This window comes from Quercus suber, unplaced genomic scaffold (genome assembly GCF_002906115.3).
Source record: "Quercus suber isolate HL8 unplaced genomic scaffold, Cork oak 2.0 scaffold_266, whole genome shotgun sequence".
Lineage (NCBI taxonomy): Eukaryota > Viridiplantae > Streptophyta > Magnoliopsida > Fagales > Fagaceae > Quercus > Quercus suber.
Genome location: NW_027069722.1, coordinates 743495 through 815583, shown reverse-complemented (window position 1 = coordinate 815583; position 72089 = coordinate 743495). Strand labels below are relative to the sequence as shown.

General features: G+C 36.5%; 4 protein-coding genes and 1 non-coding gene across 5 annotated transcripts; 3 read left to right on the top strand and 2 right to left on the bottom strand.

The window, feature by feature from the left end:
• The first annotated feature begins 23191 nt into the window (after nt 1–23191).
• Nucleotides 23192–23899, top strand: LOC112031595 (uncharacterized mitochondrial protein AtMg01250-like). The gene is made up of 2 exons (XM_024064282.1): nt 23192–23456; nt 23556–23899. Exons 1-2 carry the CDS (start codon nt 23192–23194, stop codon nt 23897–23899), a joined length of 609 nt encoding a protein of 202 aa, XP_023920050.1.
• Nucleotides 23900–31136: 7237 nt separating this feature from the next.
• On the top strand, nt 31137–52019 carry LOC112024450 (uncharacterized). The gene is made up of 18 exons (XM_024057086.2): nt 31137–31321; nt 32076–32249; nt 32812–32993; nt 33459–33564; nt 33707–33783; nt 34489–34576; nt 35204–35393; nt 37085–37211; nt 41379–41459; nt 41567–41668; nt 41758–41853; nt 42072–42146; nt 42477–42596; nt 43404–43532; nt 49391–49468; nt 50275–50361; nt 51305–51391; nt 51511–52019. Exons 1-18 carry the CDS (start codon nt 31267–31269, stop codon nt 51559–51561), a joined length of 1905 nt encoding a protein of 634 aa, XP_023912854.2. The 5' UTR covers nt 31137–31266; the 3' UTR covers nt 51562–52019.
• A 1380-nt stretch (nt 52020–53399) lies between these two features.
• On the top strand, nt 53400–53471 carry TRNAT-UGU (transfer RNA threonine (anticodon UGU)). The gene has a single exon. It is a non-coding gene; the product is annotated as a tRNA-Thr (tRNA).
• A 778-nt stretch (nt 53472–54249) lies between these two features.
• On the bottom strand, nt 54250–61893 carry LOC112024449 (B3 domain-containing protein At3g19184). The gene is made up of 7 exons (XM_065781440.1): nt 61532–61893; nt 59475–59576; nt 58559–58590; nt 58295–58457; nt 56550–56756; nt 54720–54861; nt 54250–54578 (listed from the first exon to the last, which is right to left on the bottom strand). The coding sequence occupies exons 1-7, from the start codon at nt 61802–61804 to the stop codon at nt 54559–54561; spliced, it is 939 nt and encodes a 312-aa protein (XP_065637512.1). The 5' UTR covers nt 61805–61893; the 3' UTR covers nt 54250–54558.
• Nucleotides 61894–63040: 1147 nt separating this feature from the next.
• On the bottom strand, nt 63041–69547 carry LOC112024455 (B3 domain-containing protein Os01g0234100). Its single transcript, XM_024057091.2, has 7 exons — nt 69046–69547; nt 68874–68954; nt 65565–65590; nt 65306–65471; nt 65022–65228; nt 64290–64380; nt 63041–64168 (listed from the first exon to the last, which is right to left on the bottom strand). The coding sequence occupies exons 1-7, from the start codon at nt 69097–69099 to the stop codon at nt 63450–63452; spliced, it is 1344 nt and encodes a 447-aa protein (XP_023912859.2). The 5' UTR covers nt 69100–69547; the 3' UTR covers nt 63041–63449.
• Nucleotides 69548–72089: the final 2542 nt, after the last annotated feature.

Sequence of the window (72089 nt, the reverse complement as noted above, 5' to 3'; positions counted from 1 at the left end):
GTTCTTTGGGTCCAAAAATTTGGCCCGAAAGTACTGGGCCTAGTGTACTACGTCTTTGTGTTAGACCGCCAAGCTTGAGTTTCCCAGCACAAGAGCCTACTTACATTTCACGGCCCAAGAAAAGAAAGTAAGATTATTTTCCAGGACCAAAAACAAAAAAAAAATTTAATTGTTTTGGCCAAAGATTTGGAATTTCTTAAACAATGATTTTTTAAATTATCAAAAAAAAAAAAAAAAAATTCTAGACATAGTTGTATTGCAAGAATATCATACACGTAACAATTTTGTTTCTAACAACATTTCCTCTTGAAGCAATATTGGAAAATGTTTGAAAAGTATATGGAATATGAAACCATTTTTTTTTATCCCCTTTTCTTTTGAGATGGTTGGAAATACTGACACTCATATCCCCGGCTCCCCCAGGCAGTTAGGGGAGATACCAACTCGCTTAAATGGTGTGGTGGTTTTCTCTCCTAATTGAAAACAAATAAACTGAAAAGTCTTGTGAAATGCATCATGCAGATGAAAATAAAACAAGAATTGGTTGTGGAGAGCAATCAAACTATATAAGTAGGTGGCAAGAACAAAAAAAAAAGAGGTGAATATCAAGGTGCGGCACTAAGTCTTTAATAATTATTTTATTTAAGACTTGAACCAATTTCATGAATGCAAATTATCCTTCGCCATCATATTTTTTTTTATACACACACTCAAATACAACAATCTTTTTCTCTTTTGAGGAATTACAACTACAATATTACTATAACTTCTTCAACTAAAAAATATTTATGCCGAAACAAATAGAGTCTAGAATACAAATACTAATAGGTGGGTTATAATATACTTTAGAATTAGATGAACAGTAAGTTGTTTAGAACAAATTAATACGTGGTTACATTATGCTTCTTTATATCCGATATTTGGCATATAGAATTGTTCACATACAGTACAAGTATTTTGCCTTTCCTTAAAATATACTACATACAGGGAGAAGGGAGAATTAGTGGATAAGGGAGTGTGGCCCATAAGCCTTGTTGTTATTTTCAGTCCACCATCAGCGGAAAAAGTACACTTCTTAGAGTAAACCAGCTACCAAACCTTAATTGCTAACGTACATTTGGTCTACAGTCTATATCCTTATATGGTTATTCTAATTACTCTTAAAGTACTTATTAATAATTTATTTTAAAAAAATTTTGATATCAATTTTATGAGAAATAAAAAAATTGTCAAAATATTAATTATTTTTTTTTTTCATAAAATTTTTCTTTAATAAATTATTAATGAGTGTTCTAAGGACATCCGTTAACATTTCTCGACTCTTGACTCGAACACAAGCCGCAATCCTACATACCACAACTGGCTCAGTTTCAACGTGGCAATCCTTGATAGTTCCACGAAGTCTTTTTACGGCCTTCTAGAAAATTCATACCAAAAAAAAAATTTCATAAAATTTGGAGCCTCACGTTTCAGTTCCTTTTTCGTGTCTCTCACGTGGACTTCTCAGTATGAGCAAAAAGGATAGATGGCCCACCGTTTAACTTAAAAGATAATTTAATAATATAATTTTTCAAAAACTAAAATAAAATAGTATAATTTTCTCTACTTTTGTATAGGAATATATTTTATTTTATACAATCATTTTTCAAAAATACTCATATTAAATTATTTATTTTATATTACATTTTATTAAAATATTATTTATTTATCAATTTTTTTTACTCTCTCAAATCATCTTCCTCTTTTTAAGAAAATGAGTAAAGAATTATTAAAAATGGATTTACGTATAAATAGTAATAGTGTATATTTACACGGTTATTGTAATAACAAGAAGAAGACCTGTCCTTATTATTTATTTAGAAGCAAAATATGCAAAAACAGACTGCAAAAATAAAATTTACACGAAAAACTAGGTAAAAAGCACCTGTGATGACGTCATCAAGATGACGTTAGCTAGGGCTTATGTGGATATTGACGTGGTAGTGATGACGTCAACAGGTGACCCAACGATGCGTGGGGCACATGAGGCATGTGGTTTAATCTTCGTCGAAGCTTTGGATGGCGTGTGAGGATTCCGATAAGGCCGATTCTTTTCTGATAATGTAGATCGGAGAAGGACAATTTTGATGACGGTGGTAGTAAGATGATCGGAGCAATACTGAAGGCGCGTGAGACACGTGGTAAACCTTCCGAATCTTTGACTGGCACGTGGTAGCGCATGGAGGATCAGATGATGATGATTCCAGCAGCTTTGTGTAGATTGGTTGAAAATCTACACATTGATATGTCTTACGTCTTAATCGGAGGTCCGATGTGGAAGATCCGACGAAGGCAGTGATCTTGGTGGCGATGATCAAACTTCTGGCGGTGAAGATTCAACCTTGGGCACCTTTGACAGTGGTGGAGCAGTCAGGAGAGGGCACATAAAAGGTTTACTGGCTGAAGAATTCCAGACAGCGAAAAATACCAACAAAGACAAGACTGCAAGACACAAGAAATTTGAGCAACGACTTTGATACCATAGTAGAAATATTGAATAATTGTATTATATTTCTCACTGAAAGAATATACACGAGTGCCTTTATATAATAGGCATATGAGTGCAGTACAAGTAAGAATGTGTGCTATGCAAGTAATTTAGTTGGGCCTAAAGCCCACAACACTATACACATTAACAACTCGCATGCAATGAGATTTCATGGTGCGAGCTCAAACGAATTTTTGCCGGCTCGAGAGGTCAAACTTTCTGGGATTATGGTCTCGGATTAAGCTTTATATATGAGGAGGCTTCATGGCTCGCTAGAGGAGATTTTGTTGTTCACAGAGGCTTTGCAGTTCGCACTCGAAGTGGATTACTTTGTGTTTGAGCTTGCAGAGATTTCGTAAGGTTTTCACCATATACAGTGGGTCTTTATTAGGTTTTCAATTTGGGGGTAACATACCTCTCATCTTCCTCCTTCTCTAAAGGGGTTGTCTAAGACAATTTTATGAATTGGGTGAGAAGCTGGGCAGCAATGAGAAGAACTGTTTCACAAAAAAAGTCGGGTAGCAAATCGAAGGAATTAAAAAGGCTGAAACTATTTATTATTATTATTATTTTTTTTTTAAAGGGATGATATTGGTTATATAATATTTATAAATTATAATATTTATATTTATTTTTTTTAATATTGCTGACGTGGAAAATTATGGGAGCTTCAAAGACTTCGGTTTTATATATATATAGATGATAATGTAAATATAAACATTTATAGATTGAATGATGTGAGTAATTTTTGAATTTTGTTTTTTATGAAAGAGGTAATTTTTGAACTTAAATGTATAATTTTTTAACACTTTTTTTATTATACATGTACTGATATGAGTGTTATAATATAAGAAGCACAATGGTAGGTAGGGCTAGACCATGGCTAGTAATTGGTCATACTAAGAAGGCCAAGGGCCTATGTTTGAACTTGTTTCTCATATTGTCCAAAAATAGATGGCCCACCACTCCACTTAAAATAGACTCTCTTGTCCATGTTGTCTTTAGTCTTTGAATTTTTATTGTACTACACACAAATTCATAATTTTTATCAAAATTTTCTTATGCAGTAGACTATGATTAATTAATTGTCCGTCACTTTTATTACCAATTATTAAATGGACTTATCATTTTTTTTTTCATCACTCACAATAAGCTATGTAGGAGAATTATGGCAAAAAATGTTAATTTGTTTTTGGTACTAGAGTTTTTTTTTTAAGTCTATACCCACGAAAAGTTGGTTAATTGGCCATACTACCTAGTTATTTACAGTTGGACATGATGACTAGCTACTGGGGCTAAAGATTAGTTGGGTTAGATGGTAAGCCATGACAATCCTCATATCTTCAGCTTAATTGCCTCATATAGAAGACAGCTTTCATGAAGAAAATTTCATCCAAGAAACTTTATAGTAATTGTCAACCTTTTTCTTACTTAACACTTTATTAGCGTGCAAGTGACTAGTGACAGTGAGTTTGCTGATTTGGAACAAAAGAGATATGATCATCTAATTGCTAATAGGTTTGAAATATATTATGAGATGTGGTTCAAAGAGAAGGAGAATAAGAGATTAATTCCAATTACTAATGGTTTCAAATAAGGTTCACCATATATTTGAAAACAGTAGGCCAAAAGCAATAATTGAAGGTTGGTTGTTCCAAACAATCTAAACAAATTAAAACCATGCCAATGGGCTCTAGGCTAGTTTGCATCCGAATCTCTCTTTGTGATCTTGTATGGTGGGGCATTTCTACAAAAACTAAGACCATGGACCACAAAATAATCCACATGGGGCATATTCCCAATGTTCTTGTTGTGATACTTTGACTATTTACATTCATTTTTAGGAGAAAATAATGTTTTTCTTACTAGAATTTTTTTTTTTTTTGTTAGTCTATTCCCACGTAAAGTTGGTTAATTGGCCATGCTACCTAGTTATTTACAGTTGGACATTATGACTAGCTACTGGGGCCAAAGATTAGTTGGGTTGGATGGTAAAGCATGACAATCCTTATCTCTTCAGCTTAATTGCCACATATAGAAGACAGCTTTCATGAAGAAAATTTCATCCAAGAAACTTTATAGTAATTGTCAACCTTTTTCTTACTTACACTTTATTAGCGTGCAAGTGACTAGTGAGTTTGCTGATTTGGAACAAAAGAGATATGGTCATCTAATTGCTAATAGGCTTTATATATATTATGATATGTGGTTCAAAGAGGAGAATAAGAGATTAATTCCAATTACTAATGGTTTAAAATAAGGTTCACCATATATTTGAAAACAGTAGGCCAAAAGCAATAATTGAAGGTTGGTTGTTCCAAACAATCTAAACAAATTAAAACCATGCCAATGGCCTCTAGGCTAGTTTGCATCCGAATCTCTCTTTGTGATCTTGTATAGTGGGCATTTCTACAAAAACTAAGACCATGGACCACAAAATAATCCACATGGGGCATATTCCCAATGTTCTTGTTGCGATAGTTTGACTGTTTACATTCATTTTTAGGAGAAAATATATCATATCTGTATCGGTATATGTTTCTTCCCTTTTACATAGAGGTGGACCTCACATACTCTATGTGAGAGGGAAGATACATGCATTACATGAATGGTATACCTTCTCATTTTTTAGCTGTTTAAACTTCTTGAAATCATTATCACGGTTATTCTTTGTCAATATCATGTCTTTTCTTTCTTTGGTATAACGAGCTTGCTACCTACTACATCATTGACACTATATGCTAACACAAGCCATTAAATTTCTTTGATTTCTCACTAGAATATTTTAGTTGGTGTTATAGTATGCAGCTCATTTATTTATGTTGTGCTAATCCATTACCTTTTTTTTGTAGTTGTAGGTCACAATATTTTTGTTGGATAAGTTTTTCTTGGTCACAATTAGTTTGCTATCAACATTTTTCTTTAAAAATTACATTTACCCGAAGAGAATATTCTTGAATTATGCCTTCTAAACTACTCTATAAGTTGCTTTTGTAAATGCTTTTAAAGAAGTAGAGAGGTGGAATTGCACGTATTATTGTCAAAAGAGTCTCCAAACAGCCATTGCAGCTCATGACGATGTGGACAGTCAAAAATGATGGTGAAGTTTTCAATTATGCAACTAAAAAAATAGTCGGATAATTGTTGTCTTTCAATCCACTAATCGCCATTGACGAATATATCAAAGTTAAAATTTTCCGTTATGATTGGAGAGCATTCAAAATATTTCTTATTAACCACTAAATGGATATAGTTAAATGTTAATTAACCCCTATGTTTTATATTTCTAAATTTTGGTTTGTTTCAGTTTGATATCTGTCTCCTGACCCCAATATGAGATTATTTCTCTACTTTTTGAAGTTTTAAAACTAAAACTTAAATTTTAGGTTTGTAAAAATTAACAACCCATACTAATATTACTAATGATGATAGTAATAATTTCTAATGTATATTTTTCTTTCAAGCTTATAAATAAAGAGAAATATTAATCTAATATAATACAAGAGTATAATCTGATACAAAATTATTTTTGTTTCAGTAAATAAAACGAAATAATCAATGAAATGGAATTATAACTTTGAGATAAACTAATCTTTTACTAAGGTCATTCCTATGAATCGCATTTTTTTTTTTTTTTAATACTTTGGTTCTTAACTATTAGGTCTATGAAACAACAAACGGTTTATCATAATATTAGATACCTTCTCAAAAAAAAAAAAAAAAAAAAAAAAAATATATATATATATATATATTTTATACTTTGATTCTTAACTATTAGGTCTATGAAACAATAAACGGTTTATCATGATATTAGATGGTATAGGGGCCTTTTTTGCGTCGCGGGTTGGACTGAGCTGCCTCCTGCGGTGATGGGCCCGAGTATTCTGAGTAGGAGAGTTGAGACCGGCCCAACTGTAACTCACTTTGGGTCTTCTTGTGCACAAACTAGGCCTCGTCTGCCAGGAGCGTTCTTACGGCAGGCAGAACTGTTGCAAATGATTTACGGCAAGCAGATAAAACAATAGCAAAGGAACAAAAATACAGTGACCTTTTCTTAATGAAAAATAACCAAGTAATCTCTATTTTATATCAATCACAGTAATGGCAATGGCAGTTATAACAATAGCTTTACAAAAGAGATAGAGGATTAAGTGATGATATGAGTTAATCGAAAATAAATGTCAAATCAGGTTTGGGTCCGTGGGGGCAAAGACCAAGGAGGAAGAACGCCTCCTCTCAATGAAACTAATCTCTCAGGAAAAGATCCTGCCGTAGAGATTAATGACTTTGAGGGAACTTGACCTAAATGGTTGGTGCCCAAAGGATTCTCTTTTGTTTGCTTATCTCAAAGAGAGTAGGATTTCGAGGGGGAAAGAAGGAAATCGACTTACTGGTGCATGCCCATTGTCTTATCTCCCTCTGTTTTTTGTTTTCCTTCTTATCTTTTTTCTTTCCTTTGTTTTTCTTTTGTTTTCTCTTTCTTAGTGATACTTTGTTTTTCGATCCCCTCTATAGGGCACAGCAAGGGTCCTTTTATAGGGCCTGCCGCGACTGGATTTTACCACCTTACCCCTTAACTGCTTTTGTTTGGTTTAGGCGTACTTGCCGACCACCAAGGAGTTCGTCTGTGTACCACTTACCCTCATTAGATGAAGGCAGGTTTGTTTTATTTTGTTAGTGCGTCGTGGCATTCTTTCCTACCACGGTGTAAATGCTTTTCTCTCTCCTTTCCTCATGGCATGCACCTAACGGTCCCCCCTCAACTTTGTCTCTTTTGGATGGTTTGTCATCCCAACAGGACGTACCTCCTAAAAGGGATTGGGCAGGAGCCGCGGAATAGATCTTTTTCCCTCTCTCCACCACCAAACCACACCCCCCTTACCTCTTACCTCTGGCCCAAGGCCCTACCACGTCTCATATTGGCTGCGTATAGGCTGGTGGTGCCTGGGCTTTTTTGCGCGTGCTTTCCTGTCATGTATGTTTAAAATCTATCTGCTGCTCATGCGTTTGTCGCGATCTGGTGCTTTGTTTGCACCGTCTTCCACGTTTCTTTGTTCTTTTACATGGGTCGTTTCGTAATTTACTGTTCCTTTTAGGGGCTGGGCTTCATTTGATATTGGGTTTTACATTTCCCTTAGCCCATTTCTTGGTTGCTCTCACGTCCTACCATATTATTCTGTCAATCCTGCTGTAATGACTTGGTCTTGCTGGTCCTCTTTTAGACCTGCCATTTTACTCTCTTCCCTAAATGGTTTTGCATGACCATGGGCTTTCTTACTTAGGGGCTCCTGTGTCCCCTTGGGCATCCTCGGCCTATTTACTTGTTTTGGGCTTCCTCAGCCCATTTACTTGCTTTGGGCTTCCTCAGCCCTTTTCCTAACTTTGTGTTCCCATGGGCTTTTACTTATTTCATTGGGCTTTCCCGGCCCAATTACTTCATACTCATCCTTGGGGTTTGTGGGCCTGCCAACAATTCCCTACTCTCTTTGCATACATTACTTTGAGTCTGTCGCGGCTCATTCTTACTTTTTCACATCATACATTGCCTATGGGTTTGTTATTTTCTCTTTCCAGGCCTTTCGAGCCCACTTGCTTCCTCAAGGCCTATCTATTTATTTTATGGACCTGTGACCCATTATTCTTGCCACTTGGACTTAATGGTTTTATTCTATGCTTGCCACTCATATTTGCTGCCTGTATTGCTGGATTGTGTCTCCTTCCTTTTTTCTTTTTTCTTTTTTGTTTAACAAAAATGACCCTCAACATTTAACCCTTTGAACATATGGAGCATTTTTGCGGTTCATATGTGAATGAAAAAGACCATCTTGTCCTTTTCACTTTCTTTCTTTCTTTTCTTTCGCGGGCTTTTTAAAACTATGGACTTCTTTTCATATATATATTTCTTTTCCTGCTGTGAACAGTGGTAACTCTTCGAATTTTCCAAAATGGCAGTTGCTTTAAAACATAACCGCCGCCTCATTAATTTCATTCTTTTCTCGATGGCTAACCAGTTGCCTCTCTCAATGCCGGTATTAATAACCCAGGTATTTAAGAAGAGAGTCCCTTTCCAATCCAGACATAAACTCCTTCTCTTTCAAAATATCTTATCTATTTCCCTTCCTCCACTGTTTTCTTCTTTTCGAACACCCATCCCCAGTTTACTCCGATCAAGTTCTCTCGCTATGGCACCGATGAAAACTCAAGCCTCTTCCCGCCGTAAAGGGAAAGGTGTTGTTTTCGATCCTCCGGTCGGACAAGAAATGGAAGAAGAGGCCGTGCACTCCGATTCGAACCACTCTGATGAGGAAGAGGCACGATGTGACCCAAATAGAGAGTGCACCCTACTGATCGATCCATGGTATAGTATCAGTCCTTACTTCCCCAAGACTCCTGGTGATTATGTGTTGCTGCAGCCAGGCCACGTGTGGCTCGCTTTTTGCCGGTGAAACCTTGATTTTTCTTAGGCTCTGGTGTCTTCCTCCATCTCCGATCTGGTCATTCATCAAGGCGTCGCGCTTCCTATACCCATCCATTTCGAGTTTGGGTCAGGCACTGCCTCGGGTTGGAAAGAGTGGGTTGATAGCGAGTTATCTGACACAGGTTTCATGGGTTTAGTTCAGAGGGCCGGTGTTCTAAAGGCCGTCGTTCTATCTCGTACTCTTTCCAATTTCTGACACCACTACAACCTTCGTCATTTGGTTCGCCGGTGGTGTGCCACCACTCACACATTCCTCTTCTCTTCGGCGAACTCACCGTTACTCTTGAGGACGTGGCTAATCAATTGCTTTTGGTGATCCTTGGTGACATTGATCCTGCCACCATTGAGCTTTCTCCGAAAGAAGAAGCTATTGAAGTAGAGTTGAAGAAGAGGATGGCTGGAAATGCTAAGTTATCTTACTAGGTTAGTTCTTCTTCCAAATTTTCTGTTGTTGCCCGCCGTGCGGCTTTCATTACTTTTTGGCTTTGCAAGTTTGTCTTTGGGTCCCATCCCCATTATACCATAAAGCCTTTGTATTTTCGTTTGGCCATAAAAATATCTGCCGGAGTGAGTCTGCCGCTGGCGCCCATGTTCTTGGGGCATCTATATGTTCAACTGGATATCCTGCAAAGTGACGAGAGTCAGGCTAGCTCCTGCCATATAGTCACTTCCTCTGTACATAGTACCATCCTACAGTAGTTATTATTCGAGCGTTGTGCTCAATACTTGGCGAAGTGTAGGCCCGTCAGATTTGCTAAAGAGAAGTACCAATCCTGTCCGCAAGTAATTACTGACTTCTGTGGCAAATTCAAGTCTAATTTTCCTCTGGCTTTTCATTGGTTCAGTTTAAAGCCCATCGATCAGTCTGTCGTTGAGTCCTTTAATGAAGGTATTGGTTTTTCCTGGAGAGCTTATAGACATTTGAATTCTGGTTATACTTGCGTTGATTCTTTAATGGGTTCATTTGTTGACACTGTTGGTACTACCACCCCTTTAATTGATTTTGATAAGACTGGTATCACCTATCTGGCAGCCACCAATGCCGGATGGTTGCCCTATTTGTCAGATGAAGGTGTTAGGTTTGTCCATTATCCTGCCAACCGAGTAAGGAGACAATTTGGGGTGGATCAGGATATCCCTGATGACCTCTCGTTCCTCGCAGAGTCTTCTACTTCAGTAGACCTTTTCTGTGGCACACTGCTTTTGATTTTTGGAGATAGCGCTTCAATGCGGTTACGATTCCTGGTTCTCTGAGAGAAGGCCTTTGCACTCCTGCTATGCACGGCTATTGGCAGGCTGTAATGACTTCATTTCAGTAAGAGTTGGCTGGCAGTCACGGGTTCTCTCTCATACCTCCTGAGGGACTTAGCATGGTTGTCTCTCCTAATCCTTGGTTGCTCCTTCCTTCTAGATCTGTGTTGGCTTATGCCAGGAAACAGAGCCGGCCTGCTATCTTTGAATGGGAGGAGGAGAAGCAAAGATGGTATTGGCATACAGGTGATTACCCCTCAAGTTGGGAAAAGAATGTTAAAGTAGTAAACATTCCTACACCAGCCAAGAAAGTTCCTGCCAAACTTAAATCTGCCAGCAAGCCTAAGTCTGCCACTCCTCAGTCTCCCATAGGTGCTCCTCTTGCCAGCAGAACACGAGGCAGTAAGAGGAAGACAACTCCCCATCCTGCGCCTGCCGTTCAGCGAAGAGTACATCACTAAAAAAACTTTCTTTTCCTTGCTTTGTCTTTTAAGTACACATATATACTTCTTCTTCTTTTCGGCTTTTCCTGAATTTTGACATGCTTGCTGACTTCTTTCTTTGACTCTGTCTCTTATCCCCTTTTTCCTTTGCAGTCTAAGTACAAGGAGGATACATCAGCCGCCCGCCCCATTATGCTCGAGGAAATTGAATCGGGGATACATTTACTCTTTCTTTTCTTCTCTTCCCTTTTTTTTTATTTGCATGTGTCCAGTCTGCCATACGCTCTTGGTTATCTCATTCACCCAAAAGGTTATTTTTTTATTTTCATATCTTCTTCTTCTTCTTGTCTTCTAGGATGAGCTTGAGCCTCTTTCCATATATCGCCCCGCTGCCGAGGAACTTTCTGTTGGAAAAATCTGGTTTTGTATCTCATACAAAAACACATGCAGCGGAAGCAACAAAAACAAAACACGGATCTACTTCAATCATGAAAGATAAACATGTAACCATAAATTCTAGAATCAAAGAATAGAAAGCGTACCTTGATGCAGTGAATTTCAAAACCTTGACTTGAGAATACCTTTAATCTTCATCTCAATTCCACATAGTGCCCAAGATGTGTGGTCTCTCAATCAGTCCTTTTGTATATAGATTCTCAAAGAAAAATCCTTCTTCTTCTCCTTGTGGAGAAAAAACTGATTTCTTTTTCTTTTCATCTTACGTATGTTTTAACCATTCTCTTAATTTCTTTATTTAATAACACTTATTAAATAATGACTGATTATCTAATTGGGTTAGCCTTTTGGGCCTACCCAATTGGGCTTTAGTTTGTGACTTGAGATGGGACCAAAGGGACCAATAAGACACTAGCTCCAATGGGCCTTGGGCTTTTCCGTCAACTCTTGACAAGTCTAAAGTTACTATTAATTATATTCAATACCACTATAAGAATATAATTGCACTCTAGGCCTTATCTATAAATTATATCCCAAGACTTTATTATACATTCAACCCCTTCATTAAAATATTCGTAGTAATACAAAGTCATTAATATTGACTGTCACTTTGAAGATTACTACATCTTAATCCTTGAGTACCCGGTTTAATCCTTTATATTATTCATAATATATTTATGAAATCCAATTCCATAAATATATACTTTAGTAACTCTTTACTAAAGTGGTTGGACTCAACACTCTGAATAACCAAACTCATTAAACTTATCTCAAGGGAATATTTTATATTTCCGTTAAGAGATTATGAATTCCATCTTGAAAATATATGTTCCATCAACACTAAATGTGACTGCCCAACATACTGAGGTTTTGACCATAACTTATAGATCTCACTCTTGATATATCAAAGCAACCTACATCTCATGATCAGGTCCATTATTCTCTCATGATTTAGAGTTGATGTAAATAAAAGTCGTGAGATTTATTATTCAATTGACAGTCTTTAGGAGAATAATAAATCTCACAATGGTCCAGTTCAATATGTCTTAACTTTTAAAACATATTAACATACCAACTAGAAGTCTCCACTTCCATGATCAAGACAAATCATCTTAGTTGATATGTTATAGTCTTCGCAGATGAAATGCACAATTTCATCACCAACTACGAACTAAAATTCTGAATTTACAAAAAACTTGTGATTTATATCTTTCTGTGACTTTTCACATAGATCACATACTATGCATCTCATGGACTAAGATAATATCCTACTAGTTCATAAATAGTCTCATATAATTAAGCAACTTAATTATTCATGACATGCCAATAAATTGAATTTTAGGGCACAAACCCTAACACTTTCTGCCCCCATGGGTACCCCTATGGAGGGCTTTCGTGGTAGGGTTAAGTTTGCAAAACCTGCCCCTTCTGCAGCCACACATGGAGTTCTTGTTGAGGCAACTACCTCTCCCACTAGACTGGTACCTATAGATAAGGGTATTTATGTTGGGAAGGTTAGTAAGGTCTCCCCTAATCCTGCCGTGATACCCTCTGTTCAAAGGGGAGCCACCCCTCCTGCTGCTACTCAGATCAAGGCTACTCCTGTCACACCCCTCGTCATTTCCACTGGTGACCCCTTCGATGCTCTTTCTCAGGCTGTGAAGGATGGTTCTTCGCTGGTTGTTACTCCTTCCTCCATTCCTGTTTCTGCCACCCGTGGGCCTGATGCTGATTTGTCCTCAAAGGAGTCTAAGGAAATCCTTGAGGATCTTGAGGATGAGCCCGTCTTGGGGAGGAGGATTTCTGAATCTGAGGAAGAGGGGAGTGTTCCACCCGAGACAATGGGTATGTGCTTTCTTCCTTCCTTTCTCTTCTTTCTTTGTTAAGTTCACCCTTCTCCTCTTTTTTTTTTTTTTTTTGATTGCTGTAGATCGTCACCAACTGAGAAGCGCAGTCCTCAGGGATTCTGAAGCCAGAAAATCTATGTAAGGAGGTCCAGAGCCCTAGAAATCCACAAGTCCGAGATCATTGACTTCAGGTTGGTCAAAGTGAAAAAAGGTGCAGCCTCCTCGCAGGATCTGGAATGGTGGCGGAGCTACTGCCCACTTCAAATTGAGAAGGCACTGTAGGAGGTGGACTTGTCAAAAGGGCACAAGGTTTGAAATGAGAAACCTTGGTAAAAAAAAAAAAGAAGTGAAGGAAGAAGAAAATTTACCAGAGCCAGTGGTAATGGGGGCTGTGGGGAAGACAGAGGCAGGAACAGAGGCTGTAAATATGGCAGAAACTGGTATATAAGATGCAACAGGAATGGATACTGTGGGCGGGCAAGAGGAGTTGCGCAAACACCCCTACGTCTGTGCGATTCCTAACCCCTCAAAGGTCTCTGCAAATAGAAAGATAGACATGAAACAGAGAGATAAACATCAAATAAAAGGGAAAAGTGAATTTAGCNTCTCAATTGGTGACGATCTACAGCAACCGCGGGGACTTTATGCAGGGATTTCGACTCGGTCGCTCTGCTAGAGAGCATTTCTTGAGGATATTGGGGAGTGTGCTGAATGATATTGAGCACAATTTTGTTAACACTGTCTCCACTAAGAGATCTTGCAGTGGAGGGCTGCGGTGCAGGAGCTTGTTAGTATTGGTTTTGCCGTGGAGTTTATCTTGGATCACCTTCGAGAGATTGCCCGAGTCGTTTTCATGAAAAGAGCCTAGCCTACTGTTGATGCTATTGACTCACGCCTTGAGATTCTAAGGAAGGAAGTGGCAGACTTGGAGGGCCGTCGTGAGCACCTTCTTTCTAGCGTAGGCGGGTCTAGTTGTTTTGGAGATCAGCCACTCATTTCTGGACTTCATTGATGATGATGCAGTTTCTTCTTTGTTTTGTTGTTTCCTTCACCTTAATACTCTATTTAGTACATTATATTTCCTATAGTACTTATTTGGGCTAGTTTGCCATGGTTTGGGTTTATAACTTATGATGCTACACCTTGCTACTGTTTTTGCTTTTACTATGATATATGATGATAATACTTCGTGCTTTTCATTACATCCTCATGAAAGCAAGTTACAAAATTTTTTCTTATGACATAGTCACTTGAAAGATGAAAAAACAAAGTAAAAGGAAACATAAGAGCTTTTTCAACAAAACAAAAGAGAGGGATAATCATATGACTCTTCTTCTTAGGCGTAGTAGCGTTTCAACCATTTCCCATTGATAAGATCCATTAAGTCCTTGCCATCCATCTGAGTCAAATGGTAATACCCACTCAGATGTGCTTCTCTTATCACAAAAGGTCCTTCCTACTTTGGTGCAAACTTCGATGGTCCTGCCAAGCCTCTCCTAACATAATCTGCCACCTTTAGAACTAGTTGTCCTTCGCAAACACTCTCTCTTTAGTCATCCTGCTGTAGACCTCGATCATTTTTTGCCTGTTCTACGGCTGCGTTCTTGGGCTTTTTCTCTTCTTTCATCAAGTCCTACCAGGTCTTCGCACCTTTTTGCCGCAAAGACTTCTTCTTCATTCTCTTTTTCTTGCATCTGCATGACTTTCAGGGATGGGGTCATTTTCTTTGCTGGGCTCACCACCTCAGTTCCATAAACCAAGAAAAAATGTGAAAAACCTGTGGCTGACTTAGGTTAACTTCTATAAGCCCAAAGAGCGTTTGGCAGGTGCATTGCCTATCCTCCCGTATACTCTTGGCTTATTTTACTAATAATCTTTATGAGAGTCTTGTTTGTTGCTTCTGCTTGCCTATTTCCTTGAAGGTAATAAGGTGATGACCAGTGATGCTTGACTTGGTAGAATTTTAGCATTTTTCTCACATCACTGTTGACAAAAGGTGTGCCATTGTCACTGATAATCTTGTGGGGAACTCCAAACCTCACAATTATGTTTTCCTTGATAAAGTTTGTCACTGCTCCTCCTGTGGCTTTACGAAGTGGTACTGCCTCTGCCTACTTAGTAAAATATTCTGTAGCCACTAGTATCCATATGTATTCTTGCGATGGCGGATTCACCAGTCCAACCAAGTCAAGCCCCCAAGTGTGGAAAGGCCATGGTGTGACCATGCTATGCAAATTTTGCGGATGAGTGTGAATCAAATTGACTTGTACTTGGCAACTGTGACATATTTTCACAAATTTTGCCATATCCTTTTTCATGGTAGGCAAGTAGTAGCCCATCTGCAGAAGGCATCTGTAAAGCTTTTTTTTTCCCTGATGCTCCTCACACTCTCCTAAGTATGCTTCTTTTACCATTTCTCTCGCCTCTTCAGGGCCCAAACACCTCAAGGGGTCTCCATCATACCCTTTTTTGAAAAGAACCATATTATGCAAAAAATAACGCGTTGCTAACCTCTTGAGTTTATATTTTTCGCTGTACTTTTGTGGCAGGATGCCTTCTGTCAGGTACTGTATAAATGGACTTCTCTAGTCTTCGCTGATGAACACAGCGTAACTTTCCTCTCTATCTGTCGCAAGTTGACAGTTCCTACACTGGGTTTGGGCTTGGTCCGCATCTTTACCCATGATTGGCCAATAAAAGCCCGCCCTCTGAAGTCTGTGGTAAAAGTTGACCTCTCCGCAGGATCTGCAAGTCTTCTCATGTACTTCTTTCAACTTTCTCTAGACTTCCTTTTGCCCCATACATCTGGACAAGACTCCTCTTGGCATCCTGCGGTACAGTTCTCCCTTCACCAGGGCGTAGTCTTTGAGTATTTTTAGCTCCATGGCTTCTTCTTCTCCCGTCAAAGCTTCCTTTATGGGTATCCATCAATCCCTTTTGCATCGTTCCTCCTGGAACCTTTCTTTTAACGTCTCAATTATTGATTCCTCTTTCTTGCTAATCTCTACTTTGGTGGTTCCCCCTTCGAACACTATTTGCGAACCTAGTGCGACCAGCACGTCGGCTAACCGATTCTCATTCCTTGGGTTATGTTCTATTTCAAAAGTTAAAAACTTTTCTTCCATTTTCTGGGCCATTGCTTTGCACGAGGCTAGGCTGGGCTCTTTTAGGTAGAAACTCCCTTTGGTTTGGCAGACTATTAAATTTGAATCACCCAGTACCCTTAAATGCTTGATTCCCATTTTGAGAGTTGCAGCCAGCCCGGTTAGGTAGGCTTCATATTCTGCCGTGTTGTTTGAATAGGGGAATTCCAACTTGAATGATAGTGCTACTGCTTTATCTTTTTCATGGTACAAAACTACTCCAACTCCTCCAAACTAGGCAGTAGAAGACCCATCGAATTTTATTACCCATTGTTCTCTGAGTTCCTCCGCCATGGCTACTTCCCTCGAGACTTCGTCGTCTAGCGAAAATTCTTCCTCTCCTGGAAACTGTGCCAATAAGTTTGCTATAGCCTAACTTTTCACTACTCTAGGTGCCCCTATTCTCAAGTTATACTGTGACAATTGTAACAACCACTGAGATATCTTGCCAGAGAGGATTGGCTGCTATAGCAAAACTTTGATGGCATGGGACTTGGTCATCAGTCATACTTCGTAGGCCAAGAAATAATGGCGTAGTCTCTGTAAGGCATACACAATAGCCAAACATGCCATTTCCGCCCTTGGGTAACGAGTTTCTACATCTTTTAGGGCATAGCTGATGTAGTACACCGGTTGCTCGATGCTACATCCATCTTCTTGGGAGATTAATGCACTAATGGCATATGAATTGGTGGCCATGTAAAGTAGCAATGTTTTCTTGTGGATTGGGGCTTGTACTGTAGGGAGGTTCATCATGATCTGCTGTAGCCTCCTGAAGGCCGTCTGCTGCGCTTCTCCCCATTCAAAACTTTGCCATTTCTTAAGTAACTTGGTGAAAGCCGAAGTGATTGATGTCAACCCAGGGATGAATCTCCGGATATATGAGACTTTTCCTAAGAAGCTCTTTAGTTCCCTTACCATGGCTAGAGATCTCGTAGTTGTAATGGCCGTGGCTTTGGCTGGGTCTACATCTATTCCTCTGCTGTGAATCAGGAAACCTAAGAATTTCCTAGAGGATACTCCAAATGCGCACTTGAGAGGGTTCATTCTCAATTTAAAGACTTTGCATCTTTCGAACACCCTTTTTAACACATGGAAATGTTCTTTTTTCCTCTTTGACTTAACCACTATGTCGTCCACATAGTCTTCCAACTCTTGATGTATCATATTGTGAAATTTGATCGTCATTGCTCGTTGATAAGTTGCACCTGCATTTTTCAACCCGAAGGGCATTATAGTGTAGTAGAAATTTCTCATGGGTGTTCTGAAAGCAGTTTTCTCTACATCTTTTGGTGCCATTCTGATCTGATTGTACCCACTGAAACCATCCATGAATGAGAACATGTCACTTCCTGCCGTAGAATCTATCAACAAATCCATATTTGGCAATGGAAATTCGTCTTTTGGGCATGCTTTGTTGAGATCTCTGAAATCTACGCAACACCTTATCTAGCTATTCTTCTTCTTCACTAGTACTATGTTGGATAGCCAGCGAAAGTGTTGAATAGGCTTGATGAATCCTGCGGCTAGTAACTTCTGTACTTCTTTGACTATCTGCCCTTCTATTTCTGTGTGAAATATCCTGGCAGGCTGAGCCATTAACTTGGCCTACAGGTCCACATTTTACCTGTGTGCAACTAACTCAGGGTCTAGCCCTAGCATTTCACTGTAGTCCCATGCGAATACGTCTTTGAATTCTTTCAACAACTGTACCAGCTCTGTTTTTTCCTTTTCTGTCAAAACTTGCACTAATTGAGATGGGCCTCAGCCTTTGCGAAGCAGACCCCAGGTTAACTTCCTCCATTTCTTCTTCTGCCGTAACTTGTAACTCCTTTTCTGCCGTAACTCTTTCGCTTTCCTCGTTATCACTTTCTTCTTCTGAACTCTCTTAAACTTCGCAACACGTCAAACTATCATGCTGCCCTTCATGAGTGGGACCCGTTTGTGTTTCAATCGCAGGCCCCACGCGCCTTCATAATTTTTATACGATCCTGCCATCAGGTCCTCGGATCTTGACATATTGGGGTGTGTCATCAGATCCTGCAGTGGGCGCTTCTTTCCTCTTTCTCTTTCTTGCCAATAACTCCCTTAGATCGGGTTCTAGATCTTCCTGGACATCTTCCTACCTAGGCACGAAGGTACCTCGTGGCTTTGATACTGAACTTTCTCTAGATGAAGCCCATTGATCGTAGAACATAGTTTCTATTAAATGGGCTTTTACCTGCTCGAATGGTGAGGGGTTCGCGGCTATGCGTATCATCCTGCCATTCAATCTCCCTTTCACACATTTTTGATAAGTGGATGGGACCAGTCGGTGTTTGTGTAACCATGGCCTCTCCAAAAGCATGTGATAGGATACTTCTGTCTTCACCACATGATACCGAGCTAAAGAGGCTATGGGGCCTACTTTCAGCCACAACTAAATGTGGCCTGCTGTATACTCGTCCATTCCACCGAACCCTGTTACTTCCATTGGGCACCCCTGAATCTTTATTTCAGAAATTCCTGCTGCTTGCAGAGTGCTCAATGGAATGAGATTCACAGAAGCACCTGTATCTACCAAGGCTCTCTTTATGGAGATTTGATTTATAGACGCCGCCAAGTATAGGGGCCTTCTGTGATCTGGGTGTCCCACCTCCATATCTTCATCATTGAAAGTGATTTCAGTTGACTCATGTAAGAGAGCCCTATCATCTGGTATTTCTGCCAATAGACATTCTATTCCTGCACCGGAGGCAATGCTCACCAAAGCCTCCGTGGCTACCTTTCTTTCCTTTGCTGAGAGTCCCAGCTGGTCGAACAAATTTTTGAACTTAGAACTCTATTGTAAAGTGGTAATGGCCACTGCGGGTAAGGCCAAGTTTTCTTCTTCGTCTTTTCTTGGATTTGCGCAAATTACCACCGCTGCTACATCCTTCCTTTTATGGTTTGGGAGTGGATTTCTTTAGACTTCCTGCTGGGACAGTTCTAGAGTCCCTTCCTTTATCCTGCGATGTACTAGTCTGCGGAGTGCCCAACATTCTGCGGTAGAATGTTGGACATAATTGTGTAAACAACAAAAACGTGGGTCCCTCCATTCCTCCTCTGTGGGCTCCCTAGCAACCTGGTTAGGTTTGAAAATTCCATCTGCTATCCATTTATCTAGTAGTATGTTTAGCTCCTTTGAGGTGCATGGTATTGGCGGGGGAGTATCATACTTTCTCCTATCGGTTTTTCTTCTCCGCTCACTAGTAGACACTGCCATAGCTTACGGGGCACTCCTTTTGTCCGTGCTTGGCTTTACGGACTGGGCAGTTTTTCTCGCTTTTTGCAACAATTGTGTGAACTGGGAAATTTCTAAGTTCTCCAGGACTGCCCTGTACTCCCTGATCATATTTGTCATACACATCTCCACCAGTATTCTTTCTTCACAATGGTTATAGCAGTCAAGTGCTATGTCCCTGAATCTCTTGATGTACTCCATCAAGTCTTTTTCATTCCTTTGTTTGGTCGCTTGCAGGGTTGCAAGTATCACTATTTCTTCTTCATGAAAGTATTTGGTACAAAATACATCAACCATATCATCCCATGTTGGGATCGATCCCGGCTTTAAGCCAATGTACCAGGTATAAGCTCGGTCACACAGTGATTTAGAAAATTCTCAAAGACATAAGTCCTTGTCTGTGGCATAAGGGCCAAGCGTATCAATGAACTTGCTCACGTGCTCAACGACACTTCCCTTCCTGCCATTATATTGTGCCAAAACTCGCGGCTCATACCTCTTGGGGTATGGTTTACTAAGCACCCTTAGTGGGTATGAAGGCCTACGTGCGTAGAATCTCTCCTTTGGTCCCCTGGCTCTCTTCTGCTCCAGGAGAGCTGTTACCTCAGCCATAGTAATAAAACGTTGATCAGTGTTCTGTGGGACACCTCCTACTAGTGTCTCTTCTGCTGTATGTTCTGGATCATGCTGGCTTCCTTTTTCTTTCGTTTTGTCTGTCTTTAGTTGACGGATTTCTTCCATCATTTGTTGTTGCGAGTGTTGCAGAGCCTGTAACACCTCGACGAAGGTGTTGGCATTGTCTGCAGGGATTCTTGGAGGAGGTTGAGGTCCAGCCCCCATTCCATTGGCACCTTCCGTCTGGTTAGGCTGTTGTTGGTGAGGCATCATTGGCATAGACTCCGTTTGCGAAGGCACGATACTCATATTTCGCGTTGTCCTTGACTTCAGAGGCATTTGTTTGCTAGGGCTCTTGTCCCTAGTCTATTTCTCAACTCCCCAGCGGAGTCGACATTTTAATGTAGGGGCCTTTTTTGTGTCGCGGGTTGGACTGGGCTGCCTCCTGTGGTGATGGGCCCGAGTATTCTGAGTAGGAGAGTTGAGACCGGCCGAACTGTAACTCACTTTATCTCCCTCTGTTTTCTGTTTTCCTTCTTATCTTTTTTCTTTCCTTTGTTTTTCTTTTGTTTCCTCTTTCTTAGTGATACTCTGTTTTTCGATCACTTCTACAGGGCACGGCAAGGGTCCTTTTATAGAGCCTGTCACGACTGGATTTTACCACTTTACCCCTTAACCGCCTTTGTCTGGTTTAGGCGTACTTGCCGACCACCAAGGAGTTCATCTGTGTACCATTTACCCTCGCCAGATGGAGGCAGGTTTATTTTGTTTTGTTAGTGTGACGTGACATTCTTTCCTGCCACAGTGTAAATGCTTTTCTCTCTCTTTCCCTCATGGCATGCACCTAACGGTCCCCCCTCAACTTTGCCTCTTTTGGATGGTCTGTCATCCTAATAGGACGTACCTCCCAAAAGGGTTTGGGCAGGAGCCGCGGAATAGATCTTTTTCCCTCTCCCCACCACCAAACCACACCTCCCTTACCTTTTACCTCTGGCCCATGGCCCCACCACATCCCATATTGGCTGGGTACAGGCTGATGGTGCCTGGGCTTTGCACGTGCTTTCCTATCATGTATGTTTAAAATCTGTCTGCTGCTCATGCGTTTTCCACGATCTGGAGCTTTGTTTGCACAGTCTGCCACACTTCTTTATTCTTTTACGTGGGCCGTTTCATAATTTACTGTTCCCTTTAGGGGATGGGCTTCATTTGATACTAGGTTTTACATTTCTCTTAGTCCATTTCTTGGTTGCCCTCATGTCCTGCCATATTATTCTATCATTCCTGCTGTAATGACTTGGTCTTGCTGGTCCTCTTTTAGACCTGCCATTTTACTCTCTTCCCTAAATGGCTTTACATGACCATGAGCTTTCTTACTTAGGGGCTTCTATGTCCCCTTGGGCATTCTCGGCCCATTTACTTGTTTTGGGCTTCCTCAACCCATTTACTTGCTTTGGGCTTCCTCAGCGCTTTTCCTAACTTTGTGTTCCCATGAGCTTTTACTTATTTCATTGGGCTTCCCTGGCCCAATTATTTCATACTCATCCTTAGGGTTTGTGGGGCTGCCAACAATCCTCTACTCTCTTTGCTTACATTACTTTGAGCCTGTCGCAGCTCATTCTTACTTTTTTCCACATCATACACTGCCCATGGGTTTGTTATTCTCTCTTTCCGGGCCTTTTGAGCCCACTTGCTTCCTCAAGGCCCATTTATTTATTTTATGGACCTATGACCCATTATTCTTGTCGCTTGGGCTTAATGGTTTTATTCTATATTTGCCACTTCTACTTGCTGCCTGCGTTGCTGAGTTGGGCCTCCTTCTTGTTTTACAAAAATGACCCTCAACACATTTGGCGGGTGATTTTAATGAACCCTTGCTAGACGATGATAAATTTGGGGGTAGGGCTGTTAGTATTAATAGATCCCTTCATTTCAAAGATTGTTTAGATAATTGTAACATGATGGATATTGGCTTCTCTAGGTCTCGTTTTACTTGGACTAACAAAAGGGAAGTGCAAGCCCTTATTCAAGAGAGGATAGACAGGTTCTTTGTCAATCCGAGCTGGTGTCTCTTATTTCCTAAAGCTAAAGTTGTCCACCTCACAAGATGTCACTCCGATCATTGCCTGGTTCTGCTTGATTTAACTCCGCAGCTCGGGGAGATAGGAAGAGGCCTTTTAAGTTTCAAACTTGCTGGTTAACGGACCTTTCCTTTCCAAAGGTTGTCTCACAGGCTTGGGGGCAAACTCATAGCCTTGCTAAAGTCATAGAAAAGTTCACCAAAGATGTTGGCCTTTGGAACAAGGCACATTTTGGAAACATTTTTGCTAAAAAGAAGAATATTAAGGCTAGATTGAATGGTATTCAGCGGGCAGTGTCAGTTAAGCCATCTTCTTTTCTTCTTAACCTCGAACAAGACTTACTAAAGGAGCTTGATTTGATTCTGAGGCAAGAGGAAGAGCTGTGGGCGATGAAGTCTCGGGTCAATTAGATGATTCAAGGGGAGTGAAATACAGGTTTTTATCACGCCTCAACGCTGATTCGTAGGAAGCAAAACTAGATTTTGGCCATCAAAGATGCAATGGGGTTGTGGATTAATGAGGAGGCAGAAGTTAAGGCTTTTATCAGAAATGGATTCAATTATATTTACATAACTTCTTTATCTAGTGTCTCTCGGTCAAAGCCCTACTCCACCCAATGGCAAGCCAGTCTCACGGAGGAGGAAAAGGCCAGTATTAGTGGGGGGGTATCGGATGAAGAGGTTAAAACAGCGATGTGGTCCTTGAAGGCCTTTAAAGCCCTGGGGCCGAATGGGCTCCATGTGGGTTTTTATCAGAGATTTTGGTTGACAATGGGAAGGTCGATGACAGATGAGGTTAAGAAAATTTTTACAGAAAGAAGAATGTCAAATTATTTGAACTGAACTCTTATTGCTCTGATTCCCAAGAGCCGGGGCCCAGAAACTTTGGGAAACTATAGACCCATAAGCCTCTGCAATTCGGTGTATAAGTTAGTGACAAAAATCATTGTGACTAGACTAAGACCTTATTTAGAGAAGCTGATTTCCCCTCTGCAAATAGCTTTTATGCCGGGGAGGAAGGGTATTGATAATAAAATAATCGCTCAGGAAGTCATTCATACCATTGGTAGAAAGAGAGGGAGTGTGGGATACATGGCTTTGAAAATTGACTTGGAGAATGCATATGACAAGCTTGAATGGAATTTTATAAGAGTTATGTTAATTAGAGCAAATATTCCGGTGGATCTCATTGACATCATAATGAGTTATGTCTCGTCTGTGTCAACATCCATTATGGTGAATGGAGAAGCTTTAGACCCAATTTATCCTTCGAGAGGGATTAGGCAAGGGGACCCCTTATCCCCATACATTTTTATCCTTTGTACGGACTATCTTGGTCAACTAATTGAAGAGAAGTGTAGTATAAAGGAGTGGTAGCCAATTAGAGCCTAGCAAGGCAGTTCGGCTTTTTCCCATTTACTCTTTGCCGATGATTTAGTGTTGTTTGCTAAAGCAGACTATGCTAATGGTGTGGCCATTAGAGAAGTTCTTGATGTTTTTTATGGTGTGTCGGGGCAAACTATTAGTGAAGCTAAATCAAGAGTGTTCTTTTCGCCAAATGTGGATAATGCTACCAAGGAGACCCTTTGTGATGTTTTGGGTTTTGTCTTTACCTCGAATCTAGGCAAATATCTAGGTATTCCTATTAAGCAACCCGGATCATCTTCCCAAGACTACAACTTTGTCCTGGATAGAGTTAAGCAAAAGTTAGCTGGTTGGAAGGCCAATTTGCTCTCCATGGCTGGTCGAAGTGTCCTCATTCAAGCCTCCTTAGCAACAATCCCAGCCTATGTCATGTAGTGTGCCCACCTTCCGGGGAAGATACTTGATGGGTTGGATAGGGTGAACATGAATTTTCTGTGGGGTACATTGGAGGCAGCTAGGAAGATCCACTGGGTTGGGTGGCATAAAGTGACCAAACCAAAGGAGAGAGGTGGTCTTGGCCTACAAATAGCCAAGGGGAGGAACATTGCCCTCCTTGCCAAAATGAATTAGAGATTGCATAATGAAAAAGACGCTTTATGGGCAAAAGTGCTTGATGTGAAGTATTGTACTAGGAGAAGGCAGAATTCGAGTAATGCTGATGGTCTTTCTAGCACAAGGATTTGGGCAGCCATTAAAAAGGGAACGGAGGTCTTTATGAAGGGTACTAGATGGACGGTTGGTAAGGATAGCAAGATTAGCTTTTGATATGGAAATTGGACAAAAAAAGGTCCCATTCGACAATTGATCCAAGGACCATTAACTCAAGAAGCATCAACGCTAGAAATCAAGGATGTGATTCAAGATTCGGGGTGGAACTAGAGTAAGCTGCCTTTTGATTTTCCTTTGGATTGTAAGTTAATGCTCCAAGCTATCCTAATCTCCTTTCTAGGAAGAGGTTATGACAGATTAGCATGGATGGCAAATCCTAAGGGCATTTTTGATTTGAAAAGCGCGTATGGGATAGCAATGGGAGATGATACAAGTATGCCCTTCAATGCAGATTGGATTTGGAAGTTAAAGACGTTTCCTCGTATTCAATTTTTTCTATGGAAATGTGCCCATAACAGTATTGGAGTAAAGGATTGCCTTGTAGGGCAAGGGGTGGGTAGCGATAATTAGTGTGCTATATGCCAAGGGGGTGTTGAATCCATACTCCACACCTTAAGGGATTGCCCTCGGGTTCAGAGTACTTGGAGACATCTAGGAGTGTAGGACAGTAATCATGGCTTTTGGCGGTCAGAGTTAACGAACTGGATGAGTTTAAATAGGAAGTTGAATAGGAGTATCACTGACGGGTATCCTCCCTGGAAGTAGCTTTTTTCTTTTGCTGTTTGGCATATATGGAAGAGCAGGAACAATTTCATTTTCAATGGGAAATTGGCAAATCCAAGGCTGGCTACTGAGATAACTAACCAAGCAATGGAATTCATATATTGCTATTTGTCTTCTAAAGCTTCTAATGCCAGAACAAGTAAGCTTGTTCGATGGGAGAAACCACCAAGCGGCTGGACTAAATAGAACACAAATGGGGCTGCTTTGAGCAATCCGGGTGTAGCAGGCTGTTTATATTGTGCTGGATGAAAGAGGCAATTGGGTGGCTGGTTTTGCAAGAAGGATCGGGATAGCTAGCAATTTTGAGGTGGAGTTATGGGGACTGCAGAATGGGCTCACTTTGTGCTGCAATTTAAATATCTCTTCTCTAATAGTTGAATTATATGCTAAAGTGGTTGTTGATATTCTTCACAATGTTAACTATGAGAATAATGTCCTTTCTCCCATTTTAGATGACTATCAACAACTCCTGTTCAGGTTTGATCAAGTCCAAGTTAATCACGTCTATCGCCAAGCGAATGGCTGTGCAGATGGCCTCTCTAAGATGGGTGCTGAGCAGGAAAGTAGCCTTTTATTTTTTCCTTGTCCGCCTGAGGATATTAGAAGTAGGATAGAATTTGATGATTTTGGTTTGTACTCGGTTAGACCTGGTGCTGATCTGAACCCTGTTGGCTAGTTTTTTGTTTTAATATACTCTTTGTTTAACCCCAAAAAAAAAAAAAAAAAGTAAGAGCACTCATTGGTGCAAAATTCACCCACATTGGGCCATGCAAATTTGTGTATAAATATATGGTCATTCTACGGTATATTTCCTATGGCACTACTTATTACGCATTTCTTTTTTCTTTATGTATTCCAAGGGAGTCCAAATTTTTAGTCTCATTTTTTTTGCTCTACTTTATAATCTACCAATAAATACATGCAACATATCCACATATTTAATTAAATATGACTTTTCTTATTTCTATTACCTAAAATAAAATAACAGTACGTCTCCCCACCACCACAACCTTCAACCTTCACCGGCTAGTGGCGGTTCTAGGAATTTTTTTTCAGGGTGTTTCTTAAGAATATTATACAATCAAATAAAAAGAGAAATTCATATATTGATAACAACAACAATAAAAAAAACTCGCAAATACATAAAGTTTACAATTGCCTTTTACGAGTTTTATATTTTTAAATCGTTACATGATAGTCTTATTATCAATGCTACATAACTACGTCTCTTTCAATGTACACAACCAAGCAATTATTCATCCACTGAATGTAGAACAAATTATGGAGCAAAATTTAATTTTATTGGCATAAAAAAAAAAAAAAAAACTAAGGGTGTTCCCCATTTTTTTTTTGAAGGGTAGACAAAATAAAAAATTTTAAATTATTATATAAAAAAAAAATTTCAAGTCAAGGTGGTCTTGGGACCACCCTGGCCTTAAGGTGGCACCGCCCCTATCACCAGCATCGACTTTCGATTCCATCAACCTCTTCAGTCATGGCCAACCATTGTCTCCAATCATGGCAAAACAGCCTATTTAATTAAATCAAACTAATCCCAATCATCACTCTCAAACTCACCAACCACTATAGCCAAAACTCATGTTTCATACCCAAGCCAAAATCATCACCATAGCTGAAACCCATGTTTCAAATCTACTCCTTATTTTTATTTCTCTTCCTAGCCACTAAATTACTTTTATGTTTTTGCTCTTTCATTTTATTTTTATTTTCATTTTCGTTCTCTTTTGTTTCCTAATTTTTATACTGTGACCAAACGTATTTTGTGTTAATTCTCTTTAAATTGTTTTGTTGTCTTTGATTGATTCAATGATTCGGTTTCTCTTTGAAGTTTGGTTATTAGGATTTGATGATATTGGCTTGGGTTTGAAACGTTGATTTCATCTATGGTGGTTGGTGGGTTTGAAAAGAACAGTAGGGATTGGGTTAGATTTAATTAAATAGGTGGTTTGGCCGTTACCGGCGATGTTGATGGCATTAGAGGCCGGTGGTAGGAGGACGGTGCCGACAAAGGTTGAAGGTGGGTGGTGGGAGGTGTTGGGTTCTTTTATTTTAGGTAATTGAAATAAGAAATGTCAGATTTAATTAAATAGGTGGATATGCGATAGGTATTTATTGGTGGAGTAAAGAGTGAAGTAGAAAAAATAAGACAATTTAAAAAATGAGTCTAAATCTTATGTCCTACTTTTTCTGCTCCACTCTATACTCCACGAATAAAAACATGCCACATGTTTGGACTTTTAAAAAATGAGACAGAAGATCTGAAATTTTAAAAAAGGGAGTGAATGATAATTGTTGTGTGTTAAGAAAGGTAAACAATTAAAAAAGGGTAAATTACAAATTATCTGTCTGTAGTTTGACCGAAATTTAAGTTGCCTACCTGTAATTTAAAATTTGACACTTCACCCACCTGAGGTTTGATCAAAATTTAAGTTACTTACTTGTAATTTGAAATCCTATGATACAAGTGTTCTGCTAGATTTTTTTTTTAATCTTATTTGATCTTGTATTTTTATGTTTTTTGTGTTTTTGGAGGAGAGAAATATAAAAGTTAAGAAAAATTACATATGTAGCCATGTTTTTAACTGAAATGGGTTATGGCATTCTAACTAAACTAACCTCAGGTGTGCAAAGTGTCAAATTTCAAATCATGGACAAATTACAATATACGCACCTGTGGTTTGACCAAAATTTAAGTTGCCTACCTGTGATTTGAAACTTGATACTTTACCCACTTAAGGTTTGATTGAAATTTAGGTTACCTACTTGTGGTTTGAAATCCCATTATGCAAGTGTTTTGCTGGATTCTTTTTGATCTTATTTGATTTTGTATTTTTATGTTTTTTTTATTAGTATTGTTTTTGGAGGAGAGAGACATAAAAATGGATACATATTTAGCTATGTTTTTAACAAAGTTGGGTTATGAAACTTTAATTAAGCTAACCTTAGATGGGTAAAGTGTCAAATTTCTAACTACAGGTAAGTATCTTAAATTTCTGCCAAACCACATGTTTGTAAGTTGTAATTTACTATTTTCAGACTAGAGGTAGACAACTTAAATTTCAGTCAAATCATATGTGGATAAGTTGTAATTTGCCCATTAAAAAAATTAGTATTTTAATAAAATACAATTAATAGATTTTTATATGCTACGATGGCAATACGAATGCTGTAACGATTAATGAACAAGGCTGCTACATATTTAGAAAAAAAAACAAAAAAAAAGAACAAGGCTGGAAGAGCTTGCTCTTCCAGCTCTGCAGGTTAACCAACCCTAGCACGACGACATTTGGAAAAGGATTTGGAGACTCCTTGTTCCAAACAAAGTTCGGAACTTCTTATGGCGTGCATGCCATGATGCGATAACGGTCAAATGAAATTTATGGAAGAGGAAAATTCTCACGGAAGATGTTTGCGAGCACTACCTTTTAGCCCCTGAGACAATCTGCCATGCTTTATGGGAGTGCCTGAAGATCTCAGAAGTGTGGGAAGCTATTTCGGGCTGTAAGTTTCGACAAATGCATAGCTTTTCATCTCTAAGGGACCTGATTGACTTTGGCTATTTGGAGGGTAAAAATATAGAGCTGATGGCCATGGTGATATGGACAATTTGGTACCAAAGGAATCAGATCAGAGCGAGGTAGAAGGACTTCCCTCCCTCTCAGGTGGTCCTTCAAGCTACGCAAGCTCTATCTGATTTTAAGCAATTCAACATTTCACTCCCATCTTAGTAGGACGTTACTAGACAGTCACGGGTTTGGTCTCAATGGTCTCCCCCTCATACGGACTGCTTCAAAATCAACTTCGATAGGGCCACGATTCCTAAACTGGGCAAGGCAGGGCTGGTCATTGTGATCCGAAATTGGCAAGGTAGTGTTGTGGCTTCACTCTCGGAACAAGCTCCACTTCCTTTCTCACCAAACATTGTCGAAGCTATGGCTGCAGCTAGGGCGATTTCTTTTGCCCAGGAACTTGGTATCAGACCTTTTATCCTTGAAGGAGATTCGGAAGTTGTGATCAACATCCTCAATTCTATTGAAGACTCAGTTTCTCCATTTGGTCACATCATTTCTTTGGCTAAATCCACTTAGATACCAATGTTTGTATTTCCTTTTCTCATGTTTTTGGGATTGGTAACAAGGTTGCTCATAACTTAGCTAGACATGTTAGAGGTTTATCGGTGTGGTTGGAGGATGCTCCCCCCACCTTTATTCTGTACTTTTCGCCAATTTTGGCTAATAATATTAGTAGTCTTCCTTCTCAAAAAAAAAAGAAAAAAGAAAAAAAAAGAGACCAATAACAAAGAGAAGCCATTTCTTAATCTTATTTGTTGTCTTCGTTTCTTTTTTTGGTAAACTGGGAATATCATTCAACTAAAAACAACCAGAAACATCAGAAAGAAGGTAGAGCCTCATCTGAGACAGCCCATACAAGTTAGAAAGAACATTCAAAATACAAAGGAGAGGGGCATTGAGGTACATAAAATCAGGGACTTGGGAGCAACCTAATCTAGCTAAAGCATCGACGCACCAGTTGGCTTCACGATAGCAGTTGGACACTTTGACTTGACAAAATTGGGAGATGAGAAGCCTGCAGTCAGCCACAATAGAAGCATTATTAGTATTCAAGATTTCGACATTACACATCAAATTAGCAACTACTTTTGCATCCAAATCAATTTCAAGAGCACTAATTTGCATATTCAAGCACATGTTGAGACCATTCCTAAGAGCCCACAGCTCTGCAACAAAGCTAGTGGCTATCCCAAAATTCCTAGCAAAATTTTGGATAATTTGGACAGACTCAATAGGAACTTTCTATGGGGCTCTATTGAACTAAAAAGAAGAATGCATTGGGTAGGATGGGAAAAACTTACCTAACCTCTGGATAAGGGTGGCCTTGGCCTCCAAACTGCCAAAGGAAGAAATTTGGCCTATCGTTCAAAGCTGAATTGGAGGTTCCACTTAGAAAAAGACTTGCTTTGGGCCTAAGTTTTAAGGAGAAAATACATGATCCAAAGAAGAATGTCTTCTAGTAATGAAAACTCTCTCCCTAACTCTTGAACTTGGAATGTAATGAAAAAAGGAATGGATGTTTTCAAGAGAGGAACGAGATGGAGTCTTGGCCAAGATAGCAACTTGAGGTTTTGGTATGACTCTCGGACTTTGAATGGCCCTCTCAAGTCTATTATTCACGGCCCTCTTACTAGGGAAGAGGAAGAGATCAAGGTTAAAGATCTTGCTTCACTCGATGGCTGGGATTGGGGAAAGCTTTCTGTGATTCTTCCTCCAAAAATTTGCCTGGAAATTCAGGTGATGCCTCGTTCGCATTCTAGTTCTCCTGAGAATCACAGAAAGCTTTCCCCAATCCCAGCCATCAAGTGAAGCAAGATCTTTACCTTGATCTCTTCCTCTTCCCTAGTAAAAGGGCCGTGAATAATAGACCTGAGAGGGCCATTTGAAGTCCAAGAGTCATACCAAAACCTCAAGTTGCTATCTCGACCAAGACTCAATCTCGTTCCCCTCTTGAAAACATCCATTCCTTTTTTCATTGCATTCAAAGTTCGAGAGCTATGGAGAGAGTTTTCATTACTAGAAGACATTCTTCTTCGGGTCATGTATTTTCTCCTTAAAACTTGGGCCTAAAGCGAGTCTTTTTCTGAGTGGAACCTCCATTTCAGCTTTGAAAGATAGGCCAAATTTCTTCCTTTGGCAGTTTGAAGGCCAAGGCCACCCTTATCCAAAGGTTGGGTAATTTTTTCCCATCCTACCCAATGCATTCTTCTTTTCGGTTCACTAGAGCCCCATAAAAAATTCCTGTTGCATTTGTCCAAATTATCCAAAATTTTGTTAGGAATATTTGGGATAGCCACTAGCTTTGTTGCGGAGCTATGGGCTTTTAGGGATGGTCCCAACATATGCCTGAATATGCCAATTAGTGCTCATGAAATTGATCTGGATGCAAAAGTAATTTTGCCGATTGGATGTGTAATGCCAAAATCTTGAATACTGGTACTGTTTCTATAACTGAAACTTTTATATTACGACAAAACCCTCACAATCGTATATAAAAGGGGAAAAAAAAAAAAAAAAAACTCAGATAAGTACAAAAAACAAACTACGTACTGTTATAACTACAGCAAATTGCATCACAGTCAAAATCCACACGTTCTCTTCTAAAAAAAAAAAGTCTCTGCTAATCTCATTCCCTCTTCTAAAAAAAAAAAAAAAGTCTCTGCTAATCTCATCTCTGCCTCTCTGTTTCTCTCTCTCTCTCTCTCTCTCTCTCTATTGCTCTGCTATTGCTACCGTTACCAATCACATCAACAAAAAATGGAGCTCAAACCTGGTCTTTCAGCTCTCGTTACCGGTGGAGCCTCTGGAATTGGTAAAATAATAACCATAACTTTCCTTTCTACTATTATCTGCGAAAATTTTGAATTCTGATTAATTTAGCCGAATTGACCTCTCAAATCATCCACATACAATAGCAATGGATACTGCATTTTTTTTTTTAAATTATTGTTTTTTAAAATATTGATTCTACAGTGGAGAGTTGTGTTTGGCTGTGCAGAATCGGATTTGATTGTGTTACAGATATCTCTAACAGATTGGAAATTGATATCTCGTTTTTTTTTTTTTTTTGCCTAACTCGTATACTGTTGGTTGATGTAGCAACCGAGATGTGATCAAATTATCAAAAATTCTCTAACAGATTGGAAATTGATATCTCGTTTTTTTTTTTTTTTGCCTAACTCGTATACTGTTGGTTGATGTAGCAACCGAGATGTGATCAAATTATCAAAAAAAAAAAACTTACGCCTTGTAAATGCTATTTCAGTGTGTATGAAATTTTGTTTATGCAAACTGATCAGTTATCACCGCAGTTGGGTTCATAAATTCAAAATGATTGGTATCTGGCTTTTTATAGTCTGTGAAAAACTAGTACATTAATTGAACAATTTGCGGGACATCCAAACAAGCACTGACACTTCATTTGAGGTGCCTTACCAGTGTTGTATCCATTAAGCCATGTTATAATTTTTCAAAAATTGATCGTGTTGTACCCGTACCTGTGTCTGTGCTTCCTAGTGGCGATGATTGGTATATGATGTGGTCATTTGGGGGTGGTTGATATGTAGGTAAAGCGCTTAGCCTGGCTCTTGCAAAGAAGGGAATATTTGTGACAGTTGTTGATTTCTCAGAAGAAAATGGAAGGCAAGTAGCATCCCTAGCTGAAAAGGAGAGTGCCAAGTTCCACTCCAACTTAGAATTTCCGTCTGCTATCTTTGTAAAATGCGATGTGAGCAACACGAGTAAGTGAAAAATATTTGTTTCTGCTATATGATCTCATTTTTTCAGAGCTACTGTTTACACAAACACACACCTGCATGCTAGAAATTGGTGTTTGGTTCATGCTTAGCACTATAAAGTAGATATTCACTCAAAATGAAAGTATAAACTGTTTGGTTTTTGGAGTATTTGTATCCAAAAGTATTGCATATTGTAATGCTGTTGGTTTGCTTGTCTTCGTTGCATCTTCATTAAACAAAGCACAAGTTTAGCATATGTTATTATGTACTCGAAGTAATGACACAAAAACATCTATTGAGAGACTAATGTATGTCACAGAATTTTGTGAGAAAGCTTTTAAGAAAAGATAGAAAAATACTTGTTCATGTGGCACGTTTTTGTCTGCATAAATTGGCAAGGCATCTGTGCACACGTACACACCCACAAAATTTGATTTAATATTTCTTTTAGTTTTTCTCACTTTTTGACTCTTTGAATTATAAAGGCAAGTAATTTCTTTGACAGGCACATTTATATATTGTGTTTGTTTACAGATAATAAATTTAATCTTTATGGTATGAACAGGAGAAACAGCTGCTGCTTTTGAGAAGCACTTAGCTACTTATGGAGGATTGGACATCTGTATTAACTGTGCTGGAATAAGTAATCCTATTCCATTTTACCAGGATAAAACTGATGGCACTCGTTCATGGAGACACACTGTTAATGTGAACCTGATTGCAGTTATTGATTGCACTCACCGTGCGGTATGCTTAGTATTTTGACTTGGTTGTCCCTTATAGTTGCCTAATTTAGTGTTTTTCTGAGTGCTGCGAGAAGCAGTTTGGTTAACAATGTTGAGGACATCTTAGAACCTTGAGATGCAGAGTTGTGGAATTATATTCCTAGAACCTTCAGATGCAGAGTTATAGTTGCCTGAAATGTTTTAATAGTTTTTATTGCGTTCTTTACTTTACAAAATGTGTTACCATTATTTCCAGTTTTCCACCAGTAAAGCTTCTTTCTACCAGCTCATCAAAGGGTCATTTAGCAATCTTCTGGGGAGAGTAGCTGCCTAGAAATGAGATATGATAACAGGGCTTTTTAAAATTTATATTCAAGAAAAGAAAAAATTGAAAATGGGGGGCATTGATGTTTATCCTTTGATTTATTCATTGATCACAATACAGTAATTGGTAAACAACAATAATCACTTAAAATTCTTAAATCAGATTAAGGCCATGGAATCTGCACAAAAGCCTGGTGTAATTATAAATATGGGATCTGCTTCTGGTCTTTATCCAATGTACGCTGACCCTATCTACTCTGGTTCAAAAGGTTTGTTCTATTTGTTACTTATTTGGTAAATATATACATTTGATTATGTATCAAAGTAAAACATAAAGAATCCTAAAATGTGTTTTAATATCTAATTAGTGCCTCTTTAACATGTTATTAATAATTGGTTATTTTTTTGTAGGTGGTGTTGTTTTGTTTACTAGATCACTTGTACCCTACAAGCGTAAAGGGATTCGCGTCAATGTGCTTTGCCCTGAGGTAAGGTTCTGGATGTTCTTGGAGCAGGCAATGCCTTTGAGCTACAAGGCTCTCGGCATATTTGAATTGTAATTGAATAGGCATGTGATATGCAAGTGCTGAAAATTATCTTATTTTTCCCTTTGGGGGTGACACTAATGTTCATTTTTGTGACGCCAATTTATATTTTCAATCATATTTCTCATGGTGAAGTTCTTCTACCAATCATAGTTTCCTTCTGAATTTTATATCATGATGCAAATACAATCAGATGTGCAAATTTCAAACTTCATTTGGTATAATTGTAAATAAATTGCCTTGCAGTTTGTGCTTGACTTGTCCAACTGAAAGCTTTCACTCATATGTTCTGCATAAAGAGTGCCTTTAGAAAATTTGTGAGCAAATTTAGATGAACCTAACATTGAACCAACTATGCCATGCTTCTCTTTGGATCAGTGGCTACTTAACTATTTACAGATAGCAGAATACAGATTTATTGATCAACTCTTGTCAAAATGGGCAAATATCAGAATTGGCTGGCTGAATAAGCATCTTAAGAAATTGCTAATGACCTTTTTCCTGTTTTCATTTAAAAAAAAAAAAATTTATGGGAGGATAAGTATAGCAATTGTGCTTTGTTCTGACTGTGGATTGATAATCAACAGGAGTTCTCTGTTAAGGTTTTTATAGCATATCATATTGAATGACCCATGAATTTGAATGCAGTTTGTTCAAACTGAGATGGGCTTAAAAATTGATTCTAAATTTGTTGGCAAGATGGGGGGCTTTCTTCCGATGGAAATGGTGGTGAAAGGTATGGGCTATGTCCTTTTCTTTCAATGAAATTTGATTGGAAGTGGCCATGTGTCATTTCAAGTTTCAATAATGCTGTATTAGATGCTTAGTAACTTTCTCAAGTCCATTGCATGTTTCCTTTTATTATAAGAAAGATGCAAGGTAATATTTCTGGTACACATTGGTAATGTTTATAGTGTTTTGTTCGTAATGCACTGAATATCTCTGTTATCATAGCTCAGCTCTTTTTAGTGGTTTGGCCCTATAGAGAAGTTAAGGTGGGGCTTGGGACAGGGATGGATATAGGATTTTTTTTCTTTTGCTGATAATGAGAAAAATATCTTGCCTTTTTTTTGCTTTGAAAGTCAGTTTTATGTAGAGTGTCAACCGTATGTAGTAAAAAGGTGCAAACTGAAAACCCTTGAGAAAGGCTATTGGCTATGCATTTCCACATTCTTCTAGTATCTTGTATTTATATGTGTGCTAGTTTTCTAGGCAGGTACTTCAGGCATATTATTATGAAACCATGTGTTTCTTCGGCTTAATTACAACCCTATAGAAGAAACATTTTATGCAATTTATTATATCAGTGATTGTTTTACTTTTCAAATCAATTAATGATATTCCAAGATATTATGCCTTTTAGGTACTTTTGAGCTTATCACTGATGAAAGTAGAGCTGGTTCGTGCCTGTGGATTACCAATCGCAGAGGCATGGAATATTGGCCCAGTCCTCTGGAAGAAGCAAAGTATTTGCTGCATTCTTCAAAATCTAAGAAAAGTTTTCCACTTAAAGTTGTATCAAGTTTCCAACTTCCTCATAGTTTTGAGAAAATGTGAGTAACTATGTCAAACTTATATCTTTTTTTATCTGTAAAAGAAACTAAGTACAGTTTGTGGCTAGCCCCTTTTTTATGTTATGTGGTTGCTTTATGTGAATCTATGTGCTTCAGCTAGAAAATGTACAAGAAATGTTCTTTTTCTTCTTTTCTTTTTTTCCCCAACTCTAAATAATAGTTTACATTTCCTCTTTGGCTATCTTTAAATAAGTTCTTCGACAAAAAAGGTTAGAATTTTTACATTTTTTTAATTTTTATTGGTAAGTTACACTGACACTATATGGATATTGAACTTGTGACGCAACCTCCACATTTCTCTGACAAGGGGACGATGTGCCATTTAAGCTAGAGCTTATTGGCCGAATTTATTACTAAAGATATTATTGTTTTTTCACATTTCATTTTAAATGTAAAGGGTAGTATTGGAAAGTTATATATTAAGGTATGTGAACTCTTTTTATACTTGTCTTTAAAACTTGTGCATATTCAAGTGGGGCTATTATTTAGAGATGGAGGGAGTGATATATAAGAGTTGTCCATACTAATGTTTAATTGGAAAGTTATCTACTAAGGTATGGGAAATCTTTTTATACTTGTCCTTAAAACTTGTGCATTTTCAAGGGGGGCTTATTATTTATAGACAGAGGGAGTAATATATAAGAGTTGTCCATACTAATTTTTATTTATTAGATTTTATTCCAACTTGATTATTTTTGTTGATGCGATTTATATATGAAGCTTCTCCCTTAAGCATATGGCCATCCTAACCTTCTATTTAGGAAACTTCTGTGTACCAGAGTCCTCTTATGCTTACAGTCAAAGCTCGTCAGAGGCATTGGGGTGCATTTTGAACTGCTCAGTTTATGCCAAGGATAGCCAGCTTAGTTCATGTAATTTAGTCCTTCAATTTAGAGATTCTTCAAAATGATCCTTTCTTAATTCATTTGTGCAGACCTTACCCTAATTTCAGTGGTGAACCATTGTAAAAGGGAAAAAAAAGGTTGAGTGGGAAAAGGAGAGCTGATTGGTTGGGTATTAGAGATCATTTTTTTTAAATGGGTAATTACACAAGCACCTAGTGGCTCTTGAACCCACGATCTCACCCTCCCTCTTTGTTTTTTAGAAGGAGAGGAGGTACCATTTGAGCTAAAGCTCATGGGTAAGTGGGATATTAGAGACCATATAAGATGAACTTTAGCAAATTTGAATAGAGAAGTTTGTAAATAGTAGTAGCTAATGAGCTATGGGAGCTTAAAGAATTAGTGGCTCTTATGACATAAAATTAATCTATTTTAGTGCATTCACAGCGAGGCACTTGGTGTTTGTGTGAACTTGTAAAACTCTCTATGAGGTGGGATTTTGGTTGTTTAAATGTGATTAATTTAATTTCTTTACTAATGCTTCATTTTACTACCGCTTCATATCTTCCTTATATATATATATAAATATATTGGCTTTTACGAATAAATGAAACATAGAAGCAATCAGCATTTATATCTTTAAATCAACTTGCTTATTGATTAATTAGTCATGAATATCTTGAAAGGCAATTGTTTATATATATATATATATATTTTGTAATTCAAATTAATTTTTTTTACATATATTTCCTTTTATTATATAATACAGTGGTTTGCTCATTACCTTTTGAAAGTTACTTACTATTGTTTTTGTTTCTTGCTCTTCAGAGTTGTTCACACCTTAAGTCACAATTTTCGTAATGCCACCAGCATTGTGAGCACGCCATTAAGATTGCCCATCAAACCGCATCATGTTCTTGTGAAAATCATTTATGCTGGTGTAAATGCTAGTGATGTAAGTTTTTTTACTCCCATCGAAAGGATTATTCTGAGTTTGAAAATTTAGTTTTTTGGGACAAAATTGTTTTGTTTGTTTGTTTTTTGGCATCTCTCTCTCTCTCCCTCTCTCTCTCTCTCTCTCTCTGTCTCTCTTAGCATATGTCTAAACTTCATCATGCAATCAGTAAGGATAAAACTGAATTTGGTGGCTGTAGTGGTTCAACTGGATGAATAGCCACTTTTTCAGTAGCACTGTTGATATTTGCCGTGTATATATATAAGTGGAAAACGCGGCCAAATATTGTGCCTTGTCCTGGTGACAGATATGATTTTTTATTTTTATAAGTTTGGCTACAGATATGATTGCCCATAATTTAGTAATTCAGCAAGCTTAGACATGATTAATAAATTGTACTTAGTGAGCAAAGGCTTCTATTTTATTGTTTTTTGATATGACACTTTGCCTGCATATAACATAATTCATATATTTATTTATTTATTTTAATAATACTACATAATTCATATTCTTACTTTTGTCTCTGTCGTTAGTTTCCATTAACGTAAGAGTCATTAAGCTCTATCATTAGTCACTGATATATTAAAACAAGTATAAAGCTTTATAAAATAAGTTTCCAATTGTAGTGTAACATATCTTAGTAGTTCATAAGAAAACGGTTTGACCGATTGGTGCGGACACAAGATACAAGCCCCCAATTACACGCACGTATAGGAGAAAGAAGATGGCCCAACCTGTGGCCTTATGGCTAGGGCCTATTAGTCATTGGGCTTGAGTTTCAGCAAGCCCAAATATTTAATAATTAGGGTTTCTTTAGGGTTTTTGGCCCAACCTGTGGCCTTATGGCTAGGGCCTATTAGTCATTGGGCTTGAGTTTCAGCAAGCCCAAATATTTAATAATTAGGGTTTCTTTAGGGTTTCTTTATGTTAGCTATTTAAACACTTTTTGGGATTATTGTAAGACAGTTTTGATGATTATTAAAAAAACGTGTGTTTTCTTTTACTGGTGCCGACTCCAGTTTGCTTGGTGCTGACTCCAAGCAACCCCTAGGTGCTGACTCCTAGGGTTTTATCTCTTATTCTATTGTTTTTGTGGTTGTCCTACGTCACCGATTACAGCAACTAAGACATCCTGGTACCTGAGATTCTGAGCAGCTTGTTTTAGGGACCCCTTTATATTTTTCTTGTTGGATTTTGGCCATGTCCCAGCTCTCTTCTCAGTGCTTAATGATGCAATTCAGAATATGAATTCGAGAAAATAGACTTTAAGAAGGGAATCAGAGAGCTATCAAATTTGCAAGAACATCTTAACTCAATCCCTAAATGGAAGGGAGATGAAAAGCCACAAATGTTGGTGGCTGAAAGTTCAATCAATTCCATCAAAAAATCTGTTGTTACATCTTCAAAATAATCTATATATTATTTATTTATTTTTATAAGTAATAAAGATTTATTGATATAAAAAAAAGACACCCAAATACACAGGGAGTATACAGGGGAGTACAGATCAAATTCAAAATTACACAAATCAAGTAAATCATAAATTGAAGAAAAGGATTGGTTTCTCCACACTGACAACCAGTCCAATAAGGTTCTAAAAAAGAATAACTTGAGATCAGGTAGAGAACTCTCACTATCTTCAACGCACCTACTATTTATTTCCCTCCAAATACACCACATCAAACAATGTGGAACAACAATTCACATATGTCCATTATGATGGCGACCAAACCTTCAGAAAACTCTTGAATAAGGCAATAAGTTGCTTCTGTATCTAAGATGCAATCCCAATCACTAGGACGTCATTCACATGTCATAAAAATTAAAAGACTTAACATAACAAAATATTATATATATATATATATATTTTTTTTTTTTTTGTAATTCAAATGAATTTTTTTTACATATATTTCCTTTTATTATATAATACAGTGGTTTGCTCATTACCTTTTGAAAGTTACTTACTATTGTTTTTGTTTCTTGCTCTTCAGAGTTGTTCACACCTTAAGTCACAATTTTCGTAATGCCACCAGCATTGTGAGCACGCCATTAAGATTGCCCATCAAACCGCATCATGTTCTTGTGAAAATCATTTATGCTGGTGTAAATGCTAGTGATGTAAGTTTTTTTACTCCCATCGAAAGGATTATTCTGAGTTTGAAAATTTAGTTTTTTGGGACAAAATTGTTTTGTTTGTTTGTTTTTTGGCATCTCTCTCTCCCCCTCTCTCACTCTCTCTCTTAGCATATGTCTAAACTTCATCATGCAATCAGTAAGGATAAAACTGAATTTGGTGGCTGTAGTGGTTCAACTGGATGAATAGCCACTTTTCAGTAGCACTGTTGATATTTGCCGTGTATATATATAAGTGGAAAACGCGGCCAAATATTGTGCCTTGTCCTGGTGACAGATATGATTTTTTATTTTTATAAGTTTGGCTACAGATATGATTGCCCATAATTTAGTAATTCAGCAAGCTTAGACATGATTAATAAATTGTACTTAGTGAGCAAAGGCTTCTATTTTATTGTTTTTTGATATGACACTTTGCCTGCATATAACATAATTCATATTTTTTATTTTATTTTATTTTAATAATACTACATAATTCATATTCTTACTTTTGTCTCTGTCGTTAGTTTCCATTAACGTTAGAGTCATTAAGCTCTATCATTAGTCACTGATATATTAAAACAAGTATAAAGCTTTATAAAATAAGTTTCCAGTTGTAGTGTAACATATCTTAGTAGTTCATAAGAAAACAGTTTGACCGATTACAGCAACTAAGACATCCTGGTACCTGAGATTCTGAGCAGCTTGTTTTAGGGACCCCTTTATATTTTTCTTGTTGGATTTTGGCCATGTCCCAGCTCTCTTCTCAGTGCTTTATGATGCAATTCAGAATATGAATTCGAGAAAATAGAGTTTAAGAAGGGAATCAGAGAGCTATCAAATTTGCAAGAACATCTTAACTCAATCCCTAAATGGAAGGGAGATGAAAAGCCACAAATGTTGGTGGCTGAAAGTTCAATAAATTCCATCAAAAAAGCTGTTGTTACATCTTCAAAATAATCTTTATTTTATTTATTTATTTTTATAAGTAATAAAGATTTATTGATATAAAAAAAAGACACCCCAATACACAGGGAGTATACAGGGGAGTACTGATCAAATTCAAAATTACACAAATCAAGTAAATCATAAATTGAAGAAAAGGATTGGTTTCTCCACACTGACAACCAGTCCAATAAGGTTCTAAAAAAGAATAACTTGAGATCAGGTAGAGAACTCTCACTATCTTCAACGCACCTACTATTTCTTTCCCTCCAAATACACCACATCAAACAATGTGGAACAACAATTCATATATGTCCATTACGATGGCGACCAAACCTTCAGAAAACTCTTGAATAAGGCAATAAGTTGCTTCTGTATCTAAGATGCAATCCCAATCACTAGGACGTCATTCACATGTCATAAAAATTAAAAGACTTAACGTAACAAAATACTTGAGTTCAGGACACAACAGCAACTAAAATCAACCAAGATTGATTGCATAATCAAACTTAAATAACAATAGGTTGCTTCTGTGTCTAATAAGATGTGATCACAACCACTAGGATGTCATTCACATGCCATAAAAATTAAAAGACTTAGAACAAGAAAATACTTAAGTTCAAGACACAAAACAGCAACTAAAATCAACCAAGATTGATCAGATAATCAAATTTATGGATGTCTACACTTCCTTTTAGTGTTCCTCTTTGGATGATTAAGTGTGTAAAAAGTACTATTCCATATACTTTGCATCATTTTAGCATGGTTGTTAAGGATTGACAGGCCTCCATATCTGCAACATGTCAAAGTTTGAAGAATTAATTGGTCCATTGCCCAATCTTGGTAGGTAAGTTAAAGCATTGGTCAGTCTTCTCTGTATTGAGGATACAGAGAAGAGATTCTGCCGGATGTGGAGAATTAAATGGGATGGGGGTGGGGGAAAATCTAGGAAATAGATGTCTCATGAAGTCAGGCCTTTTAAAAAAAAAATATTTGTTGCCAGGTATTTTGATGTCAGGATCTTTTGCTGCCATTTTGTACAATAACTTCTACTCCTAATATAACTCCCTCTCATTCTCATGTGCACACACTGATGAGGATTATTGACAGGTAAATTTCAGCTCAGGACGTTATTTCAGTGGCTCAGATAAAGACCAAAGCTCCAATCTTCCCTTTGATGCTGGCTTTGAGGTTACGGAAAAATGATGCTATTTCTTGATATTCCAATATTCTGTGGTTCAAACAAGTATGGCTACCTATGGTGGTTAGTTGATCTTCATTTCACTTTAATGTTGCAGGCTGTGGGAATAATTGCTGCAGTTGGAGACAATGTGACTGACTTGAAAATTGGCACTCCTGCTGCAGTCATGACTTTTGGAAGTTATGCTGAATTCATAATGGTACATGATCTTGAAAGACATCGTTTTTTATGTGTAGAAAATTTTTATTTTATATCTGTGTTAGTCATTTGAGGGGTTTCACATCATAGGTTCCTTCAAAACACGTACTCCCAGTGGCGAGACCAGACCCAGAAGTTGTTGCCATGCTTACTTCAGGATTAACAGCATCAATTGCTCTAGAAAAGGTTACTCTTCATAAACACACTTGAAATATTGTTTTCGTTTTAGGTGGACCCTTTGTCATCACATTTGCTATCTCAATTCACTATAAGTATTTAGTGTTTATTCACTAGATTCTTTGTTTTGTATCCTTCAATGTTTTCTGTTATAATTTCTTAAGACCTTTTATTCAGAGACCACATTTGCCTCTTCTGACAATATTGTTCCCATGTGGAGCTTTCAGGCTGGACAAATGGAATCTAGAAAAGTTGTTCTTGTGACGGCTGCTGCCGGAGGGACAGGTCAATTCGCAGTCCAGGTTTACTTTTGACTATGGAGATACTTTTCTATGACATGACTTTGCTGTTTCTATGAATGTGCTTGTCCACTTTCAACAGAAGCAGACAGTGACTTTGTATACTCCATCTTGGTTTTGGGAGACACCAATTGAAATCTGTTTTTAATCATGTTATTATATAGATAGTACCACAATTTTTATTTCAGAAGAAATAAATACAATAGAGAACATTAATCTCATCACTAACATTTTTCTTTCTGTTGTTACTTGTTCTTTTTTAGTCATTTTTTTCCCATTGATTAAAATTATCTTTCTTATATCAAAAGGCAATATGAAATTCTATATCTGCAGCTTGCAAAATTAGCTGGAAATACAGTGGTTGCAACTTGTGGAGGTGAGGAAAAGGCCATGCTATTGAAAAATTTGGGAGTTGATCGGGTGATAGACTACAGAGCAGAGGACATTAAAACTGTATGTCTCTTTTTTCCTCATTTTTCTTTTTCTTTTTCTTTTTTTTTGGGGGGGTACTTGGTGGGTTTGGAAGCTGAAAGTGAATTTTGACTTAATTTTATGTGAGGCAGCAAGTTAACTAAATCAGCCAATTGGTTTGACTACATCAACTTCTAGTTTTATTTGACGATTTTCAGTTTTCATGGGCTTGTAGAATAAACATGTGAAACTAAGCCATTCATATATGCATATGTGCACAATTGTTAGCCATTAAGATAAATCACAAATTCAAAAGGCAAAACAGGCACTAGTGAACAGTTCTTTTGACAAAGCTTAGCTACTTTAGCAACTTGGCTGGTTATTTGAGATTCCCAATTATTCCATTCCCTGATGTTAGCAATTTATTGCAGTCAAATTGGATCATTTTCTTCTTGATACCCTTTACTTCTATATTTATGAGTTTTTATAGTTCATTAAACTAATGCATGCAATCTGCTATATGGTTGTTCCTCTGTGGTGAACTAATCTGTATGAGATTTATAAAATCATGTAAACTCAAGTAAAATTGATTTTGGATCTGTTTGTACATTGCCAATTTTTCAGTGTAGCTTCTGTATGAAATTTATGCCATTCTTAAAATTATTTATAGAAAGCAGCATGAATATACACGAGCCAATCACATGTCTCCCAGTTTCTGTTCATTTAGTCTTATTTAGAATTCAGTGTTTTGTAATGCACTTGGTCATCACTTGGATATGCTATATGCTTTGAATCTGATTCATCCCAATGAACATGTCATTTTTTCTACTTTTTGTCACGATTTCCCAGGTTTTGAAGAATGAATTTCCCAAAGGTCTTGACATCATCTATGAGTCTGTGGGTGGTGACATGTTCAACCTGTGCTTGAATGCTTTGGCAGTCTATGGTCGACTTATTGTAATTGGAATGATATCTCAGGTTCTGGTTTTTTATTTTATTTTATTTTATTTTTTAAGTTAGCGTCTCAGGCAACTGATGTTTCAATGCATTTCTTTGTGTGCCTTAAACTCTAAAATTTTGCAATCAACAGCGTGATTTGAGAATAGTTTGCAATATCTGCCCACGACCCAAATCAGTGGTGCACATTGCAAAAGTTTTCAAAGTTTAGGGTCCACATTACAAATACCTTTGTGGTTTAGAGAGCACATTACAAACACTCTCATAGTTTAGGGTGGATAGTTACCCACTAAACTGTTAATTTTGACACTAATGTAGACGTTAGGGTAGACATTGCAAATTAACTTTGAAGATTATTATTTTATGCATTTATTATGAAATGTTCATATCTAACGTTGGCATCATTTAAGATTGAGTTTCAATTATGATCCAGTCAGCTGAGAACTGTACCAATACAATAGAATATAATTAACTAATAAGACCTAAGATAAAATCCAATTGACTATTAAAATTAGAATAGATTTCCAAAATTAATATTAAAATAAATTTTCTTTTACACTCCCGCGAAAATTTTCCTTGTTAGAATACTTACTGATTTTAACTTTTAAACTTCCTCACTAATAATATGGTTTGAGTTTAAAATTATATTGGCAGCTCATATCCTGTATGCCTTTGCTTGATCTTTAAGTTAGATTTAGCTCCAACAAGACAATTCTTCAGAAGTAATAAAATTTTTACCACTTTGCTTACAAACATGGTTAAAGATGTTGATAGTCTTACTTGAATTATGTGTCCTATCAAATTAGTCATAGATCAGAATATTGAATAGTAAGCTTAGTTAAAATCTAAGCCACAATAGGTCAAAATATATGACATGGATTCCTGTCAGTAATAGATATCAGTGCCTTCATATTTGTAACTGAATATGTTACAATGATTTAACTCTGATGCTCTTTTTCAAGTTTGATAAATTACCAATTGTTCCAAAAGCTTAAACTATTAAGAAATTGAGAATTTAAAAATTTAACAATAATTCCATCACTCTCCCACTTTTGTGGGCCTAGACTCCCCCTTAACAAATCANCCAGCCTTATAATTTCCACGTGCAACCCATTTTAACACCCTTGGTACTTCTGAATTGCAATCCCTGTCCATTGCCCGAGTCTCCACTCTGCACTTCGTATCTCCCCCTTTCCTTCTGTCCCAGAAGACTCGCCTGCTCCCTGTCACATCAACCTCCACTAAAAGGCTTCTTCCTGACCAGTAAGATCTCCTAACAGCACTCTTCTTCCCTTTTAAATAATCTTTTGAATTCAAACTGAGGAGTGGGTAGCGTAGCCTAGAGTTTTTTGCCCCTACCTCTGACTCCTCATTAAAGCTCAGCTCCTTCTTGTCCCCTCCCACCACCTCCATCTTATCTGCCTTGCCCACCGGAACTACCTTCACCTTGGCACCTTTATGTCTCAGGTTCACCCCCTTCATCTCCTCTCTAAACTGTGCCTTCTTCCCCTTATCTGAGTAACCTAGTTGCTTTAGTTGCTTTCTATCCTCTATACCTCCATGAGAGCCTTGTACAACTTCAGCAAAGGTTCTAGGATTTTGAGTCTCCAAGTTAAACCTCTGCACCTGAGGAATAAACTTTGGGAGACCATAACCACCCACCGCATAATGGGAAGGGAACAACAACTTTCTCAGCTCAAGACCAAAGGCCCTCCAACCACTTCTCTCTTTGCCTTCTGGAATTATGATCGACCTCCTAGACCCACCAGCTTTGAGCTCAGTCAATAACAGGAACTGACCCGAGGAATTGAAGCTACTTTGGAGAGTAAATGCAATGTCACCTACTCTGAAAATAAAAAACTGTTTGGAGCTCTTCCCAACCACAAGTTCTTCAATACTATTCATCAACCAAAGTGCTGCAGTCTTGCCTAAGAAGACTGATCTCATAAAAAATTTGCCCCTCTCAAAAATCCTTAGCAAGAAAAAACGACCCCCTTCCTCTAAGACTAATTGAAAGGATTTTGACTCAATAAAAAATCTGCGAACTCCCCCCATCACAATCACTATATCTTACTTTAGTCACTGAAAGAACTTCTCAAAAGAATCCTCCTCTCTAAATTGGTAGAGTTATGAGTAGAAGCTAAATTGTAGACAGATTAGCACTACAATGCATTATTTTGCTGGTCATCTTCAACATGACATGTTTTGAGTTCTGTTGTCCATTCTTTTGCTCTGTCTTCAGGCAGTAGAAGAATCATATAATTAGTTAGATTTCCAGTTTGCAATTTCCCCTTTTGCCTCTCTTGCTAACTTAATAAATATCCCTTTGTCATCACATTTGCTATCTCAATTCACTATAAGTATTTAGTGTTTATTCACTAGATTCTTTGTTTTGTATCCTTCAATGTTTTCTGTTATAATTTCTTAAGACCTTTTATTCAGAGACCACATTTGCCTCTTCTGACAATATTGTTCCCATGTGGAGCTTTCAGGCTGGACAAATGGAATCTAGAAAAGTTGTTCTTGTGACGGCTGCTGCCGGAGGGACAGGTCAATTCGCAGTCCAGGTTTACTTTTGACTATGGAGATACTTTTCTATGACATGACTTTGCTGTTTCTATGAATGTGCTTGTCCACTTTCAACAGAAGCAGACAGTGACTTTGTATACTCCATCTTGGTTTTGGGAGACACCTATTGAAATCTGTTTTTAATCATGTTATTATATCGATAGTACCACAATTTTTATTTCAGAAGAAATAAATACAATAGAGAACATTAATCTCATCACTAACATTTTTCTTTCTATTGTTACTTGTTCTTTTTTAGTCATTTTTTTCCCATTGATTAAAATTATCTTTCTTATATCAAAAGGCAATATGAAATTCTATATCTGCAGCTTGCAAAATTAGCTGGAAATACAGTGGTTGCAACTTGTGGAGGTGAGGAAAAGGCCATGCTATTGAAAAATTTGGGAGTTGATCGGGTGATAGACTACAGAGCAGAGGACATTAAAACTGTATGTCTCTTTTTTCCTCATTTTTCTTTTTCTTTTTCTTTTTTTTTGGGGGGGTACTTGGTGGGTTTGGAAGCTGAAAGTGAATTTTGACTTAATTTTATGTGAGGCAGCAAGTTAACTAAATCAGCCAATTGGTTTGACTACATCAACTTCTAGTTTTATTTGACGATTTTCAGTTTTCATGGGCTTGTAGAATAAACATGTGAAACTAAGCCATTCATATATGCATATGTGCACAATTGTTAGCCATTAAGATAAATCACAAATTCAAAAGGCAAAACAGGCACTAGTGAACAGTTCTTTTGACAAAGCTTAGCTACTTTAGCAACTTGGCTGGTTATTTGAGATTCCCAATTATTCCATTCCCTGATGTTAGCAATTTATTGCAGTCAAATTGGATCATTTTCTTCTTGATACCCTTTACTTCTATATTTATGAGTTTTTATAGTTCATTAAACTAATGCATGCAATCTGCTATATGGTTGTTCCTCTGTGGTGAACTAATCTGTATGAGATTTACAAAATCATGTAAACTCAAGTAAAATTGATTTTGGATCTGTTTGTACATTGCCAATTTTTCAGTGTAGCTTCCGTATGAAATTTATGCCATTCTTAAAATTATTTATAGAAAGCAGCATGCATTTGCAGAGCCAATCACGTCTCCCAGTTTCTGTTCATTTAGTCTTATTTAGAATTCAGTGTTCTGTAATGCACTTGGTCATCACTTGGATATGCTATATGCTTTGAATCTGATTCATCCCAATGAACATGTCATTTTTTCTACTTTTTGTCACGATTTCCCAGGTTTTGAAGAATGAATTTCCCAAAGGTCTTGACATCATCTATGAGTCTGTGGGTGGTGACATGTTCAACCTGTGCTTGAATGCTTTGGCAGTCTATGGTCGACTTATTGTAATTGGAATGATATCTCAGGTTCTGGTTTTTTATTTTATTTTATTTTATTTTTTAAGTTAGCGTCTCAGGCAACTGATGTTTCAATGCATTTCTTTGTGTGCCTTAAACTCTAAAATTTTGCAATCAACAGCGTGATTTGAGAATAGTTTGCAATATCTGCCCACAACCCAAATCAGTAGTGCACATTGCAAAAGTTTTCAAAGTTTAGGGTCCACAATATTACAAATACCTTTGTGGTTTAGAGAGCACATTACAAACGCTCTCATAGTTTAGGGTGGATAGTTACCCACTAAACTGTTAATTTTGACACTAATGTAGACGTTAGGGTAGACATTGCAAATTAACTTTGAAGATTATTATTTTATGCCTTTATTATGAAATCTTCATATCTAACATTGGCATCATTTAAGATAGAGTTTCAATTATGATCCAGTCAGCTGAGAACTGTACCAATACAATAAAATATAATTAACTAATAAGACCTAAGATAAAATCCAATTGACTATTAAAATTAGAATAGATTTCCAAAATTAATATTAAAATAAATTTTCTTTTACACTCCCGCGAAAATTTTCCTTGTTAGAATACTTACTGATTTTAACTTTTAAACTTCCTCACTAATAATATGGTTTGAGTTTAAAATTATATTGGCAGCTCATATCCTGTATGCCTTTGCTTGATCTTTAAGTTAGATTTAGCTCCAACAAGACAATTCTTCAGAAGTAATAAAATTTTTACCACTTTGCTTACAAACATGGTTAAAGATGTTGATAGTCTTACTTGAATTATGTGTCCTATCAAATTAGTCATAGATCAGAATATTGAATAGTAAGCTTAGTTAAAATCTAAGCCACAATAGGTCAAAATATATGACATGTAATATAATTAACTAATAAGACCTAAGATAAAATCCAATTGACTATTAAAATTAGAATAGATTTCCAAAATTAATATTAAAATAAATTTTCTTTTACACTCCCGCGAAAATTTTCCTTGTTAGAATACTTACTGATTTTAACTTTTAAACTTCCTCACTAATAATATGGTTTGAGTTTAAAATTATATTGGCAGCTCATATCCTGTATGCCTTTGCTTGATCTTTAAGTTAGATTTAGCTCCAACAAGACAATTCTTCAGAAGTAATAAAATTTTTACCACTTTGCTTACAAACATGGTTAAAGATGTTGATAGTCTTACTTGAATTATGTGTCCTATCAAATTAGTCATAGATCAGAATATTGAATAGTAAGCTTAGTTAAAATCTAAGCCACAATAGGTCAAAATATATGACATGGATTCCTGTCAGTAATAGATATCAGTGCCTTCATATTTGTAACTGAATATGTTACAATGATTTAACTCTGATGCTCTTTTTCAAGTTTGATAAATTACCAATTGTTCCAAAAGCTTAAACTATTAAGAAATTGAGAATTTAAAAATTTAACAATAATTCCATCACTCTCCCACTTTTGTGGGCCTAGACTCCCCCTTAACAAATCAGGTCCAACATGTGGAATTTTCAACCTTTTCAATGGGAGGGTATTATTGAAACAAGTTTTGAACTCACGACCAATTACTCTGATACCATGATAAATTACCAATTATCCCAGAAATTTGAACTGTTTAGGAAATTGTGAATTTAATCATTTTATCATAATACCTACATATTCAAAAAAATTTAACCATAATACCAACAAAGTTCTAAGCCCTGTGCCACAGATCTTATGATTGACAGGTAACTTGGAAGAGTTCTTGTGCTCGAATGTATACTGATCTTGTACATCCTAAAATCTACTTCCCATCAATTTGTTGAGTCAACAATAGAGCAAAATGTATATGTACCACTATTTTTTCTTAGCCTTTTGTTTCTATGTTTGATGACTGTTCTTGCACATGGCATCATTGGTTTCGATTTTTCTCCAATAAACTGATTCATTCTGGTCTCAGTATCAAGGGAAGCATGGATGGAAGCCATCAAATTATACTGGACTATGTGAGAAGATTTTGGCTAAAAGCCAAACTGTGGTATGTAGCTGCCAAAAGATCAAACTGCTGTTGTTATACATTGTGATTACCAATTTTGTTAGTTTTGATTTCTTCCAGATGTTCTCTCATTTAACTTCTTACATTGTTAAGGTACTAAACATATGATTTCTGGTCCAAGTTTCAAACCCTTGACCCCATCATAAAATCTCATGCAGACAATCACTCTCCAAGAAATAAGTGTTTTTCTTGGTCACCTCTAGAGAATATAACTTGCATTGTGCTCTTACTGGTGATGTTGTCACTAATTTCTTTTAGGCATTGAAATCACTCCTTATTTTTCATATACATATACATATATGTATGTATATATATTTTTTGAGTAAAACCAAAAATCTTACTTTTAGTTTATTACATTACTGGCTAGTAGTAACTTTGTGAATTGTTACGCTCTGAATTTTATGACTGTCAGCATTTTGAGATTCTAACACCATGTGTCAGCCTTTGCCTTTTGAGCCTTGATGCAGAGACCTGACTGTTATGCACTTATGTTTGTGTCTCCCAGGAAAAAAAAAATAATAAAAAGAGAAGAAATTTAAACTCGTGCATTTTTTTTTTATTTATAAAAATTTAGTCATTGAGCAAAGTGTACAAAAATAAGTCTGCAAAGTTTTCATATGATAATTGTTTAGACCAATTCTTTTGTGTTTCCTAAACATTAAAAATAAGTGAGTTTCTTTTTCTGTGATTCTTAGCAACCAAAAGGAGATCTAAATAAAATATTTTGGGGTGACATGATATTGGACTTCTTTGCGATTTTGTTGTTTTAATGATACCAATGTTTTCAGGCTGGATTTTTCCTGGTACAATACAGTCAATTGTGGCAAGAACATCTGGAAAGACTATTTAATCTTTTCTCTATGGGAAAGCTGAAGGTAATGCATATATCCTGGTATATGTTTGATACTTTTTTTTTTTTTTTTGGGGTGCAAGTGAGCATTTGTTTCTGTCTAGATGATTGTGACAAGGTGGATAAACAATGTGGAGTAGCACTATTGTTCCTTTTTCATGTCATTGTGTGTATGTGGAATCACTTTTATTGCATATTGTGCTGTGCAGAAAATAACAAGAAAATAAAAGCTAATGCCTATTGTGGCATTTCATGAATTTCGTCATTATACATCATTAGCAGGACATGATTTACTATTGTTCTTCTTCTATTTATTCATCCCAACATTCAGTCTAGGACATGTATCCCCCACTGCCCCTCAGCCCACCTCAACTCCCAGGCCTAGATTATCTCCAACATGTATAACTTATGGTCAATAATAGGAGTAATTTTCAGTGGGTTGGGGGAAGGGCCAACATTGGACCAGGCTGCTAATGTGTTAATACTTGTTGATTATAAAATTAAATATAGGGACAATCTATAATGGGGAGGGGCAACACCTCTAAAAGGTGATGGTGGCTTAATGATGTTCTATGAGATGTGTTTGATCTCTCTGACCATTTCAATCATTTAATTATCTATTATACATGTGATAAGAGGAGAGAAATGAGTAGAATATTTCTATTCCTTGATAATCTAACTTACTTTTTTAGCCTTTTCATTTAGCTAAACCCCAACAAACCCCCCCCCCCCCAAAAAAAAAAAGAGAGAATGAAATATTAAAAAAAAAAAAAAAATCAGTTTATGATTTTTTTTTTCACATAATATTTATTCACAAGTTACTGTGATGGGTAAAAAATAAGGATCAATAATCCTATCAATTCACTGATAGACCATTTCATTGTTAGCTTTTCCTTCAAGGGAACTTCAATAGTTAAATGAACTTAGGTGATCAGATGTTCATGTTTCTTCTAATTCTGTTGTATTAGGTTGCTGTGGACCCAAAAAGATTTTTGGGCCTCCATGCTGTTGCAGATGCTGTTGAATATCTACATTCAGGCAAAAGTGTAGGCAAGGTATGCATTTCTGGGGGAGAAAAAGAGAGACGTTTTTCTTCTTATTCTGTCTCAGAATGGTTATGGTTGCAGAAAAAATTGCCCAAAAATGTTTATCTTAAAATAGGAAACTTTTACAGGTTGTTGTTTGCATTGATCCATCCTTCAGTCAACAAATGGCGAAATTGTAAGCAAGTGTTGTCAAAATATCTCAGATATAATTTTCATCAACTTTTGAACAATAAAATGTCAGTGTGAAAAAAGAAGATTGTGGGCTAGCAATATATACTGCCATTATCTGATGGAGCTAGTCTCAACAGTAATGATACTTAAGAAAGCACAGGTGATAACATCTTGAGCTTGTTTCATATCATTTTGTCATTTATTGTGAGTTACTGTTGGACAAAAGCAAAATAGAATAGAAAAAAATAGTAATATGAAAAGCTTTGGTGCAAGTTTTGGTCCATATAAGATCCAAATCCTTTCTGTTGTATATATACTTTCTAATAATGTTCACTACCCTTTCTATTTATCAAACAATGAATAAGATGTAACTGAAATTCAAGGCTCTTGATTATGTAAGGAATTCCAAGGTTATTTAAATTAGCCCAAGCTTTATATATTGATTATGAATGGAATTGTGAGGTCATCTAGAAGCATGTTAATGTCTATCTCTATTGTTGAATGTAAAACAATTTCAAAATTCTTGATGATGGAGCTCATTTCTGTGCATTTTGGGTGATTAAGATGATGTCTCAACTTCCAAGACACTCTCCCAATTAAGTTGCTGTTTCAAGCACAAAAGATTTCAATTTCCAGGGGACATAATTGTACGCTCTCCAATTTTGAGCATCTAATGCTCATCCATTTAGTTTCAGTGCAGCTAATAGAAACTGATGCGAAATGAATCTAATCATTGATGCTAAAGAGTGCAAAGAATTTGTTACAAACTTATGGGTAAAACTCACCCTTGAAAACCGGCTTACAAGGGGAGGGTGCTCAAGAACGCCCACTTAATTAGGGTGGTGATTGGCTTTGACACCAAATGTTACAAACCTATGGGTAGAACTCACTCTTAAAAACCGGCTTATAAGGGAAGAGTGCTGAAGAGCTTATAAACATACGGTTAAGCTTATACTTAACCAATGTGCGACACTAGGATCATAATAGATTTCAAGTACAAATCATCGATGTATAGTGCAAATAAGATTACAAAATAATAAAGGGAAGATGATATAGTAAGTTGAAACAATTGAAGGTTTGAAGTAGAGATTGTTTGACCTGAAAAGAAACTCAAAACGTTCAAAATGTATGGATAAAATATTATTTTCGTCAATAAAATTTAGCTCAAAATTTGAAAGTTACAACCCCAAAATTTTGAAAGGTGTCAATTTCATCTTTCTATTATCTAAAGAGAATTTCATGTGAAGATAATATTAACATGAGAAGTGAAATTGATACATTATTAATTTTTGAAGTATTTAAATTTGGGATGCAAAAATCGAACTTAGTCAAAAACCTATAGTTGAAAAACATATTTTAAAAGAGAAAAAATATGTGGCTTTTTGTGGAACCATAAAGTCTACAAGTATTAGCCAAAATCTCTATATTTCAATTCGCCTTCCTAGGTATTTTTAACAGAGACATTGAGAGTTCAAATCCTCCACCCTTATTATAACTAATATCCATCTAATTATTAAAAAATAAAAAAGAGAATGTTTTTTAATAAAAAAAAAAAATCTCATCACACACTTGTTATTGCATTTTATACACACTTCTTTTTGAAATCGTGTTTTAACTGTGTATGACTATAATTAATCTTTTCCGATTATGGTAGAAAACTTGTGTTTTGTGTCAAAACTGCAAAGGTAAAGTTGTGCAAAACAACCTCCAAAATATCCCCATTGTCATGCGTCAGGCAAAACAGGTTGAAGAACGATGTCGCTTCCAAGCATACTCCGCTAGGTTGATCGGATTTTATCTCATTTCTCTAAGAAATAATTATTTATATCTAAACGTATCATCAAGAGCCCCTATAGCTCAGTGGTAGAGCGTCAGTCTTGTAAACTGAAGGTCTGTAGTTCGATCCTGCATGGGGGCACTCTTTTTTCTCTTTCATTTCCCTTTTATCTTTCTTTCGTATGTAATTTCCTTTTATCTTCAAGATCAACAACTTATGTGTCCAATATTTTAGCAGCATTTTGTTTCAATCTATTTCTAAAAACAATGTAATAATTTAGCTCAAGTTTTGCTGCTTATGCGGAGTGAGTTAGAGGAACCGTTAGTTTAGTTTGAGGACTATCTGATTCTTTCTAAATTCAAATGCTAAAAATACATAGCAAGAATTAGTTTTATTTTATTTTTTGAGAATGAAGCAAAGCATTAGATATAAAGTGTGTACTAAAAAGAGTACACAGAAAGACCAATGAAATTGCAAGAAATAAGCCGAATAAAAAAGTGAACCCTCAATTTAACAGGCATTAGACATTCAATTTACAGTTTGGGCTTCGCTCTCATCAAACTAGCCATTTGTTGCCTAAGCTTGAAACATGCAATTGAATATTTGGCAGAGACCAATGAGATTGCAAGTATCCAATGATCTTATTCCACACCACCCCACCCCCCCCCCCCTCCAAAAAAGAAAATTTTGAGTGATCTTTAACTGGAAAAAAGAGCGCACAGAAACCTGCACAGTTTGCTTTCTACTGAAGAAGGAAAAAAAAAAGCCAGGTGGTGGAAAGAAGAGCTACATAACCTAGCAACTAAATATAAATTAAAGCTTAATTACAATATAAGCTTTTTAATTACAAAAATTAAACAAATTTCATTGCAAAATCAGATAAAATAGTCTTTCCACAAGTATCGCACAAACATAAATTGGGGTCCAGACAAACAATTTTTTTTTAAAGAGAATAAATCCACTAACATTATAAGACATAATATTACAGTCACTGCTATTATATTAAAATACATTCCGTTGATAAATCTGGCTAATTAAAAGAGCTGAAAAAGCATTCCTAAATCCCAAGTATACTAAATAACAATGTTAAGAAAAAGTTAACCTAGACAAAAACCTCAAGAATGATGAACCAAAATTGGTACATTGCAGAGGAAACACAAAATTCCAATTCTGTACCACAGCTTTCTTGAAGCAAAATAAGGAGGAAATTCCAGTAAGGCATTAAGTATCAGAGACTACGCTTTCTGCCTGCCAAAAACAGATATATATGGAAAGTGAAAACTGTGAACCATGTGAAATAAGTAGTTTGGTGAAATATTGCGTTTATCAGTTGCCATATATATTTTAAACAAAGGGACTTGAAAAGGTTTCAGAGTGGAAAACAATTACTTGCTCTGGTTCTTTTGGCAATCCTGTCTAACTGTGAGGCATCTGAATCCTTGTCCTTGTCTTCATTGTCCAACTTTGAGGCATCTGAATCCTTGCCCTTGTCTTCATCGTACGGTAATTCAGATGCCCTAATGATGTACACCTAGGAAGGACAATTAAGGTAATTACTACAAAAAAAAAAAAAAGGAGCACATTTATGTTTGAAATTCAATTTATACAAATGAGGTGTCATGTGTATAGGAAAAAAAAAATTAGTTCATTAAATTGTTAAATCATCTCGAGCTCCAGAACAAGATATTCTCCATTTAGTGAAGACAAATCAACATTATATTTACAGAATGAATTGAAACCTTCTACATATAAATATTCAATTAAGCAAATATCTAGTTTTGTGTATAGAAAAATGCACGAGGCAAAAAATTCACATCAATATTGTGGAACATATACCCCACACCTACAACATTATTAGTTGATGTTTTCCAGGGGCGAAGCCAAGGGGGGGGGGGGTGCGAGAGGGGGCAACTACCCCCCTGACTTCACCAGAAATTTCACATGCATACTAACATTAAGCAAATTTCCTTGACATAAAAAAAAAACACTCCCCAGTCCACACTAGGATCAATGACAAAATAAAACAAAACACTCCAAACTTGGGAATAGTGAAACCTAGCATAAAAAAGAAGGAAGAAAAAGTTACGATGTAGTCTTTACACTCCAAAGTCTATATCATACCAATCTTGTCCGGTTGTCCCATGCTTTTTTTTGCCTTATCCCAAATTTACTCTTATCATCACTCACAGACTCATTACACTTTTTCTAGCTAATCACTAAACTTTCTTAGTAAATCTTCAACTACAAGGCTTAAATTATTTGAATGAACTAAATTAGATGTTTAAAATTTATGAATTTAGATTACTATCTTACATTGATTTTTATTAACAATAAATTGATTATTTTTGTTCATTGATGATATGAAATTAAGAAATGATTAATTTCATTGTTATTTATTTTGATTAACAATTATTTGTTTTTTTTTTTTTATATTGATTAATATCTTTAAAGTTAATTTCGTCTTACAATCTTGCCCCCCAGATTGAAATCCTGGCTCCGCCACATTGTGTCCTATTTGAAATTATCACTCTACATTCTGCAAGAAGGCTAAAACTCAAAGGAAGAAAATATAGATATTACAGTTTAGCATCTAGAAAATTACAAATGACAAGGAATTTTGAAACATGCAAAAAATTGAAGCCTGAAGGCCCTGAACAAAATTGTAGTAGCCCCAATTGCGCATATTGAACAAGGAATTTTTCAGGGTTATATACTAGTTGTTTTGTTAATATTCAACATTATTACATCATGCATACCCAACAGGTAGCAAAGTTGGTTGGGATTGCATCTCATGAAGTTGAGGTCATTGATTCGAAATTTCCCATGCAATCTCCCCTTAGGGCCATTCAATCCTAAACAATGCATGCAATTCAAGGAAACTCAGAAAAGCGTTGTTCCAAATGAGATTAAGCAAATAAAGTTAGTGCTGCCTTGTGAAATGCCTATTCTTCTACTCATAAACACATCTGTTATTGTAGAGGTATTTTAAGTGACCATTTTGCAGTAGAATATTTAAGTTATAAAAAGGAATGACCTAGTACAGATTTTACAGAAATTTTTCAATATCAGAAACCTATCCACAATTGTCAAATAAATTTGTCAGCACTCAACATCAGAATTATCCTGCAATTTTCAACATTGGCATATAGCACAGATGTGTAATTGCTTTAAAGCTCTGAAAGGTACCAATAAGGCATCAATCTGAGTCCACCTGCTCACCTTAAAAGTAGTAGGGTTAATTAACTGGAACACTAATGCATCCCCATCAACTAGTTCATGATCAATAGCAAACCCTCTCCAACCACCGCTAAGACCATTTTTTTCAGCAAGGTATTTTGTTGGGAACTCATCTTCATCCTCATCTACCAAAGTTATCATCTCATCCTTGTTGGGAAGGTGTTCCTTGCAAAAGTAGACTGGCAGACCCTATTGACAGGTTGTAGCAGAAATTATGACAGAAAGTAAGAAATTACATCCACTCGTATCAGCTATATGAAAAAAAAAATACCAATAATTAATGTTATTATTCATTCTTCGAAAAGAACAACATCATGCCCAATTATTTAAAATGAAAATCAATGTAATGTCTGAAATACAGTCAATTTTATATATAGGGGCAAATCTGTGATTTCTGCAATTAAAGATATTTTAGTAATTTAGTTCTAGAATATTCTAGGAGATCCAAAATATCTTAGGTTTTATTTTCTTTAGGTCTAAGTTAGTGTACAAGTGGGACCTAATACTAGAGTACAAGAAAAATTCTTTATATAAATTGTGTTCAATGTAAGGGAGATGGAAAATAGACCAGTAAAATTGAGTGTTTTGAGCATAAATTCTTCCTCATTTTCTCTTATTTCTTTCTTCAATTCTTTTTTTTTTTCCTCCAAGTTATCATTCATGGGTACTATTCATATAGCCTTGAAGAGTTGAACGCCCTAGATTTCTCTCTTATTATTCTTCTTCACACCAGAATTAAGCCCTTTCTTTTACCCTTCAAAACCCTAACATAGTTTCTTATACTAAATTGGCAACTCATCAAACCACCTTTAGTTCCTAACTCAATCCCATATCCCCTTCTTAAACAATTCTAAACCTAGATTTATAAGTTCTCCGAACCCTAAGCCAAAAAATTGGGGAATTTGTCCTCATGTGGTTGTGGTGGGTCAAAGTTTAGTAGAATTTGTAGAAATGGGATTTGGAGTTGGGGAATAAAGAGTTATAGTGTTGTATTAGGAATTAAAGATGGTTGGATGAGTTATTTGATGGCTATTTAGTAAAGAAAGTATGTGGGGATTTTGGGTTTTGATGGGTAAAAGAAAGGACTTGATTTAGGGTTGTAAAGAAGAAGGATAAGAGCGAAATTTAGGATGTTCATGGGGTGTATGAATCATACTCGTGAAGCGTGACTTAAGTGAAAGAAAAGAAGAAGAAGAAGAGAAGAAAGAAAGAGAGAAAAAGAGAAGGAAAAGAAACCACAAAAGCCAATGTGACTTTGCTCAAAACATTCATTAATTTTATTAATACTCTCCATCTCCTTTGGACACATTGTGCACAATTTATATAGTAACTAGTAGTATTAGGACTCCTATACTGTGATCTCCTAGAAGATTCTAGAATTAACCAAATTACCAAAATACAATAAATTGATAAATTCAAAGGAAGATTTTCCCTCGAATATAAAATTTTCCATAACTAATCAATTAAAAAACTGTTTTAGGTTCATTCCTAGACAACTAAAACCACATGACTTTTACTTCAATTTGACTTCATATTGAATAGGTGAATTTGCTAAATAAAAGCAAATCCATCTTCATGGCTGCATCAAATATATGACCAGGTTCCATCAATAAACTACATAGGAGTCCAAGAATTATAAGTGAGTAAATACCCAATACCTATATATTACTAAATAAACAGTCTTACTCAGAATATCACTTATTTTCAAGCACAAGTCATTGACATACCAGCCAAAATCCTCCACTGACATGTGACTGGAGCATGGGCTTTAAAAATGTTGGGAAATCAGATCCCAAATCCGATTCAAGCTGTTCTGCTCTCTCAATGGCATCCTGTCTTGCACCATCTGAAGCATAAAACCGGCTCAACAAAGATCCCCGCCGATAGCTCCTACAAGTGAACCCCACAATAATCATACATAAGCAACCCTCAAAATTCTCAGTCATTTATCGATTAGTAAAGTTTTTTAACAATGAATCACAGATGTCAACCTTCTGAGACTCCCCAAGGGTTCAATTGGTACCTGCCATGAACCAAAAAGTTGGCATATCAATCCAAAATAGAGACACAAAGCATTTCAACAATATAAAGGTATGTCTAACATCCATTACCACCCAAAACATTACCTCCACCAATTTAAAGAAAGAATAAAAATACAGAATTTGTAATGGAAATCAATCACTATAATGACTTTTCATTGACTATATACTACAACAGCTTAGACTAAAATAAAATACAGAGAATAAGACAATACTAAATGCTAGATATAATGAAACTCAAACCTAATGGTTGCTCTATGTAGAGTTGATTATTATAAATAAATCACACACGAAAATTAATAGACAACATCAAACCATCTTGGGTAAATTGCATCCTTGGTTTCTTACGTTTCAATTTTGGTCCCCTAAATTAATAAAGAAGCTTTAATTTGGTGTTTAAAAAATTCAGAATGGGAACAAGTCCATTTCCATCTCTAAAAATTTTCTGCCATTTTCTTGTTTGCAATTTTGGTCCCTTAAATATGGGTTACTCATACTCCTCAGTATTCCACTAGTTACGTTTAAGGGGCTAAATTATAAAAATTTGAGGGACCAAAATTGAACTTTTTAAAATCAAAGAGACCAAAAATTCAATTTACCCAACGTATCTTCTTTGTAATATTTACAAGACTAAACTAGTAGATGCCCAAAATACATGCAAGTGGCAACTCAGGACTTGATAAAACAAAATCTAGAACATTTAATCTGAAATCAAACTAGTAACCAGTAAGCACCTTAAATCTTCCCTAACAAAACGGTTATATTTACCAACTACTGACTAACTATATTCAGCCAACTGCCAACATTATTATCTTAAAAAAGAATAGATGGAAACTTTAGGTAAAAGCAAAGTGATGAGAGAACTGACTTCCTTGTAATTGGGAGGGGGCTTGTTGGCAGTTCGACTCGATCTTCGGACCGGGACAGAAGAGACGTCAAGTGATACTCTTGGCCGCTTCACCTGCTTTGCCTGTCCGAACAGAAAGTAAAGTAAAAAACCAAAAATAGAGAGAGAGAGAGAGAGAGAGAGAGAGAGAGAGCAAAAGAGGAGTTATGAAGGATACCGGTACACATACACTGTACTAGAAGTAGCTGACCCGACCGTTGGACTTGGGCAGCCCTTTAAAATGAAATAAAAAGCCTTTGTAATGAATTCCTACGGCTATGCTTGACATGACTACACGAGTGGGACTTGTGTTTTGAGCGCCAATTTGTGTAAGTTTTTGAAACTTTTAAATTCAAAATGTGACAACGTCACTCAGCACTAACTCAACACTCATAAGTACAAAAAAAATACTATATCAGTGGATGTGGATTTGATTTTTGATTATTCTTGGAATTTTGGACATCGAGCCGAGCCGTTCCTGGGATTTGGTTACTTGCTTTTACACTGGTGTAGTGACACTGAAGTGCTGCCATATCCGTGGTGGCATTGGTGTGCCCAAAAGTGTCTGGTCTTTTGGGATCATGTATATTAACTTTCTCAATTAAATTCCGACCTATCAATTTTATAAATTTTTTTTTTTTGGAAAAGATGCATGTGTTGTAGTCAATGTGATCATATATCTAAATTTAATTAAGGAATTTAGTGCTTATTGGGATGTACTTTTAAATTAATTTATTGTTTATTTTTTCTACTATTTGCAGGTCTTATATGATTCGTCTACTTATTTTATTTACAACATTCTCAACAAAAATTAGATAAACTATTCCAAACGAATTTTTTTTTTGATTTTTGATAAATAAGGAATTTGACAGGCTAATACGTTCTCTTAAAAAGAAGGTATTGTAACTAATTTTTTTCCTTTTTCTTTTTTAGTCACACATTGGTTCTTAACTTTTGCTCAAAGTTTAATTTTTTCTTTTTTAGGATGATTATTAACCTTTCAAATCTTTTGTTTTATTTTATTTTTTGGAATAAAGTTTCATTCTAACCCTTTAAACCCTTTAAAGGTAAACTATAAATAAGTTGACCCAAACTATGTAATAAAAGTGTAAGAATATTCATTCAATTCTATTTGGAACTCAAGTCGATGTCAAGTTTATCAACAAACTTGATTATATGTTCAAGTTTGGTTATTTGATTGTCAAACAAGTTTGAGCCTGTTCAAATTCACTTGATTATAACTTTGTAATGATTATTTAAAAAAAATAAAATACCTTGCAATCCAAAACCCAATCCAACAACAAACTTGATTATATGTTCAAGTTTGATTATTTAATTATCAAACAACTTTGAGCATGTTCAAAAGCACTTGATTTTTTTTTTCCTTCTCATTTATAACAAACAGTCAAACACTATAATTAATGATAACCAGCTTGTTCAATTATTGATCTATTTAAAATTGTGCCAAAAAGGTAAATTAGCGTATGGAAAAAAAAATAGTAAAATATAACGTGACTAGAGACTAACATATGCTGACGTGGAGCCCATCTAACAATTAAATAAAAATAGAAGTACTGCGCACGTGGGGAGCAGAAAAATGAGAAATTCACATTTTATCTGAAATGAAATCAATCCCTAGCCAAGAGAGGGAAGAGGAGAAGATGCTTGCTTGGTTTCGGATGGCGGGTCGGGTACCGTTGTGGCTTGATTGGAGGATCCGGTGAGCATTTGGACCACTTGTTTGAATGAGGAAAGGTCAGCTTTGACGAAGGCAGTCGGGTACGGGTCGGCGGACTCGAATCTGACGACTGGTGGTTTTGAAGGAGGTTTGTTGCGTGAGAGATTTTTGGCGGTTCGGAGTCGGGTCTTGCTGGCGATCCGACTCGATCTTCGGACCGGTAATGAAGAAATGTCCGGAGTTACTCTCGGTCGCTTCACCTGTCCGTACAAGAAACAAAATCCAAAAAGCAATTAGTCTCAAAGTTGGAAAAGCCGAAAAAAGAAAAACACAGAGATTGAGAGAGAGTTGTGAAAGAGACCGGAGAGGATTTAGCAGTGGAGGCTTTGAAAGTGAGAGCGAGTTTTCCTAAATTCAGCTCTTCCATTCTCTTCTTGTTCTCTTCTATTCTCTTTCTCCGGCATTCCTCGTAGCTTTGCTTCGATTCCACCATTTTTTTCCTTTTCTGAGTTCTGTTCACTTTTCCCTCTTTGACTTTTTGTTTTCCTATGCTGGAGTTGGAGTGTTGGACAACAAACAACAGGGAATAGAAAGACACTAACCACAAGACTGGGCAGTGGGCAATAGTAGTCATACAATACTGTTTATTTCATTGTTTACTTCAACAAATCTTTTGATAATTAGATAGTTGTAGATTTGATCCTTGAACGTCTCGACGTTAAGAAATATCAGTCGAGCTTAATTACTCGTCTTGTAGCTCAATTAACATTTTTAATTAACAAGTCGCCGTAGTTAAAGTTAATAATTTCACTTGTATGTTTATTACTGATTAGAATTATCATGTACAGTTGGAAAAAAATACAAAAAAAGGGGGGCTAAATTAGTCATTTGGTCGTTCAATTGTGCAACAAAGTCTAATTTGGGCCCTTGATTGATATGTGTCAATTTTGTCCATTAACTATCAGATTTATTTCATCATGGAGTTCAATTCTACTTTTAGTTAAAGTTTAAATGGAATTATCTAGTTTGAAATTAACTTTATTTTGAAAGTTAAGGGACAAATGTTACACAAAAAATAGTTGGTAGACAAAATTGACATAATTAATAATTAAAGTAGGATATGTGATGGTTGGGGCAAGAAGGGTGATGATATAAAGATGAGGATAAAAAAAAAAAAAAAAAAAGTTGGGTAATTACCATTTTCCTTAGAATATAGAAGTCAATGGAAATAATGAGGGGTGGGAGAGTACATGTATTCTCCCTGGTTTCACAAAATTCACTCCAAAGCAAAGGAGATAACTTTTCCTGGCTTGGAAAAGAAGGAAAATTTTATAAGGTATAATTTTAATTAATTCAGTTTAAAAAAAAAATTCTTATAGAAAGTGGATGGATTGAGAAAATAAAGTAATAAAATAAACACAATACATTCACTTTTATATAGTGTCATGTTTACTAATTTAGCTAATTACCTTTTTATTTATGTAATACAAGCATGATAGTAATTTTATACAACCTATATTGTTTATCTTCTCAAGTAAACAAAAAAGTTAAATTTATTTATAACAGTCCACTTTTTTTTATAGAGATAAAAATATTTTCTTTCTTATAATTTTTTTTTATCTCTCTCATATTTTTCTGCCCACCACAGTTTTGACTTTCCTATCATTCAAATCAAACAAACCATTGATATAAATCAAAGGACTACCTAAACACCTATAACTCTAAGCACTCGGCAGAAATTTTAGGTCATATTAATCTTTAAAATAAATTACTAATATGAATAAACATGTGGGAGCTAGATTTAAGTTTGGAAACTCTTGCTTCTCTCAAAAAAAAAAAAAAGTTTGGAAACTCTTAGAACACCAGGGAATGAAGCCAAGAAATGATTGTGTGCTTGTGAGAGATTGCAATAGCTCATAAAACTCTCCCATAGTTGCATCTTTATCATATGTAATCCAGAGGCTTACGAAAAGAGAGAACCAATACGTACATATTCTGGCCATTACTAGCAGTAGATGACTGCATCAGGAGCATCAGTGTCTACAGTGATCAATGCTATAAATAGCCCAATTAACTTATAACTTACAAAAAGAAAGCAGCTTAAAGCTACTGTGCTGATATACAATGTTCCTTTGTGAATTGATGTGCGTGGAATTTCACAAAAAAGCTTTATACTTACAAAACATCTCTTCACCATGAAGCATTGAATATTCCTAGTCCTGGAACATACATCTCTAGTTTACAAAAAAGTTGCGAATCAATGACAGAAAAGCTCCTCATTACCAAGGGGCATTAGCCACTTCTTGGAACGCAAGCTCAAGCTTGTCAGCAGCAACATCCAGATTCTCAATCTCAGCATCAAGGCTATTTATTTTCTCCTTTACTTCCAAAAGCTTTGCCTCCAAAGTTTGCACCTCCTCTTCTGCTTGAGCTCTTACAAGAGTAGCTTCTTTATACCTCTTTAATTTCAGTGAAATATTCAGAAGCTGCTCTAGCCGAGCACGCAGGAAGCCCACATTCATGCCTAACACCTCAAAGGCTTTCAATGTCTTGTCCCAAGTGGACAAACTTTCTTGTGAAGTGGAAATCTTGCAGGCTCTAATGGCATCAGCAACATTAATAGTCTCAGAAATCATTCCAGCTGCCAATTTACAGTTAAGACCCTCAAGTAGATGTTCATGAAGAAATGATTTCTGACTGCAACAGAGCTCAAAGTACTTGGTCAGAAGGAATTTGGGGAGCTCAGAGTTTATAACCAGACCATTAACAAGAACGGAAAAATCTTCAATGCTTCTAACTTGTTTAAAATCAACCACGGAATCTGATAGTCTGATTCCATCCAAAATTTCTGAGCCAATATCACTGTCATCTTCTGAAAGATCCACCATAGGCCCAGGATCAGTAACACAGACCATAATACTATTCTTTTGAGTATTTTCTTGAGAAAGAGTCTTCAAAGCCTCATATACTGGCTCTTCACAAGCCTTAGTATCCTTATCTGCATGATTTACACAGTTGGAAATAAATGACAATATAATGGAAGAAGAGTAGAATGCTGCAGTTATTTAAAGAAGATCAAGGAAAACAAGAACAACAATGTGAACTGCAAAGCAACTTACCGTACTTCATAAGTTTCATGCCAGCATCCAATTTCAAGAGGGCAAGAGCACCATCCACTTCATCCGAACCATTTGATCTGACAATGTATACCTAAAATTGGGCAGGAAAAAGATGCACAGCTGATATGCATTGACAAGAAATAGGCTAATAGCTCCAAGCAGCATGTAATAAATTATATCCTACAAATTGACATGCTAAATTCCCCAAACAAAAAAGCATATAGGAGTGGACGAGACCTTTATGGGTTTTAATTTCTGTTAAGGAAAAATTCCAAAACAAGAGATTAAACCAACATTTTTGGTCCTCCTTTCAATTTTTTTTTCCTAATCTCTGCAGAATTCACTTATAAAAAGCAGATACTTCGATGCAAGAGTCAACAACACCCAATAAGATAAAAAATATTTACTCATTGAGTTGAATTGGTTTTTGACTTCTCCTCTATAGACTTCTCTCCAACCAACAGATTCAACATCAATTCTTATACTTTCGTTATTACTATTTTTTCTCAAAAATGACCACATATATATATATATATATATGATCTTTATTCACACCAAATCACTGTGCAGGCATAGCATTGAATACAAGCATTCTAATCAAGTACTCTAGGAACATTGGGTGGAAGGTAGTGTTGGTAAGTCAGTTTGTAAACCTCTTGTATTAAAATTGGTAATAACTTTAGCATTTGTAAGGTAATGTATAAGTTGTAACAAAAAGGTTCAAATAACTACCTTAAATTTGGAAGGCTTGACTAAATGGAAAACGACAATATCTCCCTCCATTAATTTGTGAGAAATGGAAAACCCTCTCCATCCAGCACTTAGTCCCACCTTTTCCGCAAGATATTTTGTTTCAAATGCTTCACCACTCTCATCTTCCAGAACAATTGCTGTATCTTGCATAGGCAAATGTGCACGACAAAAGTGCTTTGGGAGACCCTGTCATTTAAAAACAATTGACACATACAATAAGTCTGTTGATTCCTACCCAATTCCACAGACAAAGTGAGGTTTACCAGCCAAAATCCACCCGTAACATTTGATGGGAGCATAGTCTTGACAAGGCTATGGAACTCAGGTTCTAGATTTGCTTGAATCTCTTTTGCTTGTTCTAATACACAAGACTGAGCTTCAAATGTATCATATAAGCTGTCTACTGTTGCTCTCTTCAACCGCTTAGGACTGTACTTAAAAAAAAAGGAGGCAGCACTGTTAAAATGTCATTAAATCTCCAATATCTCATAACAGATTAACCGGGAAATCAATCATACTTACCCTTGTAAATTTTTATTATTGACTGCCTGTTCAAGAATCCACAAAAAATTCCATTAGTTTAGTACTATAATACATTCAAAAGAACATTGAGATATTAGACAAACCAACAGAACGTAATTACTGTATAATACAAAGACAATAAACCGTAAACTAATTTGAGAAATGTAGTATAAAACTAGCCAATGTGGTACTTCAGTACATGTATCATGGCCAGCACAAGAAACTACAATATAGCCTGCATTTGGTTTAGCAACATTTTCAGAAATAAGGGGTACGTAAAGTAGGAGACTAGTGATTATGTAAACAACAAAACAGATAAATTTCCAGGACTCCCAAAGGAAGAGCAATGCTAGAGGTACAGAATTTTTCACAACCTTTTTCACAACTTGTTAAGGTGATAAGTTGTGTAAGGTTGAATTTATTCAATCATATGTTGGCTTTATTTCGTGCTAAATTTGTTTGTAATTTAGCAATTAGATACTCTATATTTAGGTAAGAATTATGTAAGGATAGTGTGTGAGAAAATGAAGAAAACTTAAGAAGCGTGCAATTCAAGAGAGTCTCGCGACTAGATCTTGTGACTGGCAAGTCGCTAGAATAACACACATGTGAAGCATGCAGGAGAGCTGAAGGGTTACGATAGCTGGAGCACTACATGGCAAAATTTCCAATCTAGCTAGGCAGTTAGCTCGCAACTCAAACTCGTGATTCGTTCCAGTCGTGAGGTTGAGTCGTCAAAATGCCCTGTTTGTTGAAATATGACTTTTCACATTCCTGATACACCTTACTATAAATATCCTTATAGCCACAAAATGTAGAAAGTTCCTAGATAGAATTTTGAGAGAGAAACTTTAGAGAAAAACAAGAAGCGTGTAAGGATAGTGTGTGAGAGAGTGAAGAAAACTTAAGAAGCGTGCAATTCAAGGAAGTCTCGCAACTGAATCTTGTGACTGGCAAGTCACTAGAATAGCACATGTGTGAAGCATGCAAGAGAGTTAAAAGGTCACGACAGCTGGAGCACTATATGACAAAATTTCTAGTCTAGTTAGGCAGTTAGCTCGCGACTCAAACTCATGATTTGTTCCAGTCGTGAGGTCGAGTCCCCAAAATGCCCTGTTTGTTGAAAAACAACTTTTCACATTCCTCATACACCTTACTATAAATACCCTTATATCCACGAAATGTAGAGAGTTCCTAGAGAGAATTTTGAGAGAGAAACCTTAGAGAAAAATAAGATTGATTCATTCACAATCTTTATCATTTGATTCTCCAAATTCCTCTACTCTCACCCTCTCTATTGACACATCCTTGAGAGGTACATTTAGTCAAATCCTTATCTCACCATACCCATATCAGTAAGAAGGTATTTTGGTACTTGGGAAGCAATTCAGAAGGGATCAATTCATTTTGGTTGATGCAATGGGCTATTATGGGATTCGGTAAGCTAGAGAAGACAAAATTCAGCGTAATCCTGTTGGAGCAAGAAGCTTGGAGGGTCTTTTGCTATTCATGTATCTAAACTTTATTCTCTAGTGGATTATTGACTGCTTGGAGGGCGGCGGAAAGATTTTTCGCTGAGTACTTTGATTTTTTCTTGGATAATACATCGCTGTATTATCTCTGTGTTTGCATCCTTCTTCTCTTACTTTTTACCACTTAATTGCTGCTGTGTTTGTGATTAATTATGGTTTAAAGTGTTTTACCTATTTGGGTTTAGCTTATATCCATATTCCGCACATATATTGTTTGTTTATAAGCTAGTGTTGGTAATTTTAATTTGGGATATAAACGTTCATTGATGTTTTACACACTAATTGAACTATCAAGTTGTAACTAGAGCAACATCATTTTCTAATAAGTCCACCACTCACACAGATTTTATAATATACCAATCACAACAGACTCCGTCAATCATTGTGCAAAAAAGTTTGAAATTTCTGTATCATTAGATTTGTTGCACACGCAGTACAGAAAGTTTGTACTTTTTTTTTTTTTGGCACCAAAAAAAAAAAAAAAAACCGAACAAAAGTACAATGACTCTTTCTAAAACTGGTTATCATAAGAGTTTAATGACTTCAAAAACTATTTTATGTTTTCAATATACCAAAAAAGAATGAAAAACGTGTATCTCTTTCGTTTTCTAAAAGCTGTTTTAAAACCCAGTTCCAGTTTAGGCTTAAGAATCAGTCATTTCCCCAAATTTCAAATTTCTTACTGTGTTCATTTTTCAACAATTTCAAAAAAAGCAGATGAAAGTTTCAAACAGCATCAAACAGACTGGTACACAGAACCTATGAAGCACGGGTGCGTTTCGAGACTCGGGTGCGGATGCGGGTGCGGGTGCAGGACACGGCAATTTTTGAAAAAGGTGGGTGCGGGTGCGGCAGGACTCGGCAATTAAAAAATCATTAAAAATATTTTTATTTATATTTTTAATATATTGCTAAGCATACTTTTTCACATTATATAAATATATACCAAATAAAAAATTAATATTATCAGTTTTTTATTTTATTTTATTTATATACATATATTTCCTATATCATTTATTGAAAATATTAAAATTATAAGTCTATGTTTCAACTAGTATATCAATATTACGCTTAAATATCTACCTAAATTATAATTATAATAAGTTGATAACAACTATCACTTTTTAGAATATTAAAAGTTTAAAACAGTAATATAATATTTCAGAAAAAAAAAAACAATAATATAATATGTACGTAGATAATGACAAAAAAAAAAAAGAAAAAAAAGTCACAAGTTAAAAAATTAAAAAAGAAAGAAAGATAGCATATTTACGTTTGGGGAAGGGTCAGACTTAATAAAAAAGTTTGCTACTTTCCAATGCTTTGTCACGTGACTACTGACTAAGCTCACAAAACTAAAAAGAAAGATAAAAGAGAACAGAGCAGAGAAACTAAATCTAAAAACAGCAGATGAAATTCAGGAGACTCAAAAACACGAAGAACAAAAGAGTAAAGAAGAAACAGACAGAAGAACAAAAGAGTAAAGAGGAAACAGAGAAGAAGAAGCCTGATCTACGATTCTGTGTTGTCTGCGTCGGCGTGAGTCTGGGGGAAAAAAAAAAAGTGGCAGGACGCGGCCTGACGCGGCCCGACGCGGCACCGATGCGCGGTCAGCGGCGTCCCTCACGCGTCGCCGCGTCGGACGCGGGTGCGGCTCCTCTGGTGCCGCGTCCGTGCTTCATAGCACAGAACAGACTTTTCAACACTAAACAAGATGAAAGTTTCGCATTTACTTTTTGATAAAAAAAAAAACAAAACAGAGGACAGTGATTCTCACTTGCTTATCAGCCATTTGGTTAAAGCCCGGAACTTTTTTCAGCAACAGCTTTCCCATGGTCTTTGCTGGCCGCCTTCGCTTCTGAGAGTTGAAAAGAAAAGCAAAAAATCAGAATCATGAACAAACAGTCAAACAAATGGCATAATCAGATAAAGAGAGAAAGTGGGTGAACCTTGGGAGAAGAAACAGTTGGGCATTGGCTCTGCTTTTGATCAGCTACAGCCATGGCTTTTGTTGAAGGTTGAGTTAAAACTCAGAGTTTCTTCTCTTGTATCTGTTGACTTCTTTGATTTTTGTTTTTGTTTTTGTTTTTGTTTTGGGGAATAAGCAACAGGGAAGCATTTGTGTACATAAAGTTCTAGAGGGAAAACCCAAGGGCCGTTTGATTTAAAATTGTTAGCTAAATTAAAGGCTGAGTTTAAAATTTGCCTAGAAATAATAGGGGGATGGCTGACTGGCTGAGCCGGTTACGTTTAGTACTGAGCTGTGAGGTTTTTGTTTGTGTGTGTATGTGTTTCTGTGAGAGTTTTAATTTATGATATCTGCTTTTGATGATAGTTCTTTATTATTAGATTAAAATACCAATCGGTTTTTAGTTTATGAGGGAATTGAATCTTATATCTCTTATTTAACCATCAAAGACTTTATCAGTTGAGTTAACTGAAACATACGAGCAGAGTGAGCCTTAAATTTTAGGATTGAGCTCTAGTGATCCTACACGAGATGTAAAAGTTGCTAAGATTATTAAAATATATATAATAATTAAAAAGGTTAACAAATAATTGGATAAATTCTATTAACTTATCTTGAGTTTTTGGTTAATGTCAACTAGATTCAAGACATTTTTAAAATTGATTAATTTGGATGATATTCATTTTTCTCTTTCTCTTTTAAGGACCAAATTTATCAGAGTTGAGATATTTTGGACATGTTTAGCAGTAACACAAATCTCAAGGTAGGTTAATGAAATTTACCCAATCAAATTTTACATTTCACAAGAGTGGAATTACATGGTAGATCCAAACCCAAATCTTAAGTAGTGGTGTCTGTTGGAAAAACTAGTGTTGCATCACATACAAAACAAGCCGCAGAAGTAAGACAAAGATCTACTTCATTCATAAGAGATAACATACAATTTTGAATTCTAGAACAAAGGATAGAAAGCGTACCTTGATGTAATGGAAAAGAAGAAAAAGAAGAAGAAGAAGTAGATAGTATCTTGAGAAGACCTTCAATCTTTATCCCAATTCCCCATGGTGCCCAAGATGTGTGGTTTCTCAATTGATTCTTACGTACATTGATTTTCATTTTTGGAAAATGTATTCAAGAGATGTTTTAGAGAAAACTGCTTCTCTTCTTTTAATCATATGTATGTTTTAGCTACCTAAGCAGTTACTTTATTTAGTAACTCTTATTAAATAAATAACTGATTATCTAATTGTGTTAGTCTTTTGAGCGAACCCAATTGGGCTTTAGTATATGCCTTGGGATAGGACCAAATGGACAAATAAGCCCAAAGCTATCATTAATTATATAACAAGTACCACTATGGAAATATAATTGCATCCAAGGCTTTATTAATAAATTATATCCCAAAACTCTAATATAATATCATTTGACCCCTCCATAAAATATCCATAATGAACAAAGTTATAATAAACTATTACTTTGTAAACAACTATTTTATTTCTTGAGTCCCCTGTTTAATCTTTTAGTTATTCATATTTATGAAATCTAATTTCATTAAATATAAACTTGAGTAACTCTTTACTAAAGTGGTCGGCCTTGAATCACTAATTCCCATTAAATTTATCTCAAGAGAATATTTCGTGTCTGTATATGTGTTCCCTCAACATTACATGCGGTTACCCAATATACTGAGATTTCGACCATTAAATTAAATTTTACTATTGATATATCAAGAGAATGAAGCTAGGCAAGTTAATGCTTTTAAAGAATGAAGTCAGGGTCTTCCCATAATGGCCGTGTAGGGTGAATAGGCATTCACTACAATGAAATTCACCTCTACCACCTCTGATCTTGCTTGTACGAGCAGACAAATCTGGCCTTTATGGATGACAACTTTCTCGTCGAAGCTTACCAGAGGCGAATCATAAGCTGTTAAGCCCATAGGTTTCAGGCCTAGCCCGTTGTATAAATCGGGGTACATAATCTCTACCCCATTGCCTTGATCCACTATCACCCTCTTAACATCATACCCTCCTATTCTAAGAGTGACCACCGAAGTATCATCGTGTGGCTGGATGGTTCCAATCTTGTCCTCGTCCAAAAAACTCAGCGTCGGTCAGATCTCCATTTTGGCCCTCTTTGGTCCTCGGTGGTATGTCCTCGTTCTTAGTGGTATTGGCAATAAAGACTTTGGTTGCACCACATGAGGTCTCCTCCCATCTTGTTCGGCCATTTGAAGTATGGTTCGTTCTTGATCTTTTTCAAGACTTGATGCATTGGTTCTCGGAACACAGTGCTAACCACTTGAGGAGTCGTAAACCCAGATCATCCAACAAAATCCCTTCGGGGTCTATTATTGTTGTAGTGGTCCGACTTGAAATCCCTTTTCTCCTGAGGGATAACCTTACCCTTCCCCTTGCCTTGCTGTTGGTCTTTCTCAACTCTCTTGTATTTATCAATGCGGTCCATAAGCCGATGCACACTCCTTACCGGTTTCTTGGTTAAGGATTTTCTCAAATCATGCTTGGTGGGTAGGCCAACCTTGAAGGTCCTTACAGCCACATCATCAAAATCCCTATCAATCCAAGTACATTTTCAAGGTCTCCCCTTCTCACATAGACATGGATAATAAGGAATCCAAGGGCCAAGGAACTCTACTGCATGTGATAAATCGAGATCCAAATGCTTGGGTGAGCTCCTTAAAGGAATCAATGGAACTTGCATCTAGGTCATCAAACTACCTCATGGCCATAGGCCCTAAACTGGAGGGGAACACTATGCACATCAAAGCTTCATTCTTGGAGTGCACAGCTACTCTCTGGTTGAAGTGGCTCACGTGCTCCACAGAATCTGTTCAACCATTATACATGGTGAACGTGGGCTGGGTGAACTATCAAGGAAGTCTTCTTTCCACAATTCTGCGTGTGAAGGGTGACCTGGAAATTTGTTTGAATGCTTTACTCATAGCATCATTCCCCAAGCCTTTGGAAGATGAATTTTTGTTTCTGTGCTCATGATGGTAGTTCT

Coding starts and splice junctions, on each gene's coding strand:
- LOC112031595 (XM_024064282.1), top strand. CDS start 23,192: ATGGCTTTGAAAATTGACTTGGAGAATGCATATGACAAGCTTGAATGG. Junction 23,457..23,555: donor TCAACTAATTGAAGAGAAGT/GTAGTATAAAGG, acceptor TTGCTAAAGCAG/ACTATGCTAATGGTGTGGCC.
- LOC112024450 (XM_024057086.2), top strand. CDS start 31,267: ATGGAGCTCAAACCTGGTCTTTCAGCTCTCGTTACCGGTGGAGCCTCT. Junction 41,854..42,071: donor CATCAATTGCTCTAGAAAAG/GTTACTCTTCAT, acceptor TGGAGCTTTCAG/GCTGGACAAATGGAATCTAG. Junction 50,362..51,304: donor TCTCTATGGGAAAGCTGAAG/GTAATGCATATA, acceptor CTGTTGTATTAG/GTTGCTGTGGACCCAAAAAG.
- LOC112024449 (XM_065781440.1), bottom strand. CDS start 61,804: ATGACTACTATTGCCCACTGCCCAGTCTTGTGGTTAGTGTCTTTCTAT. Junction 59,577..61,531: donor CCACTGCTAAATCCTCTCCG/GTCTCTTTCACA, acceptor CTGTTCGGACAG/GCAAAGCAGGTGAAGCGGCC. Junction 56,757..58,294: donor TCAGTGGAGGATTTTGGCTG/GTATGTCAATGA, acceptor ACCTGTCAATAG/GGTCTGCCAGTCTACTTTTG.
- LOC112024455 (XM_024057091.2), bottom strand. CDS start 69,099: ATGGCTGTAGCTGATCAAAAGCAGAGCCAATGCCCAACTGTTTCTTCT. Junction 65,472..65,564: donor AATAATAAAAATTTACAAGG/GTAAGTATGATT, acceptor TTTTAAGTACAG/TCCTAAGCGGTTGAAGAGAG. Junction 64,169..64,289: donor CATGAAACTTATGAAGTACG/GTAAGTTGCTTT, acceptor TAAATCATGCAG/ATAAGGATACTAAGGCTTGT.